Source organism: Oncorhynchus mykiss, chromosome 12, assembly GCF_057628025.1.
Source record: "Oncorhynchus mykiss isolate SJ-2025 chromosome 12, ASM5762802v1, whole genome shotgun sequence".
Lineage (NCBI taxonomy): Eukaryota > Metazoa > Chordata > Actinopteri > Salmoniformes > Salmonidae > Oncorhynchus > Oncorhynchus mykiss.
In genome coordinates, this window is record NC_143033.1 from 61,047,659 (window position 1) to 61,118,189 (window position 70,531).

Sequence of the window (70,531 nt, forward strand, 5' to 3'; positions counted from 1 at the left end):
AAAAAATCTAGAAAAAAATCTAGAAAAAAATTATAGAAAAAAATCTAGAAAAAAATCTAGAAAAAAAATCAAGAAAAAAAATCTAGAAAAAAAATCAAGAAAAAAAATCTAGGAAAAAAATCTAGAAAAAAAATCTAGAAAAAAAATCTAGAAAAAAATCTAGAAAAAAATGTAGAAAAAAATTCTAGAAAAAAAATCTAGAAAAAAAATCTAGAAAAAAAATCTAGAAAAAAAATCTAGAAAAAAATCTAGAAAAAAATCTAGAAAAAAAATCTAGAAAAAAAATCTAGAAAAATATCTAGAAAAAAAATCTAGACAAAAAATCTAGAAAAAAAATCTAGAAAAAAATCTAGAAAAAAATTATAGAAAAAAAATCTAGAAAAATAATCTAGAAAAAAAATCTAGAAAAAAATCTAGAAAAAAATCTAGAAAAAAATTCTAGAAAAAAATTCTAGAAAAAAATCTAGAAAAATAATCTAGAAAAAAAATCTAGAAAAAAATCTAGAAAAAAAATCTAGAAAAAAAATCTAGAAAAAAAATCTAGAAAAAAATCTAGAAAAAAAATCTAGAAAAAAAATCTAGAAAAAAAATCTAGAAAAAAATCTAGAAAAAAAATCTAGAAAAAAAATCTAGAAAAATATCTAGAAAAAAAATCTGGACAAAAAATCTAGAAAAAAAATCTAGAAAAAAATCTAGAAAAAAAATCTAGAAAAAAATCTAGAAAAAAAATCTAGAAAAAAAATCTAGAAAAAAAATCTAGAAAAAAATCTAGAAAAAAAATCTAGAAAAAAAATCTAGAAAAAAAATCTAGAAAAAAATCTAGAAAAAAAATCTAGAAAAAAAATCTAGAAAAAAAATCTAGAAAAAAAATCTAGAAAAAAATCTAGAAAAAAAATCTAGAAAAAAAATCTAGAAAAAAAATCTAGAAAAAAATCTAGAAAAAAAATCTAGAAAAAAAATCTAGAAAAAAATCTAGAAAACAATGTAGAAAAAAATTCTAGAAAAAAAATCTAGAAAAAAAATCTAGAAAAAAAATCTTGAAAAAAATCTAGAAGACAAATCTAGAAAAAAATCTAGAAAAATAATCTAGAAAAAAAATCTAGAAAAAAATCTAGAAAAAAAATCTAGAAAAAAAATCTAGAAAAAAAATCTAGAAAAAAATCTAGAAAAAAAATCTAGAAAAAAAATCTAGAAAAAAAATCTAGAAAAAAATCTAGAAAAAAAATCTAGAAAAAAAATCTAGAAAAAAAATCTAGAAAAAAATCTAGAAAAAAAATCTAGAAAAAAAATCTAGAAAAAAATCTAGAAAAAAAATCTAGAAAAAAAATCTAGAAAAAAATCTAGAAGACAAATCTAGAAAAAAAATCTAGAAAAAAAATCTAGAAAAAAATCTAGAAAAAAATTATAGAAAAAAATCTAGAAAAAAATCTAGAAAAAAAATCAAGAAAAAAAATCTAGAAAAAAAATCAAGAAAAAAAATCTAGGAAAAAAATCTAGAAAAAAAATCTAGAAAAAAAATCTAGAAAAAAAATCTAGAAAAAAATGTAGAAAAAAATTCTAGAAAAAAAATCTAGAAAAAAAATCTAGAAAAAAATCTAGAAAAAAATCTAGAAGACAAATCTAGAAAAAAAATCTAGAAAAAAAATCTAGAAAAAAATCTAGAAAAAAATTATAGAAAAAAATCTAGAAAAAAATCTAGAAAAAAAATCAAGAAAAAAAATCTAGAAAAAAATCTAGAAAAAAAATCTAGAAAAAAATCTAGAAAAAAAATCAAGAAAAAAAATCTAGAAAAAAATCTAGAAAAAAAATCTAGAAAAAAATCTAGAAAAAAAATCTAGAAAAAAAATCTAGAAAAAAATCTAGAAAAAAATCTAGAAAAAAATCTAGAAAAAAAATCTAGAAAAAGAATCTAGAAAAAAAATCTAGAAAAAAAATCTAGAAAAAAATCTAGAAAAAAAATCTAGAAAAAAAATCTAGAAAAAAATCTAGAAAAAAAATCTAGAAAAAAAATCTAGAAAAAAATCTAGAAGACAAATCTAGAAAAAAAATCTAGAAAAAAAATCTAGAAAAAAATCTAGAAAAAAATTATAGAAAAAAATCTAGAAAAAAATCTAGAAAAAAAATCAAGAAAAAAAATCTAGAAAAAAAATCAAGAAAAAAAATCTAGGAAAAAAATCTAGAAAAAAAATCTAGAAAAAAAATCTAGAAAAAAATCTAGAAAAAAATGTAGAAAAAAATTCTAGAAAAAAAATCTAGAAAAAAAATCTAGAAAAAAAATCTAGAAAAAAAATCTAGAAAAAAATCTAGAAAAAAATCTAGAAAAAAAATCTAGAAAAAAAATCTAGAAAAATATCTAGAAAAAAAATCTAGACAAAAAATCTAGAAAAAAAATCTAGAAAAAAATCTAGAAAAAAATTATAGAAAAAAAATCTAGAAAAATAATCTAGAAAAAAAATCTAGAAAAAAATCTAGAAAAAAATCTAGAAAAAAATTCTAGAAAAAAATTCTAGAAAAAAATCTAGAAAAATAATCTAGAAAAAAAATCTAGAAAAAAATCTAGAAAAAAAATCTAGAAAAAAAATCTAGAAAAAAAATCTAGAAAAAAATCTAGAAAAAAAATCTAGAAAAAAAATCTAGAAAAAAAATCTAGAAAAAAATCTAGAAAAAAAATCTAGAAAAAAAATCTAGAAAAATATCTAGAAAAAAAATCTGGACAAAAAATCTAGAAAAAAAATCTAGAAAAAAATCTAGAAAAAAAATCTAGAAAAAAATCTAGAAAAAAAATCTAGAAAAAAAATCTAGAAAAAAAATCTAGAAAAAAATCTAGAAAAAAAATCTAGAAAAAAAATCTAGAAAAAAAATCTAGAAAAAAATCTAGAAAAAAAATCTAGAAAAAAAATCTAGAAAAAAAATCTAGAAAAAAAATCTAGAAAAAAATCTAGAAAAAAAATCTAGAAAAAAAATCTAGAAAAAAAATCTAGAAAAAAATCTAGAAAAAAAATCTAGAAAAAAAATCTAGAAAAAAATCTAGAAAACAATGTAGAAAAAAATTCTAGAAAAAAAATCTAGAAAAAAAATCTAGAAAAAAAATCTTGAAAAAAATCTAGAAGACAAATCTAGAAAAAAAATCTAGAAAAAAAATCTAGAAAAAAATCTAGAAAAAAATTATAGAAAAAAATCCAGAAAAAAATCTAGAAAAAAAATCAAGAAAAAAAATCTAGAAAAAAATCTAGAAAAAAATCTAGAAAAAAAATCTAGAAAAAAATCTAGAAAAAAATCTAGAAAAAGAATCTAGAAAAAAAATCTAGAAAAAAAATCTAGAAAAAAATCTAGAAAAAAAATCTAGAAAAAAAATCTAGAAAAAAATCTAGAAAAAAAATCTAGAAAAAAAATCTAGAAAAAAATCTAGAAGACAAATCTAGAAAAAAAATCTAGAAAAAAAATCTAGAAAAAAATCTAGAAAAAAATTATAGAAAAAAATCTAGAAAAAAATCTAGAAAAAAAATCAAGAAAAAAAATCTAGAAAAAAAATCAAGAAAAAAAATCTAGGAAAAAAATCTAGAAAAAAATCTAGAAGACAAATCTAGAAAAAAAATCTAGAAAAAAAATCTAGAAAAAAATCTAGAAAAAAATTATAGAAAAAAATCTAGAAAAAAATCTAGAAAAAAAATCTAGAAAAAAAATCTAGAAAAAAAATCTAGAAAAAAATGTAGAAAAAAATTCTAGAAAAAAAATCTAGAAAAAAAATCTAGAAAAAAAATCTAGAAAAAAATCTAGAAGACAAATCTAGAAAAAAAATCTAGAAAAAAAATCTAGAAAAAAATCAAGAAAAAAATTATAGAAAAAAATCTAGAAAAAAATCTAGAAAAAAAATCAAGAAAAAAAATCTAGAAAAAGAATCTAGAAAAAAAATCTAGAAAAAAAATCTAGAAAAAAATCTAGAAGACAAATCTAGAAAAAAAATCTAGAAAAAAAATCTAGAAAAAAATCTAGAAAAAAATTATAGAAAAAAATCTAGAAAAAAATCTAGAAAAAAAATCAAGAAAAAAAATCTAGAAAAAAAATCAAGAAAAAAAATCTAGGAAAAAAATCTAGAAAAAAAATCTAGAAAAAAAATCTAGAAAAAAAATCTAGAAAAAAATGTAGAAAAAAATTCTAGAAAAAAAATCTAGAAAAAAAATCTAGAAAAAAAATCTAGAAAAAAATCTAGAAGACAAATCTAGAAAAAAAATCTAGAAAAAAAATCTAGAAAAAAATCTAGAAAAAAATTATAGAAAAAAATCTAGAAAAAAATCTAGAAAAAAAATCAAGAAAAAAAATCTAGAAAAAAAATCAAGAAAAAAAATCTAGGAAAAAAATCTAGAAAAAAAATCTAGAAAAAAATCTAGAAGACAAATCTAGAAAAAAAATCTAGAAAAAAAATCTAGAAAAAAAATCAAGAAAAAAAATATAGAAAAAAATCTAGAAAAAAAATCTAGAAAAAAATCTAGAAAAAAAATCTAGAAAAAAAATCTAGAAAAAAATCTAGAAAAAAAAGCTAGAAAAGAAATCTAGAAAAAAAATCTAGAAAAAAATCTAGAAAAAAAATCTAGAAAAAAAATCTAGAAAAAAATCTAGAAAAAAAATCTAGAAAAAAAATCTAGAAAAAAAATCTAGAAAAAAATCTAGAAAAAAAATCTAGAAAAAAAATCTAGAAAAAAATCTAGAAGACAAATCTAGAAAAAAAATCTAGAAAAAAAATCTAGAAAAAAATCTAGAAAAAAATTATAGAAAAAAATCTAGAAAAAAATCTAGAAAAAAAATCAAGAAAAAAAATCTAGAAAAAAAATCAAGAAAAAAAATCTAGGAAAAAAATCTAGAAAAAAAATCTAGAAAAAAAATCTAGAAAAAAAATCTAGAAAAAAAATCAAGAAAAAAAATCTAGAAAAAGAATCTAGAAAAAAAATCTAGAAAAAAAATCTAGAAAAAAATCTAGAAAAAAATTATAGAAAAAAATCTAGAAAAAAATCTAGAAAAAAAATCAAGAAAAAAAATCTAGAAAAAAAATCAAGAAAAAAAATCTAGGAAAAAAATCTAGAAAAAAAATCTAGAAAAAAAATCTAGAAAAAAAATCTAGAAAAAAATGTAGAAAAAAATTCTAGAAAAAAAATCTAGAAAAAAAATCTAGAAAAAAAATCTAGAAAAAAATCTAGAAGACAAATCTAGAAAAAAAATCTAGAAAAAAAATCTAGAAAAAAATCTAGAAAAAAATTATAGAAAAAAATCTAGAAAAAAATCTAGAAAAAAAATCAAGAAAAAAAATCTAGAAAAAAAATCAAGAAAAAAAATCTAGGAAAAAAATCTAGAAAAAAAATCTAGAAAAAAATCTAGAAGACAAATCTAGAAAAAAAATCTAGAAAAAAAATCTAGAAAAAAAATCAAGAAAAAAAATATAGAAAAAAATCTAGAAAAAAAATCTAGAAAAAAATCTAGAAAAAAAATCTAGAAAAAAAATCTAGAAAAAAATCTAGAAAAAAAAGCTAGAAAAGAAATCTAGAAAAAAAATCTAGAAAAAAATCTAGAAAAAAAATCTAGAAAAAAAATCTAGAAAAAAATCTAGAAAAAAAATCTAGAAAAAAAATCTAGAAAAAAAATCTAGAAAAAAATCTAGAAAAAAAATCTAGAAAAAAAATCTAGAAAAAAATCTAGAAGACAAATCTAGAAAAAAAATCTAGAAAAAAAATCTAGAAAAAAATCTAGAAAAAAATTATAGAAAAAAATCTAGAAAAAAATCTAGAAAAAAAATCAAGAAAAAAAATCTAGAAAAAAAATCAAGAAAAAAAATCTAGGAAAAAAATCTAGAAAAAAAATCTAGAAAAAAAATCTAGAAAAAAAATCTAGAAAAAAAATCAAGAAAAAAAATCTAGAAAAAGAATCTAGAAAAAAAATCTAGAAAAAAAATCTAGAAAAAAATCTAGAAGACAAATCTAGAAAAAAAATCTAGAAAAAAAATCTAGAAAAAAATCTAGAAAAAAATTATAGAAAAAAATCTAGAAAAAAATCTAGAAAAAAAATCAAGAAAAAAAATCTAGAAAAAAAATCAAGAAAAAAAATCTAGGAAAAAAATCTAGAAAAAAAATCTAGAAAAAAAATCTAGAAAAAAAATCTAGAAAAAAATGTAGAAAAAAATTCTAGAAAAAAAATCTAGAAAAAAAATCTAGAAAAAAAATCTAGAAAAAAATCTAGAAGACAAATCTAGAAAAAAAATCTAGAAAAAAAATCTAGAAAAAAATCTAGAAAAAAATTATAGAAAAAAATCTAGAAAAAAATCTAGAAAAAAAATCAAGAAAAAAAATCTAGAAAAAAAATCAAGAAAAAAAATCTAGGAAAAAAATCTAGAAAAAAAATCTAGAAAAAAATCTAGAAGACAAATCTAGAAAAAAAATCTAGAAAAAAAATCTAGAAAAAAAATCAAGAAAAAAAATATAGAAAAAAATCTAGAAAAAAAATCTAGAAAAAAATCTAGAAAAAAAATCTAGAAAAAAAATCTAGAAAAAAATCTAGAAAAAAAAGCTAGAAAAGAAATCTAGAAAAAAAATCTAGAAAAAAATCTAGAAAAAAAATCTAGAAAAAAAATCTAGAAAAAAATCTAGAAAAAAAATCTAGAAAAAAAATCTAGAAAAAAAATCTAGAAAAAAATCTAGAAAAAAAATCTAGAAAAAAAATCTAGAAAAAAATCTAGAAGACAAATCTAGAAAAAAAATCTAGAAAAAAAATCTAGAAAAAAATCTAGAAAAAAATTATAGAAAAAAATCTAGAAAAAAATCTAGAAAAAAAATCAAGAAAAAAAATCTAGAAAAAAAATCAAGAAAAAAAATCTAGGAAAAAAATCTAGAAAAAAAATCTAGAAAAAAAATCTAGAAAAAAAATCTAGAAAAAAATGTAGAAAAAAATTCTAGAAAAAAAATCTAGAAAAAAAATCTAGAAAAAAAATCTAGAAAAAAATCTAGAAGACAAATCTAGAAAAAAAATCTAGAAAAAAAATCTAGAAAAAAAATCAAGAAAAAAAATATAGAAAAAAATCTAGAAAAAAAATCTAGAAAAAAATCTAGAAAAAAAATCTAGAAAAAAAATCTAGAAAAAAATCTAGAAAAAAAAGCTAGAAAAGAAATCTAGAAAAAAAATCTAGAAAAAAATCTAGAAAAAAAATCTAGAAAAAAAATCTAGAAAAAAATCTAGAAAAAAAATCTAGAAAAAAAAATCTAGAAAAAAAATCTAGAAAAAAATCTAGAAAAAAAATCTAGAAAAAAAAATCTAGAAAAAAAAGCTAGAAAAGAAATCTAGAAAAAAAATCTAGAAAAAAATCTAGAAAAAAAATCTAGAAAAAAAATCTAGAAAAAAATCTAGAAAAAAAATCTAGAAAAAAAATCTAGAAAAAAAATCTAGAAAAAAATCTAGAAAAAAAATCTAGAAAAAAAAATCTAGAAAAAAAATCTAGAAAAAAATCTAGAAAAAAAATCTAGAAAAAAATCTAGAAAAAAATTATAGAAAAAAAATCTAGAAAAAAAATCTAGAAAAAAAATCTAGAAAAAAATCTAGAAAAAAATCTAGAAAAAAATTCTAGAAAAAAATTCTAGAAAAAAATCTAGAAAAATAATCTAGAAAAAAAATCTAGAAAAAAATCTAGAAAAAAAATCTAGAAAAAAAATCTAGAAAAAAAATCTAGAAAAAAATCTAGAAAAAAAATCTAGAAAAAAAATCTAGAAAAAAAATCTAGAAAAAAATCTAGAAAAAAAATCTAGAAAAAAAATCTAGAAAAAAATCTAGAAAAAAAATCTAGAAAAAAATCTAGAAAAAAATTATAGAAAAAAAATCTAGAAAAAAAATCTAGAAAAAAAATCTAGAAAAAAATCTAGAAAAAAATCTAGAAAAAAATTCTAGAAAAAAATTCTAGAAAAAAATCTAGAAAAATAATCTAGAAAAAAAATCTAGAAAAAAATCTAGAAAAAAAATCTAGAAAAAAAATCTAGAAAAAAAATCTAGAAAAAAATCTAGAAAAAAAATCTAGAAAAAAATCTAGAAGACAAATCTAGAAAAAAAATCTAGAAAAAAAATCTAGAAAAAAATCTAGAAAAAAATTATAGAAAAAAATCTAGAAAAAAATCTAGAAAAAAAATCAAGAAAAAAAATCTAGAAAAAAAATCAAGAAAAAAAATCTAGGAAAAAAATCTAGAAAAAAAATCTAGAAAAAAAATCTAGAAAAAAAATCTAGAAAAAAATGTAGAAAAAAATTCTAGAAAAAAAATCTAGAAAAAAAATCTAGAAAAAAAATCTAGAAAAAAATCTAGAAGACAAATCTAGAAAAAAAATCTAGAAAAAAAATCTAGAAAAAAAATATAGAAAAAAAATCTAGAAAAAAATCTAGAAAAAAAATCTAGAAAAAAATCTAGAAAAAAAATCTAGAAAAAAAATCTAGAAAAAAATCTAGAAAAAAAAGCTAGAAAAGAAATCTAGAAAAAAAATCTAGAAAAAAATCTAGAAAAAAAATCTAGAAAAAAAATCTAGAAAAAAATCTAGAAAAAAAATCTAGAAAAAAAATCTAGAAAAAAAATCTAGAAAAAAATCTAGAAAAAAAATCTAGAAAAAAAAATCTAGAAAAAAAATCTAGAAAAAAATCTAGAAAAAAAATCTAGAAAAAAATCTAGAAAAAAATTATAGAAAAAAAATCTAGAAAAAAAATCTAGAAAAAAAATCTAGAAAAAAATCTAGAAAAAAATCTAGAAAAAAATTCTAGAAAAAAATTCTAGAAAAAAATCTAGAAAAATAATCTAGAAAAAAAATCTAGAAAAAAATCTAGAAAAAAAATCTAGAAAAAAAATCTAGAAAAAAAATCTAGAAAAAAATCTAGAAAAAAAATCTAGAAAAAAAATCTAGAAAAAAAATCTAGAAAAAAATCTAGAAAAAAAATCTAGAAAAAAAATCTAGAAAAATATCTAGAAAAAAAATCTGGACAAAAAATCTAGAAAAAAAATCTAGAAAAAAATCTAGAAAAAAAATCTAGAAAAAAATCTAGAAAAAAAATCTAGAAAAAAAATCTAGAAAAAAAATCTAGAAAAAAAATCTAGAAAAAAATCTAGAAAAAAAATCTAGAAAAAAAATCTAGAAAAAAAATCTAGAAAAAAATCTAGAAAAAAAATCTAGAAAAAAAATCAAGAAAAAAAATCTAGAAAAAAATCTAGAAAAAAATCTAGAAAAAAAATCTAGAAAAAAATCTAGAAAAAAATCTAGAAAAAGAATCTAGAAAAAAAATCTAGAAAAAAAATCTAGAAAAAAATCTAGAAAAAAAATCTAGAAAAAAAATCTAGAAAAAAATCTAGAAAAAAAATCTAGAAAAAAAATCTAGAAAAAAATCTAGAAAAAAAATCTAGAAAAAAAATCTAGAAAAAAAATCTAGAAAAAAATGTAGAAAAAAATTCTAGAAAAAAAATCTAGAAAAAAAATCTAGAAAAAAAATCTAGAAAAAAATCTAGAAGACAAATCTAGAAAAAAAATCTAGAAAAAAAATCTAGAAAAAAAATCAAGAAAAAAAATATAGAAAAAAATCTAGAAAAAAAATCTAGAAAAAAATCTAGAAAAAAAATCTAGAAAAAAAATCTAGAAAAAAATCTAGAAAAAAAAGCTAGAAAAGAAATCTAGAAAAAAAATCTAGAAAAAAATCTAGAAAAAAAATCTAGAAAAAAAATCTAGAAAAAAATCTAGAAAAAAAATCTAGAAAAAAAATCTAGAAAAAAAATCTAGAAAAAAATCTAGAAAAAAAATCTAGAAAAAAAAATCTAGAAAAAAAAGCTAGAAAAGAAATCTAGAAAAAAAATCTAGAAAAAAATCTAGAAAAAAAATCTAGAAAAAAAATCTAGAAAAAAATCTAGAAAAAAAATCTAGAAAAAAAATCTAGAAAAAAAATCTAGAAAAAAATCTAGAAAAAAAATCTAGAAAAAAAAATCTAGAAAAAAAATCTAGAAAAAAATCTAGAAAAAAAATCTAGAAAAAAATCTAGAAAAAAATTATAGAAAAAAAATCTAGAAAAAAAATCTAGAAAAAAAATCTAGAAAAAAATCTAGAAAAAAATCTAGAAAAAAATTATAGAAAAAAATTCTAGAAAAAAATCTAGAAAAATAATCTAGAAAAAAAATCTAGAAAAAAATCTAGAAAAAAAATCTAGAAAAAAATCTAGAAAAAAATCTAGAAAAAAATTCTAGAAAAAAATTCTAGAAAAAAATCTAGAAAAATAATCTAGAAAAAAAATCTAGAAAAAAATCTAGAAAAAAAATCTAGAAAAAAAATCTAGAAAAAAAATCTAGAAAAAAATCTAGAAAAAAAATCTAGAAAAAAAATCTAGAAAAAAAATCTAGAAAAAAATCTAGAAAAAAAATCTAGAAAAAAAATCTAGAAAAAAATCTAGAAAAAAAATCTAGAAAAAAAATCTAGAAAAAAAATCTAGAAAAAAATCTAGAAAAAAAATCTAGAAAAAAAATCTAGAAAAAAATCTAGAAGACAAATCTAGAAAAAAAATCTAGAAAAAAAATCTAGAAAAAAATCTAGAAAAAAATTATAGAAAAAAATCTAGAAAAAAATCTAGAAAAAAAATCAAGAAAAAAAATCTAGAAAAAAAATCAAGAAAAAAAATCTAGGAAAAAAATCTAGAAAAAAAATCTAGAAAAAAAATCTAGAAAAAAAATCTAGAAAAAAATGTAGAAAAAAATTCTAGAAAAAAAATCTAGAAAAAAAATCTAGAAAAAAAATCTAGAAAAAAATCTAGAAGACAAATCTAGAAAAAAAATCTAGAAAAAAAATCTAGAAAAAAAATATAGAAAAAAAATCTAGAAAAAAATCTAGAAAAAAAATCTAGAAAAAAATCTAGAAAAAAAATCTAGAAAAAAAATCTAGAAAAAAATCTAGAAAAAAAAGCTAGAAAAGAAATCTAGAAAAAAAATCTAGAAAAAAATATAGAAAAAAAATCTAGAAAAAAAATATAGAAAAAAATCTAGAAAAAAAATCTAGAAAAAAAATCTAGAAAAAAAATCTAGAAAAAAATCTAGAAAAAAAATCTAGAAAAAAAAATCTAGAAAAAAAATCTAGAAAAAAATCTAGAAAAAAAATCTAGAAAAAAATCTAGAAAAAAATTATAGAAAAAAAATCTAGAAAAAAAATCTAGAAAAAAAATCTAGAAAAAAATCTAGAAAAAAATCTAGAAAAAAATTCTAGAAAAAAAATCTAGAAAAAAATCTAGAAAAATAATCTAGAAAAAAAATCTAGAAAAAAAATATAGAAAAAAATCTAGAAAAAAAATCTAGAAAAAAAATCTAGAAAAAAAATCTAGAAAAAAATCTAGAAAAAAAATCTAGAAAAAAAAATCTAGAAAAAAAATCTAGAAAAAAATCTAGAAAAAAAATCTAGAAAAAAATCTAGAAAAAAATTATAGAAAAAAAATCTAGAAAAAAAATCTAGAAAAAAAATCTAGAAAAAAATCTAGAAAAAAATCTAGAAAAAAATTCTAGAAAAAAATTCTAGAAAAAAATCTAGAAAAATAATCTAGAAAAAAAATCTAGAAAAAAATCTAGAAAAAAAATCTAGAAAAAAATCTAGAAAAAAATCTAGAAAAAAATTCTAGAAAAAAATTCTAGAAAAAAATCTAGAAAAATAATCTAGAAAAAAAATCTAGAAAAAAATCTAGAAAAAAAATCTAGAAAAAAAATCTAGAAAAAAAATCTAGAAAAAAATCTAGAAAAAAAATCTAGAAAAAAAATCTAGAAAAAAAATCTAGAAAAAAATCTAGAAAAAAAATCTAGAAAAAAAATCTAGAAAAAAATCTAGAAAAAAAATCTAGAAAAAAAATCTAGAAAAAAAATCTAGAAAAAAATCTAGAAAAAAAATCTAGAAAAAAAATCTAGAAAAAAATCTAGAAGACAAATCTAGAAAAAAAATCTAGAAAAAAAATCTAGAAAAAAATCTAGAAAAAAATTATAGAAAAAAATCTAGAAAAAAATCTAGAAAAAAAATCAAGAAAAAAAATCTAGAAAAAAAATCAAGAAAAAAAATCTAGGAAAAAAATCTAGAAAAAAAATCTAGAAAAAAAATCTAGAAAAAAAATCTAGAAAAAAATGTAGAAAAAAATTCTAGAAAAAAAATCTAGAAAAAAAATCTAGAAAAAAAATCTAGAAAAAAATCTAGAAGACAAATCTAGAAAAAAAATCTAGAAAAAAAATCTAGAAAAAAAATATAGAAAAAAAATCTAGAAAAAAATCTAGAAAAAAAATCTAGAAAAAAATCTAGAAAAAAAATCTAGAAAAAAAATCTAGAAAAAAATCTAGAAAAAAAAGCTAGAAAAGAAATCTAGAAAAAAAATCTAGAAAAAAATATAGAAAAAAAATCTAGAAAAAAAATATAGAAAAAAATCTAGAAAAAAAATCTAGAAAAAAAATCTAGAAAAAAAATCTAGAAAAAAATCTAGAAAAAAAATCTAGAAAAAAAAATCTAGAAAAAAAATCTAGAAAAAAATCTAGAAAAAAAATCTAGAAAAAAATCTAGAAAAAAATTATAGAAAAAAAATCTAGAAAAAAAATCTAGAAAAAAAATCTAGAAAAAAATCTAGAAAAAAATCTAGAAAAAAATTCTAGAAAAAAATTCTAGAAAAAAATCTAGAAAAATAATCTAGAAAAAAAATCTAGAAAAAAATCTAGAAAAAAAATCTAGAAAAAAAATCTAGAAAAAAAATCTAGAAAAAAATCTAGAAAAAAAATCTAGAAAAAAAATCTAGAAAAAAAATCTAGAAAAAAATCTAGAAAAAAAATCTAGAAAAAAAATCTAGAAAAATATCTAGAAAAAAAATCTGGACAAAAAATCTAGAAAAAAAATCTAGAAAAAAATCTAGAAAAAAAATCTAGAAAAAAATCTAGAAAAAAAATCTAGAAAAAAAATCTAGAAAAAAAATCTAGAAAAAAAATCTAGAAAAAAATCTAGAAAAAAAATCTAGAAAAAAAATCTAGAAAAAAAATCTAGAAAAAAATCTAGAAAAAAAATCTAGAAAAAAAATCAAGAAAAAAAATCTAGAAAAAAATCTAGAAAAAAATCTAGAAAAAAAATCTAGAAAAAAATCTAGAAAAAAATCTAGAAAAAGAATCTAGAAAAAAAATCTAGAAAAAAAATCTAGAAAAAAATCTAGAAAAAAAATCTAGAAAAAAAATCTAGAAAAAAATCTAGAAAAAAAATCTAGAAAAAAAATCTAGAAAAAAATCTAGAAAAAAATTCTAGAAAAAAAATCTAGAAAAAAAATCTAGAAAAAAAATCTAGAAAAAAATCTAGAAGACAAATCTAGAAAAAAAATCTAGAAAAAAAATCTAGAAAAAAATCTAGAAAAAAATTATAGAAAAATATCTAGAAAAAAAATCAAGAAAAAAAATCTAGGAAAAAAATCAAGAAAAAAAATCTAGAAAAAAAATCTAGAAAAAAATGTAGAAAAAAATTCTAGAAAAAAAATCTAGAAAAAAAATCTAGAAAAAAAATCTAGAAAAAAATCTAGAAAAAAATTCTAGAAAAAAAATCTAGAAAAAAAATCTAGAAAAAAAATCTAGAAAAAAATCTAGAAGACAAATCTAGAAAAAAAATCTAGAAAAAAAATCTAGAAAAAAATCTAGAAAAAAATTATAGAAAAATATCTAGAAAAAAAATCAAGAAAAAAAATCTAGGAAAAAAATCAAGAAAAAAAATCTAGAAAAAAAATCTAGAAAAAAATGTAGAAAAAAATTCTAGAAAAAAAATCTAGAAAAAAAATCTAGAAAAAAAATCTAGAAAAAAATCTAGAAGACAAATCTAGAAAAAAAATCTAGAAAAAAAATCTAGAAAAAAATCTAGAAAAAAATTATAGAAAAAAAATCTAGAAAAAAATCTAGAAAAATAATCTAGAAAAAAAATCTAGAAAAAAATCTAGAAAAAAAATCTAGAAAAAAAATCTAGAAAAAAAATCTAGAAAAAAATCTAGAAAAAAAATCTAGAAAAAAAAATCTAGAAAAAAAATCTAGAAAAAAATCTAGAAAAAAAATCTAGAAAAAAATCTAGAAAAAAATTATAGAAAAAAAATCTAGAAAAAAAATCTAGAAAAAAAATCTAGAAAAAAATCTAGAAAAAAATCTAGAAAAAAATTCTAGAAAAAAATTCTAGAAAAAAATCTAGAAAAATAATCTAGAAAAAAAATCTAGAAAAAAATCTAGAAAAAAAATCTAGAAAAAAAATCTAGAAAAAAAATCTAGAAAAAAATCTAGAAAAAAAATCTAGAAAAAAAATCTAGAAAAAAAATCTAGAAAAAAATCTAGAAAAAAAATCTAGAAAAAAAATCTAGAAAAATATCTAGAAAAAAAATCTAGAAAAAAAATCTAGAAAAAAATCTAGAAAAAAAATCTAGAAAAAAAATCTAGAAAAAAAATCTAGAAAAAAATCTAGAAAAAAAATCTAGAAAAAAAATCTAGAAAAAAAATCTAGAAAAAAAATCTAGAAAAAAATCTAGAAAAAAATTATAGAAAAAAAATCTAGAAAAAAAATCTAGAAAAAAAATCTAGAAAAAAATCTAGAAAAAAATCTAGAAAAAAATTCTAGAAAAAAATTCTAGAAAAAAATCTAGAAAAATAATCTAGAAAAAAAATCTAGAAAAAAATCTAGAAAAAAAATCTAGAAAAAAAATCTAGAAAAAAAATCTAGAAAAAAATCTAGAAAAAAAAATCTAGAAAAAAAATCTAGAAAAAAAATCTAGAAAAAAAATCTAGAAAAAAAATCTAGAAAAAAATCTAGAAAAAAAATCTAGAAAAAAAATCTAGAAAAAAATCTAGAAGACAAATCTAGAAAAAAAATCTAGAAAAAAAATCTAGAAAAAAATCTAGAAAAAAATTATAGAAAAAAATCTAGAAAAAAATCTAGAAAAAAAATCAAGAAAAAAAATCTAGAAAAAAAATCAAGAAAAAAAATCTAGGAAAAAAATCTAGAAAAAAAATCTAGAAAAAAAATCTAGAAAAAAAATCTAGAAAAAAATGTAGAAAAAAATTCTAGAAAAAAAATCTAGAAAAAAATCTAGAAGACAAATCTAGAAAAAAAATCTAGAAAAAAAATCAAGAAAAAAAATCAAGAAAAAAAATCTAGAAAAAAATCTAGAAAAAAAATCTAGAAAAAAATCTAGAAAAAAAATCTAGAAAAAAAATCTAGAAAAAAATCTAGAAAAAAAAGCTAGAAAAGAAATCTAGAAAAAAAATCTAGAAAAAAATCTAGAAAAAAAATCTAGAAAAAAAATCTAGAAAAAAATCTAGAAAAAAAATCTAGAAAAAAAATCTAGAAAAAAAATCTAGAAAAAAATCTAGAAAAAAAATCTAGAAAAAAAAATCTAGAAAAAAAATCTAGAAAAAAATCTAGAAAAAAAATCTAGAAAAAAATCTAGAAAAAAATTATAGAAAAAAAATCTAGAAAAAAAATCTAGAAAAAAAATCTAGAAAAAAATCTAGAAAAAAATCTAGAAAAAAATTCTAGAAAAAAATTCTAGAAAAAAATCTAGAAAAATAATCTAGAAAAAAAATCTAGAAAAAAATCTAGAAAAAAAATCTAGAAAAAAAATCTAGAAAAAAAATCTAGAAAAAAATCTAGAAAAAAAATCTAGAAAAAAAATCTAGAAAAAAAATCTAGAAAAAAATCTAGAAAAAAAATCTAGAAAAAAAATCTAGAAAAATATCTAGAAAAAAAATCTGGACAAAAAATCTAGAAAAAAAATCTAGAAAAAAATCTAGAAAAAAAATCTAGAAAAAAATCTAGAAAAAAAATCTAGAAAAAAAATCTAGAAAAAAAATCTAGAAAAAAATCTAGAAAAAAAATCTAGAAAAAAAATCTAGAAAAAAAATCTAGAAAAAAATCTAGAAAAAAAATCTAGAAAAAAAATCTAGAAAAAAAATCTAGAAAAAAAATCTAGAAAAAAATCTAGAAAAAAAATCTAGAAAAAAAATCTAGAAAAAAAATCTAGAAAAAAATCTAGAAAAAAAATCTAGAAAAAAAATCTAGAAAAAAAATCTAGAAAAAAAATCTAGAAAAAATTCTAGAAAAAAAATCTAGAAAAAAAATCTAGAAAAAAAATCTAGAAAAAAATCTAGAAAAAAAATCTAGAAAAAAAATCTAGAAAAAAAATCTAGAAAAAAATCTAGAAAAAAAATCTAGAAAAAAAATCTAGAAAAAAATCTAGAAAAAAATGTAGAAAAAAATTCTAGAAAAAAAATCTAGAAAAAAAATCTAGAAAAAAATCTTGAAAAAAATCTAGAAAAAAATCTAGAAAAAAATTATAGAAAAAAATCCAGAAAAAAATCTAGAAAAAAAATCAAGAAAAAAAATCTAGAAAAAAATCTAGAAAAAAATCTAGAAAAAAAATCTAGAAAAAAATCTAGAAAAAAATCTAGAAAAAGAATCTAGAAAAAAAATCTAGAAAAAAAATCTAGAAAAAAATCTAGAAAAAAAATCTAGAAAAAAAATCTAGAAAAAAATCTAGAAAAAAAATCTAGAAAAAAAATCTAGAAAAAAATCTAGAAAAAAATTCTAGAAAAAAAATCTAGAAAAAAAATCTAGAAAAAAAATCTAGAAAAAAATCTAGAAAACAAATCTAGAAAAAAAATCTAGAAAAAAAATCTAGAAAAAAATCTAGAAAAAAATTATAGAAAAATATCTAGAAAAAAAATCAAGAAAAAAAATCTAGGAAAAAAATCAAGAAAAAAAATCTAGAAAAAAAATCTAGAAAAAAATGTAGAAAAAAATTCTAGAAAAAAAATCTAGAAAAAAAATCTAGAAAAAAAATCTAGAAAAAAATCTAGAAAAAAAATCTAGAAAAAAAATCTAGAAAAAAAATCTAGAAAAAAATCTAGAAAAAAAATCTAGAAAAAAAATCTAGAAAAAAATCTAGAAAAAAATGTAGAAAAAAATTCTAGAAAAAAAATCTAGAAAAAAAATCTAGAAAAAAATCTTGAAAAAAATCTAGAAAAAAATCTAGAAAAAAATTATAGAAAAAAATCCAGAAAAAAATCTAGAAAAAAAATCAAGAAAAAAAATCTAGAAAAAAATCTAGAAAAAAATCTAGAAAAAAAATCTAGAAAAAAATCTAGAAAAAAATCTAGAAAAAGAATCTAGAAAAAAAATCTAGAAAAAAAATCTAGAAAAAAATCTAGAAAAAAAATCTAGAAAAAAAATCTAGAAAAAAATCTAGAAAAAAAATCTAGAAAAAAAATCTAGAAAAAAATCTAGAAAAAAATTCTAGAAAAAAAATCTAGAAAAAAAATCTAGAAAAAAAATCTAGAAAAAAATCTAGAAAACAAATCTAGAAAAAAAATCTAGAAAAAAAATCTAGAAAAAAATCTAGAAAAAAATTATAGAAAAATATCTAGAAAAAAAATCAAGAAAAAAAATCTAGGAAAAAAATCAAGAAAAAAAATCTAGAAAAAAAATCTAGAAAAAAATGTAGAAAAAAATTCTAGAAAAAAAATCTAGAAAAAAAATCTAGAAAAAAAATCTAGAAAAAAATCTAGAAGACAAATCTAGAAAAAAAATCTAGAAAAAAAATCTAGAAAAAAATCTAGAAAAAAAATCTAGAAAAAAAATCTAGAAAAAAATCTAGAAAAAAAAGCTAGAAAAGAAATCTAGAAAAAAAATCTAGAAAAAAATCTAGAAAAAAAATCTAGAAAAAAAATCTAGAAAAAAATCTAGAAAAAAAATCTAGAAAAAAAATCTAGAAAAAAATCTAGAAAAAAAATCTAGAAAAAAAATCTAGAAAAAAAATCTAGAAAAAAATCTAGAAAAAAAATCTAGAAAAAAAAATCTAGAAAAAAAATCTAGAAAAAAATCTAGAAAAAAAATCTAGAAAAAAATCTAGAAAAAAATTATAGAAAAAAAATCTAGAAAAAAAATCTAGAAAAAAAATCTAGAAAAAAATCTAGAAAAAAATCTAGAAAAAAATTCTAGAAAAAAATTCTAGAAAAAAATCTAGAAAAATAATCTAGAAAAAAAATCTAGAAAAAAATCTAGAAAAAAAATCTAGAAAAAAAATCTAGAAAAAAAATCTAGAAAAAAATCTAGAAAAAAAATCTAGAAAAAAAAATCTAGAAAAAAAATCTAGAAAAAAATCTAGAAAAAAAATCTAGAAAAAATTTTAGAAAAAAATTCTAGAAAAAAATCTAGAAAAATAATCTAGAAAAAAAATCTAGAAAAAAATCTAGAAAAAAAATCTAGAAAAAAAATCTAGAAAAAAAATCTAGAAAAAAATCTAGAAAAAAAATCTAGAAAAAAAATCTAGAAAAAAAATCTAGAAAAAAATCTAGAAAAAAAATCTAGAAAAAAAATCTAGAAAAATATCTAGAAAAAAAATCTAGAAAAAAAATCTAGAAAAAAATCTAGAAAAAAAATCTAGAAAAAAAATCTAGAAAAAAAATCTAGAAAAAAATCTAGAAAAAAAATCTAGAAAAAAAATCTAGAAAAAAAATCTAGAAAAAAAATCTAGAAAAAAATCTAGAAAAAAATTATAGAAAAAAAATCTAGAAAAAAAATCTAGAAAAAAAATCTAGAAAAAAATCTAGAAAAAAATCTAGAAAAAAATTCTAGAAAAAAATTCTAGAAAAAAATCTAGAAAAATAATCTAGAAAAAAAATCTAGAAAAAAATCTAGAAAAAAAATCTAGAAAAAAAATCTAGAAAAAAAATCTAGAAAAAAATCTAGAAAAAAAATCTAGAAAAAAAATCTAGAAAAAAAATCTAGAAAAAAATCTAGAAAAAAAATCTAGAAAAAAAATCTAGAAAAAAATCTAGAAAAAAATGTAGAAAAAAATTCTAGAAAAAAAATCTAGAAAAAAAATCTAGAAAAAAATCTTGAAAAAAATCTAGAAAAAAATCTAGAAAAAAATTATAGAAAAAAATCCAGAAAAAAATCTAGAAAAAAAATCAAGAAAAAAAATCTAGAAAAAAATCTAGAAAAAAATCTAGAAAAAAAATCTAGAAAAAAATCTAGAAAAAAATCTAGAAAAAGAATCTAGAAAAAAAATCTAGAAAAAAAATCTAGAAAAAAATCTAGAAAAAAAATCTAGAAAAAAAATCTAGAAAAAAATCTAGAAAAAAAATCTAGAAAAAAAATCTAGAAAAAAATCTAGAAAAAAATTCTAGAAAAAAAATCTAGAAAAAAAATCTAGAAAAAAAATATAGAAAAAAATCTAGAAGACAAATCTAGAAAAAAAATCTAGAAAAAAAATCTAGAAAAAAATCTAGAAAAAAATTATAGAAAAAAAATCTAGAAAAAAAATCAAGAAAAAAAATCTAGGAAAAAAATCAAGAAAAAAAATCTAGAAAAAAAATCTAGAAAAAAATGTAGAAAAAAATTCTAGAAAAAAAATCTAGAAAAAAAATCTAGAAAAAAAATCTAGAAAAAAATCTAGAAGACAAATCTAGAAAAAAAATCTAGAAAAAAAATCTAGAAAAAAATCTAGAAAAAAAATCTAGAAAAAAAATCTAGAAAAAAAATCTAGAAAAAAATCTAGAAAAAAAATCTAGAAAAAAAATCTAGAAAAAAAATCTAGAAAAAAATCTAGAAAAAAAATCTAGAAAAAAAATCTAGAAAAAAATCTAGAAAAAAATGTAGAAAAAAATTCTAGAAAAAAAATCTAGAAAAAAAATCTAGAAAAAAATCTTGAAAAAAATCTAGAAAAAAATCTAGAAAAAAATTATAGAAAAAAATCCAGAAAAAAATCTAGAAAAAAAATCAAGAAAAAAAATCTAGAAAAAAATCTAGAAAAAAATCTAGAAAAAAAATCTAGAAAAAAATCTAGAAAAAAATCTAGAAAAAGAATCTAGAAAAAAAATCTAGAAAAAAAATCTAGAAAAAAATCTAGAAAAAAAATCTAGAAAAAAAATCTAGAAAAAAATCTAGAAAAAAAATCTAGAAAAAAAATCTAGAAAAAAATCTAGAAAAAAATTCTAGAAAAAAAATCTAGAAAAAAAATCTAGAAAAAAAATCTAGAAAAAAATCTAGAAAACAAATCTAGAAAAAAAATCTAGAAAAAAAATCTAGAAAAAAATCTAGAAAAAAATTATAGAAAAATATCTAGAAAAAAAATCAAGAAAAAAAATCTAGGAAAAAAATCAAGAAAAAAAATCTAGAAAAAAAATCTAGAAAAAAATGTAGAAAAAAATTCTAGAAAAAAAATCTAGAAAAAAAATCTAGAAAAAAAATCTAGAAAAAAATCTAGAAGACAAATCTAGAAAAAAAATCTAGAAAAAAAATCTAGAAAAAAATCTAGAAAAAAAATCTAGAAAAAAAATCTAGAAAAAAATCTAGAAAAAAAAGCTAGAAAAGAAATCTAGAAAAAAAATCTAGAAAAAAATCTAGAAAAAAAATCTAGAAAAAAAATCTAGAAAAAAATCTAGAAAAAAAATCTAGAAAAAAAATCTAGAAAAAAATCTAGAAAAAAAATCTAGAAAAAAAATCTAGAAAAAAAATCTAGAAAAAAATCTAGAAAAAAAATCTAGAAAAAAAAATCTAGAAAAAAAATCTAGAAAAAAATCTAGAAAAAAAATCTAGAAAAAAATCTAGAAAAAAATTATAGAAAAAAAATCTAGAAAAAAAATCTAGAAAAAAAATCTAGAAAAAAATCTAGAAAAAAATCTAGAAAAAAATTCTAGAAAAAAATTCTAGAAAAAAATCTAGAAAAATAATCTAGAAAAAAAATCTAGAAAAAAATCTAGAAAAAAAATCTAGAAAAAAAATCTAGAAAAAAAATCTAGAAAAAAATCTAGAAAAAAAATCTAGAAAAAAAAATCTAGAAAAAAAATCTAGAAAAAAATCTAGAAAAAAAATCTAGAAAAAAATCTAGAAAAAAATTATAGAAAAAAAATCTAGAAAAAAAATCTAGAAAAAAAATCTAGAAAAAAATCTAGAAAAAAATCTAGAAAAAAATTCTAGAAAAAAATTCTAGAAAAAAATCTAGAAAAATAATCTAGAAAAAAAATCTAGAAAAAAATCTAGAAAAAAAATCTAGAAAAAAAATCTAGAAAAAAAATCTAGAAAAAAATCTAGAAAAAAAATCTAGAAAAAAAATCTAGAAAAAAAATCTAGAAAAAAATCTAGAAAAAAAATCTAGAAAAAAAATCTAGAAAAATATCTAGAAAAAAAATCTAGAAAAAAAATCTAGAAAAAAATCTAGAAAAAAAATCTAGAAAAAAAATCTAGAAAAAAAATCTAGAAAAAAATCTAGAAAAAAAATCTAGAAAAAAAATCTAGAAAAAAAATCTAGAAAAAAAATCTAGAAAAAAATCTAGAAAAAAATTATAGAAAAAAAATCTAGAAAAAAAATCTAGAAAAAATATCTAGAAAAAAATCTAGAAAAAAATCTAGAAAAAAATTCTAGAAAAAAATTCTAGAAAAAAATCTAGAAAAATAATCTAGAAAAAAAATCTAGAAAAAAATCTAGAAAAAAAATCTAGAAAAAAAATCTAGAAAAAAAATCTAGAAAAAAATCTAGAAAAAAAATCTAGAAAAAAAATCTAGAAAAAAAATCTAGAAAAAAATCTAGAAAAAAAATCTAGAAAAAAAATCTAGAAAAAAATCTAGAAAAAAATGTAGAAAAAAATTCTAGAAAAAAAATCTAGAAAAAAAATCTAGAAAAAAATCTTGAAAAAAATCTAGAAAAAAATCTAGAAAAAAATTATAGAAAAAAATCCAGAAAAAAATCTAGAAAAAAAATCAAGAAAAAAAATCTAGAAAAAAATCTAGAAAAAAATCTAGAAAAAAAATCTAGAAAAAAATCTAGAAAAAAATCTAGAAAAAGAATCTAGAAAAAAAATCTAGAAAAAAAATCTAGAAAAAAATCTAGAAAAAAAATCTAGAAAAAAAATCTAGAAAAAAATCTAGAAAAAAAATCTAGAAAAAAAATCTAGAAAAAAATCTAGAAAAAAATTCTAGAAAAAAAATCTAGAAAAAAAATCTAGAAAAAAAATCTAGAAAAAAATCTAGAAGACAAATCTAGAAAAAAAATCTAGAAAAAAAATCTAGAAAAAAATCTAGAAAAAAATTATAGAAAAAAAATCTAGAAAAAAAATCAAGAAAAAAAATCTAGGAAAAAAATCAAGAAAAAAAATCTAGAAAAAAAATCTAGAAAAAAATGTAGAAAAAAATTCTAGAAAAAAAATCTAGAAAAAAAATCTAGAAAAAAAATCTAGAAAAAAATCTAGAAGACAAATCTAGAAAAAAAATCTAGAAAAAAAATCTAGAAAAAAATCTAGAAAAAAAATCTAGAAAAAAAATCTAGAAAAAAATCTAGAAAAAAAAGCTAGAAAAGAAATCTAGAAAAAAAATCTAGAAAAAAATCTAGAAAAAAAATCTAGAAAAAAATCTTGAAAAAAATGTAGAAAAAAATTCTAGAAAAAAAATCTAGAAAAAAAATCTAGAAAAAAATCTTGAAAAAAATCTAGAAAAAAATCTAGAAAAAAATTATAGAAAAAAATCCAGAAAAAAATCTAGAAAAAAAATCAAGAAAAAAAATCTAGAAAAAAATCTAGAAAAAAATCTAGAAAAAAAATCTAGAAAAAAATCTAGAAAAAAATCTAGAAAAAGAATCTAGAAAAAAAATCTAGAAAAAAAATCTAGAAAAAAATCTAGAAAAAAAATCTAGAAAAAAAATCTAGAAAAAAATCTAGAAAAAAAATCTAGAAAAAAAATCTAGAAAAAAATCTAGAAAAAAATTATAGAAAAAAAATCTAGAAAAAAAATCTAGAAAAAAAATCTAGAAAAAAATCTAGAAAACAAATCTAGAAAAAAAATCTAGAAAAAAAATCTAGAAAAAAATCTAGAAAAAAATTATAGAAAAATATCTAGAAAAAAAATCAAGAAAAAAAATCTAGGAAAAAAATCAAGAAAAAAAATCTAGAAAAAAAATCTAGAAAAAAATGTAGAAAAAAATTCTAGAAAAAAAATCTAGAAAAAAAATCTAGAAAAAAAATCTAGAAAAAAATCTAGAAGACAAATCTAGAAAAAAAATCTAGAAAAAAAATCTAGAAAAAAATCTAGAAAAAAAATCTAGAAAAAAAATCTAGAAAAAAATCTAGAAAAAAAAGCTAGAAAAGAAATCTAGAAAAAAAATCTAGAAAAAAATCTAGAAAAAAAATCTAGAAAAAAAATCTAGAAAAAAATCTAGAAAAAAAATCTAGAAAAAAAATCTAGAAAAAAATCTAGAAAAAAAATCTAGAAAAAAAATCTAGAAAAAAAATCTAGAAAAAAATCTAGAAAAAAAATCTAGAAAAAAAAATCTAGAAAAAAAATCTAGAAAAAAATCTAGAAAAAAAATCTAGAAAAAAATCTAGAAAAAAATTATAGAAAAAAAATCTAGAAAAAAAATCTAGAAAAAAAATCTAGAAAAAAATCTAGAAAAAAATCTAGAAAAAAATTCTAGAAAAAAATTCTAGAAAAAAATCTAGAAAAATAATCTAGAAAAAAAATCTAGAAAAAAATCTAGAAAAAAAATCTAGAAAAAAAATCTAGAAAAAAAATCTAGAAAAAAATCTAGAAAAAAAATCTAGAAAAAAAAATCTAGAAAAAAAATCTAGAAAAAAATCTAGAAAAAAAATCTAGAAAAAAATCTAGAAAAAAATTATAGAAAAAAAATCTAGAAAAAAAATCTAGAAAAAAAATCTAGAAAAAAATCTAGAAAAAAATCTAGAAAAAAATTCTAGAAAAAAATTCTAGAAAAAAATCTAGAAAAATAATCTAGAAAAAAAATCTAGAAAAAAATCTAGAAAAAAAATCTAGAAAAAAAATCTAGAAAAAAAATCTAGAAAAAAATCTAGAAAAAAAATCTAGAAAAAAAATCTAGAAAAAAAATCTAGAAAAAAATCTAGAAAAAAAATCTAGAAAAAAAATCTAGAAAAATATCTAGAAAAAAAATCTAGAAAAAAAATCTAGAAAAAAATCTAGAAAAAAAATCTAGAAAAAAAATCTAGAAAAAAAATCTAGAAAAAAATCTAGAAAAAAAATCTAGAAAAAAAATCTAGAAAAAAAATCTAGAAAAAAAATCTAGAAAAAAATCTAGAAAAAAATTATAGAAAAAAAATCTAGAAAAAAAATCTAGAAAAAAAATCTAGAAAAAAATCTAGAAAAAAATCTAGAAAAAAATTCTAGAAAAAAATTCTAGAAAAAAATCTAGAAAAATAATCTAGAAAAAAAATCTAGAAAAAAATCTAGAAAAAAAATCTAGAAAAAAAATCTAGAAAAAAAATCTAGAAAAAAATCTAGAAAAAAAATCTAGAAAAAAAATCTAGAAAAAAAATCTAGAAAAAAATCTAGAAAAAAAATCTAGAAAAAAAATCTAGAAAAAAATCTAGAAAAAAATGTAGAAAAAAATTCTAGAAAAAAAATCTAGAAAAAAAATCTAGAAATAAATCTTGAAAAAAATCTAGAAAAAAATCTAGAAAAAAATTATAGAAAAAAATCCAGAAAAAAATCTAGAAAAAAAATCAAGAAAAAAAATCTAGAAAAAAATCTAGAAAAAAATCTAGAAAAAAAATCTAGAAAAAAATCTAGAAAAAAATCTAGAAAAAGAATCTAGAAAAAAAATCTAGAAAAAAAATCTAGAAAAAAATCTAGAAAAAAAATCTAGAAAAAAAATCTAGAAAAAAATCTAGAAAAAAAATCTAGAAAAAAAATCTAGAAAAAAATCTAGAAAAAAATTCTAGAAAAAAAATCTAGAAAAAAAATCTAGAAAAAAAATCTAGAAAAAAATCTAGAAGACAAATCTAGAAAAAAAATCTAGAAAAAAAATCTAGAAAAAAATCTAGAAAAAAATTATAGAAAAAAAATCTAGAAAAAAAATCAAGAAAAAAAATCTAGGAAAAAAATCAAGAAAAAAAATCTAGAAAAAAAATCTAGAAAAAAATGTAGAAAAAAATTCTAGAAAAAAAATCTAGAAAAAAAATCTAGAAAAAAAATCTAGAAAAAAATCTAGAAGACAAATCTAGAAAAAAAATCTAGAAAAAAAATCTAGAAAAAAATCTAGAAAAAAAATCTAGAAAAAAAATCTAGAAAAAAATCTAGAAAAAAAAGCTAGAAAAGAAATCTAGAAAAAAAATCTAGAAAAAAATCTAGAAAAAAAATCTAGAAAAAAAATCTAGAAAAAAATCTAGAAAAAAAATCTAGAAAAAAAATCTAGAAAAAAATCTAGAAAAAAAATCTAGAAAAAAAATCTAGAAAAAAAATCTAGAAAAAAAATTCTAGAAAAAAATTCTAGAAAAAAATCTAGAAAAAAAATCTAGAAAAAAAATCTAGAAAAAAATCTAGAAAAAAAATCTAGAAAAAAAATCTAGAAAAAAAATCTAGAAAAAAATCTAGAAAAAAAATCTAGAAAAAAAATCTAGAAAAATATCTAGAAAAAAAATCTGGACAAAAAATCTAGAAAAAAAATCTAGAAAAAAATCTAGAAAAAAAATCTAGAAAAAAATCTAGAAAAAAAATCTAGAAAAAAAATCTAGAAAAAAATCTAGAAAAAAAATCTAGAAAAAAAATCTAGAAAAAAATCTAGAAAAAAAATCTAGAAAAAAAATCTAGAAAAATATCTAGAAAAAAAATCTGGACAAAAAATCTAGAAAAAAAATCTAGAAAAAAATCTAGAAAAAAAATCTAGAAAAAAATCTAGAAAAAAAATCTAGAAAAAAAATCTAGAAAAAAAATCTAGAAAAAAATCTAGAAAAAAAATCTAGAAAAAAATCTAGAAAAAAATTATAGAAAAAAAATCTAGAAAAAAAATCTAGAAAAAAAATCTAGAAAAAAATCTAGAAAAAAATCTAGAAAAAAATTCTAGAAAAAAATTCTAGAAAAAAATCTAGAAAAAAAATCTAGAAAAAAAATCTAGAAAAAAATCTAGAAAAAAAATCTAGAAAAAAAATCTAGAAAAAAAATCTAGAAAAAAATCTAGAAAAAAAATCTAGAAAAAAAATCTAGAAAAATATCTAGAAAAAAAATCTGGACAAAAAATCTAGAAAAAAAATCTAGAAAAAAATCTAGAAAAAAAATCTAGAAAAAAAATCTAGAAAAAAAATCTAGAAAAAAAATCTAGAAAAAAATCTAGAAAAAAAATCTAGAAAAAAAAATCTAGAAAAAAAATCTAGAAAAAAATCTAGAAAAAAAATCTAGAAAAAAATCTAGAAAAAAATTATAGAAAAAAAATCTAGAAAAAAAATCTAGAAAAAAAATCTAGAAAAAAATCTAGAAAAAAATCTAGAAAAAAATTCTAGAAAAAAATTCTAGAAAAAAATCTAGAAAAATAATCTAGAAAAAAAATCTAGAAAAAAATCTAGAAAAAAAATCTAGAAAAAAAATCTAGAAAAAAAATCTAGAAAAAAATCTAGAAAAAAAATCTAGAAAAAAAATCTAGAAAAAAAATCTAGAAAAAAATCTAGAAAAAAAATCTAGAAAAAAAATCTAGAAAAATATCTAGAAAAAAAATCTAGAAAAAAAATCTAGAAAAAAATCTAGAAAAAAAATCTAGAAAAAAAATCTAGAAAAAAAATCTAGAAAAAAATCTAGAAAAAAAATCTAGAAAAAAAATCTAGAAAAAAAATCTAGAAAAAAAATCTAGAAAAAAATCTAGAAAAAAATTATAGAAAAAAAATCTAGAAAAAAAATCTAGAAAAAAAATCTAGAAAAAAATCTAGAAAAAAATCTAGAAAAAAATTCTAGAAAAAAATTCTAGAAAAAAATCTAGAAAAATAATCTAGAAAAAAAATCTAGAAAAAAATCTAGAAAAAAAATCTAGAAAAAAAATCTAGAAAAAAAATCTAGAAAAAAATCTAGAAAAAAAATCTAGAAAAAAAATCTAGAAAAAAAATCTAGAAAAAAATCTAGAAAAAAAATCTAGAAAAAAAATCTAGAAAAAAATCTAGAAAAAAATGTAGAAAAAAATTCTAGAAAAAAAATCTAGAAAAAAAATCTAGAAATAAATCTTGAAAAAAATCTAGAAAAAAATCTAGAAAAAAATTATAGAAAAAAATCCAGAAAAAAATCTAGAAAAAAAATCAAGAAAAAAAATCTAGAAAAAAATCTAGAAAAAAATCTAGAAAAAAAATCTAGAAAAAAATCTAGAAAAAAATCTAGAAAAAGAATCTAGAAAAAAAATCTAGAAAAAAAATCTAGAAAAAAATCTAGAAAAAAAATCTAGAAAAAAAATCTAGAAAAAAATCTAGAAAAAAAATCTAGAAAAAAAATCTAGAAAAAAATCTAGAAAAAAATTCTAGAAAAAAAATCTAGAAAAAAAATCTAGAAAAAAAATCTAGAAAAAAATCTAGAAGACAAATCTAGAAAAAAAATCTAGAAAAAAAATCTAGAAAAAAATCTAGAAAAAAATTATAGAAAAAAAATCTAGAAAAAAAATCAAGAAAAAAAATCTAGGAAAAAAATCAAGAAAAAAAATCTAGAAAAAAAATCTAGAAAAAAATGTAGAAAAAAATTCTAGAAAAAAAATCTAGAAAAAAAATCTAGAAAAAAAATCTAGAAAAAAATCTAGAAGACAAATCTAGAAAAAAAATCTAGAAAAAAAATCTAGAAAAAAATCTAGAAAAAAAATCTAGAAAAAAAATCTAGAAAAAAATCTAGAAAAAAAAGCTAGAAAAGAAATCTAGAAAAAAAATCTAGAAAAAAATCTAGAAAAAAAATCTAGAAAAAAAATCTAGAAAAAAATCTAGAAAAAAAATCTAGAAAAAAAATCTAGAAAAAAATCTAGAAAAAAAATCTAGAAAAAAAATCTAGAAAAAAAATCTAGAAAAAAAATTCTAGAAAAAAATTCTAGAAAAAAATCTAGAAAAAAAATCTAGAAAAAAAATCTAGAAAAAAATCTAGAAAAAAAATCTAGAAAAAAAATCTAGAAAAAAAATCTAGAAAAAAATCTAGAAAAAAAATCTAGAAAAAAAATCTAGAAAAATATCTAGAAAAAAAATCTGGACAAAAAATCTAGAAAAAAAATCTAGAAAAAAATCTAGAAAAAAAATCTAGAAAAAAATCTAGAAAAAAAATCTAGAAAAAAAATCTAGAAAAAAAATCAAGAAAAAAAATCTAGAAAAAAATCTAGAAAAAAATCTAGAAAAAAAATCTAGAAAAAAATCTAGAAAAAAATCTAGAAAAAGAATCTAGAAAAAAAATCTAGAAAAAAAATCTAGAAAAAAATCTAGAAAAAAAATCTAGAAAAAAAATCTAGAAAAAAATCTAGAAAAAAAATCTAGAAAAAAAATCTAGAAAAAAATCTAGAAAAAAAATCTAGAAAAAAAATCTAGAAAAATATCTAGAAAAAAAATCTGGACAAAAAATCTAGAAAAAAAATCTAGAAAAAAATCTAGAAAAAAAATCTAGAAAAAAATCTAGAAAAAAAATCTAGAAAAAAAATCTAGAAAAAAAATCTAGAAAAAAATCTAGAAAAAAAATCTAGAAAAAAATCTAGAAAAAAATTATAGAAAAAAAATCTAGAAAAAAAATCTAGAAAAAAAATCTAGAAAAAAATCTAGAAAAAAATCTAGAAAAAAATTCTAGAAAAAAATTCTAGAAAAAAATCTAGAAAAAAAATCTAGAAAAAAAATCTAGAAAAAAATCTAGAAAAAAAATCTAGAAAAAAAATCTAGAAAAAAAATCTAGAAAAAAATCTAGAAAAAAAATCTAGAAAAAAAATCTAGAAAAATATCTAGAAAAAAAATCTGGACAAAAAATCTAGAAAAAAAATCTAGAAAAAAATCTAGAAAAAAAATCTAGAAAAAAATCTAGAAAAAAAATCTAGAAAAAAATCTAGAAAAAAAATCTAGAAAAAAATCTAGAAAAAAAATCTAGAAAAATATCTAGAAAAAAAATCTGGACAAATAATCTAGAAAAAAAATCTAGAAAAAAATCTAGAAAAAAAATCTAGAAAAAAAATCTAGAAAAAAAATCTAGAAAAAAATCTAGAAAAAAAATCTAGAAAAAAAATCTAGAAAAAAAATCTAGAAAAAAATCTAGAAAAAAAATCTAGAAAAAAAATCTAGAAAAATATCTAGAAAAAAAATCTAGAAAAAAAATCTAGAAAAAAATCTAGAAAAAAAATCTAGAAAAAAAATCTAGAAAAAAAATCTAGAAAAAAATCTAGAAAAAAAATCTAGAAAAAAAATCTAGAAAAAAAATCTAGAAAAAAAATCTAGAAAAAAATCTAGAAAAAAATTATAGAAAAAAAATCTAGAAAAAAAATCTAGAAAAAAAATCTAGAAAAAAATCTAGAAAAAAATCTAGAAAAAAATTCTAGAAAAAAATTCTAGAAAAAAATCTAGAAAAATAATCTAGAAAAAAAATCTAGAAAAAAATCTAGAAAAAAAATCTAGAAAAAAAATCTAGAAAAAAAATCTAGAAAAAAATCTAGAAAAAAAATCTAGAAAAAAAATCTAGAAAAAAAATCTAGAAAAAAATCTAGAAAAAAAATCTAGAAAAAAAATCTAGAAAAAAATCTAGAAAAAAATGTAGAAAAAAATTCTAGAAAAAAAATCTAGAAAAAAAATCTAGAAAAAAATCTTGAAAAAAATCTAGAAAAAAATCTAGAAAAAAATTATAGAAAAAAATCCAGAAAAAAATCTAGAAAAAAAATCAAGAAAAAAAATCTAGAAAAAAATCTAGAAAAAAATCTAGAAAAAAAATCTAGAAAAAAATCTAGAAAAAAATCTAGAAAAAGAATCTAGAAAAAAAATCTAGAAAAAAAATCTAGAAAAAAATCTAGAAAAAAAATCTAGAAAAAAAATCTAGAAAAAAATCTAGAAAAAAAATCTAGAAAAAAAATCTAGAAAAAAATCTAGAAAAAAATTCTAGAAAAAAAATCTAGAAAAAAAATCTAGAAAAAAAATCTAGAAAAAAATCTAGAAGACAAATCTAGAAAAAAAATCTAGAAAAAAAATCTAGAAAAAAATCTAGAAAAAAATTATAGAAAAAAAATCTAGAAAAAAAATCAAGAAAAAAAATCTAGGAAAAAAATCAAGAAAAAAAATCTAGAAAAAAAATCTAGAAAAAAATGTAGAAAAAAATTCTAGAAAAAAAATCTAGAAAAAAAATCTAGAAAAAAAATCTAGAAAAAAATCTAGAAGACAAATCTAGAAAAAAAATCTAGAAAAAAAATCTAGAAAAAAATCTAGAAAAAAAATCTAGAAAAAAAATCTAGAAAAAAATCTAGAAAAAAAAGCTAGAAAAGAAATCTAGAAAAAAAATCTAGAAAAAAATCTAGAAAAAAAATCTAGAAAAAAAATCTAGAAAAAAATCTAGAAAAAAAATCTAGAAAAAAAATCTAGAAAAAAATCTAGAAAAAAAATCTAGAAAAAAAATCTAGAAAAAAAATCTAGAAAAAAATCTAGAAAAAAAATCTAGAAAAAAAAATCTAGAAAAAAAATCTAGAAAAAAATCTAGAAAAAAAATCTAGAAAAAAATCTAGAAAAAAATTATAGAAAAAAAATCTAGAAAAAAAATCTAGAAAAAAAATCTAGAAAAAAATCTAGAAAAAAATCTAGAAAAAAATTCTAGAAAAAAATTCTAGAAAAAAATCTAGAAAAAAAATCTAGAAAAAAAATCTAGAAAAAAATCTAGAAAAAAAATCTAGAAAAAAAATCTAGAAAAAAAATCTAGAAAAAAATCTAGAAAAAAAATCTAGAAAAAAAATCTAGAAAAATATCTAGAAAAAAAATCTGGACAAAAAATCTAGAAAAAAAATCTAGAAAAAAATCTAGAAAAAAAATCTAGAAAAAAATCTAGAAAAAAAATCTAGAAAAAAAATCTAGAAAAAAAATCAAGAAAAAAAATCTAGAAAAAAATCTAGAAAAAAATCTAGAAAAAAAATCTAGAAAAAAATCTAGAAAAAAATCTAGAAAAAGAATCTAGAAAAAAAATCTAGAAAAAAAATCTAGAAAAAAATCTAGAAAAAAAATCTAGAAAAAAATCTAGAAAAAAATTCTAGAAAAAAAATCTAGAAAAAAAATCTAGAAAAAAAATCTAGAAAAAAATCTAGAAGACAAATCTAGAAAAAAAATCTAGAAAAAAAATCTAGAAAAAAATCTAGAAAAAAATTATAGAAAAAAAATCTAGAAAAAAAATCAAGAAAAAAAATCTAGGAAAAAAATCAAGAAAAAAAATCTAGAAAAAAAATCTAGAAAAAAATGTAGAAAAAAATTCTAGAAAAAAAATCTAGAAAAAAAATCTAGAAAAAAAATCTAGAAAAAAATCTAGAAGACAAATCTAGAAAAAAAATCTAGAAAAAAAATCTAGAAAAAAATCTAGAAAAAAAATCTAGAAAAAAAATCTAGAAAAAAATCTAGAAAAAAAAGCTAGAAAAGAAATCTAGAAAAAAATCTAGAAAAAAAATCTAGAAAAAAAATCTAGAAAAAAATCTAGAAAAAAAATCTAGAAAAAAAATCTAGAAAAAAATCTAGAAAAAAAATCTAGAAAAAAAATCTAGAAAAAAAATCTAGAAAAAAATCTAGAAAAAAAATCTAGAAAAAAAAATCTAGAAAAAAAATCTAGAAAAAAATCTAGAAAAAAAATCTAGAAAAAAATCTAGAAAAAAATTATAGAAAAAAAATCTAGAAAAAAAATCTAGAAAAAAAATCTAGAAAAAAAATCAAGAAAAAAAATCTAGGAAAAAAATGTAGAAAAAAATTCTAGAAAAAAAATCTAGAAAAAAATGTAGAAAAAAATTCTAGAAAAAAAATCTAGAAAAAAAATCTAGAAAAAAAATCTAGAAAAAAAATCTAGAAAAAAATCTAGAAAAAAAAGCTAGAAAAGAAATCTAGAAAAAAATCTAGAAAAAAAATCTAGAAAAAAAATCTAGAAAAAAATCTAGAAAAAAAATCTAGAAAAAAAATCTAGAAAAAAATCTAGAAAAAAAATCTAGAAAAAAAATCTAGAAAAAAAATCTAGAAAAAAATCTAGAAAAAAAATCTAGAAAAAAAAATCTAGAAAAAAAATCTAGAAAAAAATCTAGAAAAAAAATCTAGAAAAAAATCTAGAAAAAAATTATAGAAAAAAAATCTATAAAAAAATCTAGAAAAAAAATCTAGAAAAAAATCTAGAAAAAAATCTAGAAAAAAATTCTAGAAAAAAATTCTAGAAAAAAATCTAGAAAAAAAATCTAGAAAAAAAATCTAGAAAAAAATCTAGAAAAAAAATCTAGAAAAAAAATCTAGAAAAAAAATCTAGAAAAAAATCTAGAAAAAAAATCTAGAAAAAAAATCTAGAAAAATATCTAGAAAAAAAATCTGGACAAAAAATCTAGAAAAAAAATCTAGAAAAAAATCTAGAAAAAAAATCTAGAAAAAAATCTAGAAAAAAAATCTAGAAAAAAAATCTAGAAAAAAAATCTAGAAAAAAATCTAGAAAAAAAATCTAGAAAAAAAATCTAGAAAAAAAATCTAGAAAAAAATCTAGAAAAAAAATCTAGAAAAAAAATCTAGAAAAATATCTAGAAAAAAAATCTGGACAAAAAATCTAGAAAAAAAATCTAGAAAAAAATCTAGAAAAAAAATCTAGAAAAAAATCTAGAAAAAAAATCTAGAAAAAAAATCTAGAAAAAAAATCTAGAAAAAAATCTAGAAAAAAAATCTAGAAAAAAAATCTAGAAAAAAAATCTAGAAAAAAATCTAGAAAAAAAATCTAGAAAAAAAATCTAGAAAAAAATCTAGAAAAAAAATCTAGAAAAAAAATCTAGAAAAAAAATCTAGAAAAAAATCTAGAAAAAAAATCTAGAAAAAAAATCTAGAAAAAAAATCTAGAAAAAAATCTAGAAAAAAAATCTAGAAAAAAAATCTAGAAAAATATCTAGAAAAAAAATCTGGACAAAAAATCTAGAAAAAAAATCTAGAAAAAAATCTAGAAAAAAAATCTAGAAAAAAATCTAGAAAAAAAATCTAGAAAAAAAATCTAGAAAAAAAATCTAGAAAAAAATCTAGAAAAAAAATCTAGAAAAAAAATCTAGAAAAAAAATCTAGAAAAAAATCTAGAAAAAAAATCTAGAAAAAAAATCTAGAAAAAAAATCTAGAAAAAAAATCTAGAAAAAATTCTAGAAAAAAAATCTAGAAAAAAAATCTAGAAAAAAAATCTAGAAAAAAATCTAGAAAAAAAATCTAGAAAAAAAATCTAGAAAAAAATCTAGAAAAAAAATCTAGAAAAAAAATCTAGAAAAAAATCTAGAAAAAAATGTAGAAAAAAATTCTAGAAAAAAAATCTAGAAAAAAAATCTAGAAAAAAATCTTGAAAAAAATCTAGAAAAAAATCTAGAAAAAAATTATAGAAAAAAATCCAGAAAAAAATCTAGAAAAAAAATCAAGAAAAAAAATCTAGAAAAAAATCTAGAAAAAAATCTAGAAAAAAAATCTAGAAAAAAATCTAGAAAAAAATCTAGAAAAAAAATCTAGAAAAAAAATCTAGAAAAAAATCTAGAAAAAAAATCTAGAAAAAAAATCTAGAAAAAAAATCTAGAAAAAAATCTAGAAAAAAAATCTAGAAAAAAAAATCTAGAAAAAAAATCTAGAAAAAAATCTAGAAAAAAAATCTAGAAAAAAATCTAGAAAAAAATTATAGAAAAAAAATCTAGAAAAAAAATCTAGAAAAAAAATCTAGAAAAAAATCTAGAAAAAAATCTAGAAAAAAATTCTAGAAAAAAATTCTAGAAAAAAATCTAGAAAAATAATCTAGAAAAAAAATCTAGAAAAAAATCTAGAAAAAAAATCTAGAAAAAAAATCTAGAAAAAAAATCTAGAAAAAAATCTAGAAAAAAAATCTAGAAAAAAAATCTAGAAAAAAAATCTAGAAAAAAATCTAGAAAAAAAATCTAGAAAAAAAATCTAGAAAAATATCTAGAAAAAAAATCTGGACAAAAAATCTAGAAAAAAAATCTAGAAAAAAATCTAGAAAAAAAATCTAGAAAAAAATCTAGAAAAAAAATCTAGAAAAAAAATCTAGAAAAAAAATCTAGAAAAAAATCTAGAAAAAAAATCTAGAAAAAAAATCTAGAAAAAAAATCTAGAAAAAAATCTAGAAAAAAAATCTAGAAAAAAAATCTAGAAAAAAAATCTAGAAAAAAAATCTAGAAAAAAATCTAGAAAAAAAATCTAGAAAAAAAATCTAGAAAAAAAATCTAGAAAAAAATCTAGAAAAAAAATCTAGAAAAAAAATCTAGAAAAAAAATCTAGAAAAAGAATCTAGAAAAAATTCTAGAAAAAAAATCTAGAAAAAAAATCTAGAAAAAAAATCTAGAAAAAAATCTAGAAAAAAAATCTAGAAAAAAAATCTAGAAAAAAAATCTAGAAATAAAATCTAGAAAAAAAATCTAGAAAAAAAATCTAGAAAAAAATCTAGAAAAAAAATCTAGAAAAAAAATCTAGAAAAAAAATCTAGAAAAAAATCTAGAAAAAAAATCTAGAAAAAAAATCTAGAAAAAAATGTAGAAAAAAATGTAGAAAAAAATTCTAGAAAAAAAATCTAGAAAAAAAATCTAGAAAAAAATCTTGAAAAAAATCTAGAAAAAAATCTAGAAAAAAATTATAGAAAAAAATCCAGAAAAAAATCTAGAAAAAAATTATAGAAAAAAATCTAGAAAAAAAATCAAGAAAAAAAATCTAGGAAAAAAATCAAGAAAAAAAATCTAGAAAAAAAATCTAGAAAAAAATGTAGAAAAAAATTCTAGAAAAAAAATCTAGAAAAAAAATCTAGAAAAAAATCTAGAAAAATAATCTAGAAAAAAAATCTAGAAAAAAATCTAGAAAAAAAATCTAGAAAAAAAATCTAGAAAAAAAATCTAGAAAAAAATCTAGAAAAAAAATCTAGAAAAAAAATCTAGAAAAAAAATCTAGAAAAAAAATCTAGAAAAAAAATCTAGAAAAAAATCTAGAAAAAAAATCTAGAAAAAAAATCTAGAAAAAAAATCTAGAAAAAAATCTAGAAAAAAAATCTAGAAAAAAAATCTAGAAAAAAAATCTAGAAAAAAAATATAGAAAAAAATCTAGAAAAAAAATCTAGAAAAAAAATCTAGAAAAAAAATCTAGAAAAAAAATCTAGAAAAAAATCTAGAAAAAAAATCTAGAAAAAAAATCTAGAAAAAAAATCTAGAAAAAAAATCTAGAAAAAATTCTAGAAAAAAAATCTAGAAAAAAAATCTAGAAAAAAAATCTAGAAAAAAATCTAGAAAAAAAATCTAGAAAAAAAATCTAGAAAAAAAATCTAAGACAAAAAATCTAGAAAAAAAATCTAGAAAAAAAATCTAGAAAAAAATCTAGAAAAAAATGTAGAAAAAAATTCTAGAAAAAAAATCTAGAAAAAAAATCTAGAAAAAAAATCTAGAAAAAAATCTAGAAAAAAATTATAGAAAAAAATCCAGAAAAAAATCTAGAAAAAAAATCAAGAAAAAAAATCTAGAAAAAAATCTAGAAAAAAATCTAGAAAAAAAATCTAGAAAAAAAATCTAGAAAAAAATCTAGAAGACAAATCTAGAAAAAAAATCTAGAAAAAAAATCTAGAAAAAAATCTAGAAAAAAATTATAGAAAAAAATCTAGAAAAAAATCTAGAAAAAAAATCAAGAAAAAAAATCTAGAAAAAAAATCAAGAAAAAAAATCTAGGAAAAAAATCTAGAAAAAAAATCTAGAAAAAAAATCTAGAAAAAAAATCTAGAAAAAAATGTAGAAAAAAATTCTAGAAAAAAAATCTAGAAAAAAAATCTAGAAAAAAAATCTAGAAAAAAATCTAGAAGACAAATCTAGAAAAAAAATCTAGAAAAAAAATCTAGAAAAAAATCTAGAAAAAAATTATAGAAAAAAATCTAGAAAAAAATCTAGAAAAAAAATCAAGAAAAAAAATCTAGAAAAAAATCTAGAAAAAAAATCTAGAAAAAAATCTAGAAAAAAAATCTAGAAAAAAAATCTAGAAAAAAAATCTAGAAAAAGAATCTAGAAAAAAAATCTAGAAAAAAAATCTAGAAAAAAATCTAGAAAAAAAATCTAGAAAAAAAATCTAGAAAAAAATCTAGAAAAAAAATCTAGAAAAAAAATCTAGAAAAAAATCTAGAAGACAAATCTAGAAAAAAAATCTAGAAAAAAAATCTAGAAAAAAATCTAGAAAAAAATTATAGAAAAAAATCTAGAAAAAAAATCAAGAAAAAAAATCTAGGAAAAAAATCAAGAAAAAAAATCAAGAAAAAAAATCTAGAAAAAAATGTAGAAAAAAATTCTAGAAAAAAAATCTAGAAAAAAAATCTAGAAAAAAAATCTAGAAAAAAATCTAGAAGACAAATCTAGAAAAAAAATCTAGAAAAAAAATCTAGAAAAAAATCTAGAAAAAAATTATAGAAAAAAATCTAGAAAAAAATCTAGAAAAAAAATCAAGAAAAAAAATATAGAAAAAAATCTAGAAAAAAAATCTAGAAAAAAATCTAGAAAAAAAATCTAGAAAAAAATCTAGAAAAAAATTATAGAAAAAAATCCAGAAAAAAATCTAGAAAAAAAATCAAGAAAAAAAATCTAGAAAAAAATCTAGAAAAAAATCTAGAAAAAAAATCTAGAAAAAAATCTAGAAAAAAATCTAGAAAAAAAATCTAGAAAAAAAATCTAGAAAAAAATCTAGAAAAAAAATCTAGAAAAAAAATCTAGAAAAAAAATCTAGAAAAAAATCTAGAAAAAAAATCTAGAAAAAAAAATCTAGAAAAAAAATCTAGAAAAAAATCTAGAAAAAAAATCTAGAAAAAAATCTAGAAAAAAATTATAGAAAAAAAATCTAGAAAAAAAATCTAGAAAAAAAATCTAGAAAAAAATCTAGAAAAAAATCTAGAAAAAAATTCTAGAAAAAAATTCTAGAAAAAAATCTAGAAAAATAATCTAGAAAAAAAATCTAGAAAAAAATCTAGAAAAAAAATCTAGAAAAAAAATCTAGAAAAAAAATCTAGAAAAAAATCTAGAAAAAAAATCTAGAAAAAAAATCTAGAAAAAAAATCTAGAAAAAAATCTAGAAAAAAAATCTAGAAAAAAAATCTAGAAAAATATCTAGAAAAAAAATCTGGACAAAAAATCTAGAAAAAAAATCTAGAAAAAAATCTAGAAAAAAAATCTAGAAAAAAATCTAGAAAAAAAATCTAGAAAAAAAATCTAGAAAAAAAATCTAGAAAAAAATCTAGAAAAAAAATCTAGAAAAAAAATCTAGAAAAAAAATCTAGAAAAAAAATCTAGAAAAAAATCTAGAAAAAAAATCTAGAAAAAAAATCTAGAAAAAAAATCTAGAAAAAAATCTAGAAAAAAAATCTAGAAAAAAAATCTAGAAAAAAAATCTAGAAAAAGAATCTAGAAAAAATTCTAGAAAAAAAATCTAGAAAAAAAATCTAGAAAAAAAATCTAGAAAAAAATCTAGAAAAAAAATCTAGAAAAAAAATCTAGAAAAAAATCTAGAAAAAAAATCTAGAAAAAAAATCTAGAAAAAAATCTAGAAAAAAAATCTAGAAAAAAAATCTAGAAAAAAATCTAGAAAAAAATTCTAGAAAAAAAATCTAGAAAAAAAATCTAGAAAAAAATGTAGAAAAAAATTCTAGAAAAAAAATCTAGAAAAAAAATCTAGAAAAAAAATCTAGAAAAAAATCTAGAAGACAAATCTAGAAAAAAAATCTAGAAAAAAAATCTAGAAAAAAATCTAGAAAAAAATTATAGAAAAAAATCTAGAAAAAAATCTAGAAAAAAAATCAAGAAAAAAAATCTAGAAAAAAATCTAGAAAAAAAATCTAGAAAAAAATCTAGAAAAAAAATCTAGAAAAAAAATCTAGAAAAAAAATCTAGAAAAAGAATCTAGAAAAAAAATCTAGAAAAAAAATCTAGAAAAAAATCTAGAAAAAAAATCTAGAAAAAAAATCTAGAAAAAAATCTAGAAAAAAAATCTAGAAAAAAAATCTAGAAAAAAATCTAGAAGACAAATCTAGAAAAAAAATCTAGAAAAAAAATCTAGAAAAAAATCTAGAAAAAAATTATAGAAAAAAATCTAGAAAAAAAATCAAGAAAAAAAATCTAGGAAAAAAATCAAGAAAAAAAATCTAGAAAAAAAATCTAGAAAAAAATGTAGAAAAAAATTCTAGAAAAAAAATCTAGAAAAAAAATCTAGAAAAAAAATCTAGAAAAAAATCTAGAAGACAAATCTAGAAAAAAAATCTAGAAAAAAAATCTAGAAAAAAATCTAGAAAAAAATTATAGAAAAAAATCTAGAAAAAAATCTAGAAAAAAAATAAAGAAAAAAAATATAGAAAAAAATCTAGAAAAAAAATCTAGAAAAAAATCTAGAAAAAAAATCTAGAAAAAAATCTAGAAAAAAATTATAGAAAAAAATCCAGAAAAAAATCTAGAAAAAAAATCAAGAAAAAAAATCTAGAAAAAAATCTAGAAAAAAATCTAGAAAAAAAATCTAGAAAAAAAATCTAGAAAAAGAATCTAGAAAAAATTCTAGAAAAAAAATCTAGAAAAAAAATCTAGAAAAAAAATCTAGAAAAAAATCTAGAAAAAAAATCTAGAAAAAAAATCTAGAAAAAAATCTAGAAAAAAAATCTAGAAAAAAAATCTAGAAAAAAATCTAGAAAAAAAATCTAGAAAAAAAATCTAGAAAAAAATCTAGAAAAAAATTCTAGAAAAAAAATCTAGAAAAAAAATCTAGAAAAAAATGTAGAAAAAAATTCTAGAAAAAAAATCTAGAAAAAAAATCTAGAAAAAAAATCTAGAAAAAAATCTAGAAAAAGAATCTAGAAAAAAAATCTAGAAAAAAAATCTAGAAAAAAAATCTAGAAAAAAATCTAGAAAAAAAATCTAGAAAAAAAATCTAGAAAAAAATCTAGAAAAAAAATCTAGAAAAAAAATCTAGAAAAAAATCTAGAAAAAAATTCTAGAAAAAAAATCTAGAAAAAAAATCTAGAAAAAAATGTAGAAAAAAATTCTAGAAAAAAAATCTAGAAAAAAAATCTAGAAAAAAAATCTAGAAAAAAATCTAGAAGACAAATCTAGAAAAAAAATCTAGAAAAAAAATCTAGAAAAAAATCTAGAAAAAAATTATAGAAAAAAATCTAGAAAAAAATCTAGAAAAAAAATCAAGAAAAAAAATCTAGAAAAAAATCTAGAAAAAAAATCTAGAAAAAAATCTAGAAAAAAAATCTAGAAAAAAAATCTAGAAAAAAAATCTAGAAAAAGAATCTAGAAAAAAAATCTAGAAAAAAAATCTAGAAAAAAATCTAGAAAAAAAATCTAGAAAAAAAATCTAGAAAAAAATCTAGAAAAAAAATCTAGAAAAAAAATCTAGAAAAAAATCTAGAAGACAAATCTAGAAAAAAAATCTAGAAAAAAAATCTAGAAAAAAATCTAGAAAAAAATTATAGAAAGAAATCTAGAAAAAAAATCAAGAAAAAAAATCTAGGAAAAAAATCAAGAAAAAAAATCTAGAAAAAAAATCTAGAAAAAAATGTAGAAAAAAATTCTAGAAAAAAAATCTAGAAAAAAAATCTAGAAAAAAAATCTAGAAAAAAATCTAGAAGACAAATCTAGAAAAAAAATCTAGAAAAAAAATCTAGAAAAAAATCTAGAAAAAAATTATAGAAAAAAATCTAGAAAAAAATCTAGAAAAAAAATAAAGAAAAAAAATATAGAAAAAAATCTAGAAAAAAAATCTAGAAAAAAATCTAGAAAAAAAATCTAGAAAAAAATCTAGAAAAAAATTATAGAAAAAAATCCAGAAAAAAATCTAGAAAAAAAATCAAGAAAAAAAATCTAGAAAAAAATCTAGAAAAAAATCTAGAAAAAAAATCTAGAAAAAAATCTAGAAAAAAATCTAGAAAAAAAATCTAGAAAAAAAATCTAGAAAAAAATCTAGAAAAAAAATCTAGAAAAAAAATCTAGAAAAAAAATCTAGAAAAAAATCTAGAAAAAAAATCTAGAAAAAAAAATCTAGAAAAAAAATCTAGAAAAAAATCTAGAAAAAAAATCTAGAAAAAAATCTAGAAAAAAATTATAGAAAAAAAATCTAGAAAAAAAATCTAGAAAAAAAATCTAGAAAAAAATCTAGAAAAAAATCTAGAAAAAAATTCTAGAAAAAAATTCTAGAAAAAAATCTAGAAAAATAATCTAGAAAAAAAATCTAGAAAAAAATCTAGAAAAAAAATCTAGAAAAAAAATCTAGAAAAAAAATCTAGAAAAAAATCTAGAAAAAAAATCTAGAAAAAAAATCTAGAAAAAAAATCTAGAAAAAAATCTAGAAAAAAAATCTAGAAAAAAAATCTAGAAAAATATCTAGAAAAAAAATCTGGACAAAAAATCTAGAAAAAAAATCTAGAAAAAAATCTAGAAAAAAAATCTAGAAAAAAATCTAGAAAAAAAATCTAGAAAAAAAATCTAGAAAAAAAATCTAGAAAAAAATCTAGAAAAAAAATCTAGAAAAAAAATCTAGAAAAAAAATCTAGAAAAAAATCTAGAAAAAAAATCTAGAAAAAAAATCTAGAAAAAAAATCTAGAAAAAAAATCTAGAAAAAAATCTAGAAAAAAAATCTAGAAAAAAAATCTAGAAAAAAAATCTAGAAAAAAATCTAGAAAAAAAATCTAGAAAAAAAATCTAGAAAAAAAATCTAGAAAAAGAATCTAGAAAAAATTCTAGAAAAAAAATCTAGAAAAAAAATCTAGAAAAAAAATCTAGAAAAAAATCTAGAAAAAAAATCTAGAAAAAAAATCTAGAAAAAAAATCTAGAAAAAAATCTAGAAAAAAAATCTAGAAAAAAATGTAGAAAAAAATTCTAGAAAAAAAATCTAGAAAAAAAATCTAGAAAAAAATCTTGAAAAAAATCTAGAAAAAAATCTAGAAAAAAATTATAGAAAAAAATCCAGAAAAAAATCTAGAAAAAAAATCAAGAAAAAAAATCTAGAAAAAAATCTAGAAAAAAATCTAGAAAAAAAATCTAGAAAAAAATCTAGAAAAAAATCTAGAAAAAGAATCTAAGAAAAAAAATCTAGAAAAAAAATCTAGAAAAAAATCTAGAAAAAAAATCTAGAAAAAAAATCTAGAAAAAAATCTAGAAAAAAAATCTAGAAAAAAAATCTAGAAAAAAATCTAGAAAAAAATTCTAGAAAAAAAATCTAGAAAAAAAATCTAGAAAAAAAATCTAGAAAAAAATCTAGAAGACAAATCTAGAAAAAAAATCTAGAAAAAAAATCTAGAAAAAAATCTAGAAAAAAATTATAGAAAAAAATCTAGAAAAAAAATCAAGAAAAAAAATCTAGAAAAAAATCAAGAAAAAAAATCTAGAAAAAAAATCTAGAAAAAAATGTAGAAAAAAATTATAGAAAAAAAATCTAGAAAAAAAATCTAGAAAAAAAATCTAGAAAAAAATCTAGAAGACAAATCTAGAAAAAAAATCTAGAAAAAAAATCTAGAAAAAAAATCAAGAAAAAAAATATAGAAAAAAATCTAGAAAAAAAATCTAGAAAAAAATCTAGAAAAAAAATCTAGAAAAAAAATCTAGAAAAAAATCTAGAAAAAAAATCTAGAAAAAAAACCTAGAAAAAAAATCTAGAAAAAAATCTAGAAAAATAATCTAGAAAAAAAATCTAGAAAAAAATCTAGAAAAAAAATCTAGAAAAAAAATCTAGAAAAAAAATCTAGAAAAAAATCTAGAAAAAAAATCTAGAAAAAAAATCTAGAAAAAAAATCTAGAAAAAAAATCTAGAAAAAAAATCTAGAAAAAAATCTAGAAAAAAAATCTAGAAAAAAAATCTAGAAAAAAAATCTAGAAGAAAATCTAGAAAAAAAATCTAGAAAAAAAATCTAGAAAAAAAATCTAGAAAAAAAATCTAGAAAAAAATCTAGAAAAAAAATCTAGAAAAAAAATCTAGAAAAAAAATCTAGAAAAAAAATCTAGAAAAAAATCTAGAAAAAAAATCTAGAAAAAAAATCTAGAAAAAAAATCTAGAAAAAAAATCTAGAAAAAATTCTAGAAAAAAAATCTAGAAAAAAAATCTAGAAAAAAAATCTAGAAAAAAATCTAGAAAAAAAATCTAGAAAAAAAATCTAGAAAAAAAATCTAAGACAAAAAATCTAGAAAAAAAATCTAGAAAAAAAATCTAGAAAAAAATCTAGAAAAAAATGTAGAAAAAAATTCTAGAAAAAAAATCTAGAAAAAAAATCTAGAAAAAAAATCTTGAAAAAAATCTAGAAGACAAATCTAGAAAAAAAATCTAGAAAAAAAATCTAGAAAAAAATCTAGAAAAAAATTATAGAAAAAAATCCAGAAAAAAATCTAGAAAAAAAATCAAGAAAAAAAATCTAGAAAAAAATCTAGAAAAAAATCTAGAAAAAAAATCTAGAAAAAAAATCTAGAAAAAAATCTAGAAGACAAATCTAGAAAAAAAATCTAGAAAAAAAATCTAGAAAAAAATCTAGAAAAAAATTATAGAAAAAAATCTAGAAAAAAATCTAGAAAAAAAATCAAGAAAAAAAATCTAGAAAAAAAATCAAGAAAAAAAATCTAGGAAAAAAATCTAGAAAAAAAATCTAGAAAAAAAATCTAGAAAAAAAATCTAGAAAAAAATGTAGAAAAAAATTCTAGAAAAAAAATCTAGAAAAAAAATCTAGAAAAAAAATCTAGAAAAAAATCTAGAAGACAAATCTAGAAAAAAAATCTAGAAAAAAAATCTAGAAAAAAATCTAGAAAAAAATTATAGAAAAAAATCTAGAAAAAAAATCAAGAAAAAAAATCTAGGAAAAAAATCAAGAAAAAAAATCTAGAAAAAAAATCTAGAAAAAAATGTAGAAAAAAATTCTAGAAAAAAAATCTAGAAAAAAAATCTAGAAAAAAAATCTAGAAAAAAATCTAGAAGACAAATCTAGAAAAAAAATCTAGAAAAAAAATCTAGAAAAAAATCTAGAAAAAAATTATAGAAAAAAATCTAGAAAAAAATCTAGAAAAAAAATCAAGAAAAAAAATCTAGAAAAAAATCTAGAAAAAAAATCTAGAAAAAAATCTAGAAAAAAAATCTAGAAAAAAAATCTAGAAAAAAATCTAGAAAAAAAATCTAGAAAAAAAACCTAGAAAAAAAATCTAGAAAAAAATCTAGAAAAATAATCTAGAAAAAAAATCTAGAAAAAAATCTAGAAAAAAAATCTAGAAAAAAAATCTAGAAAAAAAATCTAGAAACAAATCTAGAAAAAAAATCTAGAAAAAAAATCTAGAAAAAAAATCTAGAAAAAAATCTAGAAAAAAAATCTAGAAAAAAAATCTAGAAAAAAATCTAGAAAAAAAATCTAGAAAAAAAATCTAGAAAAAAAATCTAGAAAAAAATCTAGAAAAAAAATCTAGAAAAAAAATCTAGAAAAAAAATCTAGAAAAAAAATCTAGAAAAAAAATCTAGAAAAAAATCTAGAAAAAAAATCTAGAAAAAAAATCTAGAAAAAAAATCTAGAAAAAAATCTAGAAAAAAAATCTAGAAAAAAAATCTAGAAAAAAAATCTAGAAAAAAATCTAGAAAAAAAATCTAGAAAAAAAATCTAGAAAAAAAATCTAGAAAAAAAATCTAGAAAAAAATCTAGAAAAAAAATCTAGAAAAAAAATCTAGAAAAAAAATCTAGAAAAAAAATCTAGAAAAAAATCTAGAAAAAAAATCTAGAAAAAAAATCTAGAAAAAAAATCTAAGACAAAAAATCTAGAAAAAAAATCTAGAAAAAAAATCTAGAAAAAAATCTAGAAAAAAATGTAGAAAAAAATTCTAGAAAAAAAATCTAGAAAAAAAATCTTGAAAAAAATCTAGAAGACAAATCTAGAAAAAAAATCTAGAAAAAAAATCTAGAAAAAAATCTAGAAAAAAATTATAGAAAAAAATCCAGAAAAAAATCTAGAAAAAAAATCAAGAAAAAAAATCTAGAAAAAAAATCAAGAAAAAAAATCTAGGAAAAAAATCTAGAAAAAAAATCTAGAAAAAAAATCTAGAAAAAAAATCTAGAAAAAAATGTAGAAAAAAATTCTAGAAAAAAAATCTAGAAAAAAAATCTAGAAAAAAAATCTAGAAAAAAATCTAGAAGACAAATCTAGAAAAAAAATCTAGAAAAAAAATCTAGAAAAAAATCTAGAAAAAAATTATAGAAAAAAATCTAGAAAAAAATCTAGAAAAAAAATCAAGAAAAAAAATCTAGAAAAAAATCTAGAAAAAAAATCTAGAAAAAAATCTAGAAAAAAAATCTAGAAAAAAAATCTAGAAAAAAAATCTAGAAAAAGAATCTAGAAAAAAAATCTAGAAAAAAAATCTAGAAAAAAATCTAGAAAAAAAATCTAGAAAAAAAATCTAGAAAAAAATCTAGAAAAAAAATCTAGAAAAAAATTATAGAAAAAAATCTAGAAAAAAATCTAGAAAAAAAATCAAGAAAAAAAATCTAGAAAAAAATCTAGAAAAAAAATCTAGAAAAAAATCTAGAAAAAAAATCTAGAAAAAAAATCTAGAAAAAAAATCTAGAAAAAGAATCTAGAAAAAAAATCTAGAAAAAAAATCTAGAAAAAAATCTAGAAAAAAAATCTAGAAAAAAAATCTAGAAAAAAATCTAGAAAAAAAATCTAGAAAAAAAATCTAGAAAAAAATCTAGAAGACAAATCTAGAAAAAAAATCTAGAAAAAAAATCTAGAAAAAAATCTAGAAAAAAATTATAGAAAAAAATCTAGAAAAAAAATCAAGAAAAAAAATCTAGGAAAAAAATCAAGAAAAAAAATCTAGAAAAAAAATCTAGAAAAAAATGTAGAAAAAAATTCTAGAAAAAAAATCTAGAAAAAAAATCTAGAAAAAAAATCTAGAAAAAAATCTAGAAGACAAATCTAGAAAAAAAATCTAGAAAAAAAATCTAGAAAAAAATCTAGAAAAAAATTATAGAAAAAAATCTAGAAAAAAATCTAGAAAAAAAATAAAGAAAAAAAATATAGAAAAAAATCTAGAAAAAAAATCTAGAAAAAAATCTAGAAAAAAAATCTAGAAAAAAATCTAGAAAAAAATTATAGAAAAAAATCCAGAAAAAAATCTAGAAAAAAAATCAAGAAAAAAAATCTAGAAAAAAATCTAGAAAAAAATCTAGAAAAAAAATCTAGAAAAAAATCTAGAAAAAAATCTAGAAAAAAAATCTAGAAAAAAAATCTAGAAAAAAATCTAGAAAAAAAATCTAGAAAAAAAATCTAGAAAAAAAATCTAGAAAAAAATCTAGAAAAAAAATCTAGAAAAAAAAATCTAGAAAAAAAATCTAGAAAAAAATCTAGAAAAAAAATCTAGAAAAAAATCTAGAAAAAAATTATAGAAAAAAAATCTAGAAAAAAAATCTAGAAAAAAAATCTAGAAAAAAATCTAGAAAAAAATCTAGAAAAAAATTCTAGAAAAAAATTCTAGAAAAAAATCTAGAAAAATAATCTAGAAAAAAAATCTAGAAAAAAATCTAGAAAAAAAATCTAGAAAAAAAATCTAGAAAAAAAATCTAGAAAAAAATCTAGAAAAAAAATCTAGAAAAAAAATCTAGAAAAAAAATCTAGAAAAAAATCTAGAAAAAAAATCTAGAAAAAAAATCTAGAAAAATATCTAGAAAAAAAATCTGGACAAAAAATCTAGAAAAAAAATCTAGAAAAAAATCTAGAAAAAAAATCTAGAAAAAAATCTAGAAAAAAAATCTAGAAAAAAAATCTAGAAAAAAAATCTAGAAAAAAATCTAGAAAAAAAATCTAGAAAAAAAATCTAGAAAAAAAATCTAGAAAAAAATCTAGAAAAAAAATCTAGAAAAAAAATCTAGAAAAAAAATCTAGAAAAAAAATCTAGAAAAAAATCTAGAAAAAAAATCTAGAAAAAAAATCTAGAAAAAAAATCTAGAAAAAAATCTAGAAAAAAAATCTAGAAAAAAAATCTAGAAAAAAAATCTAGAAAAAGAATCTAGAAAAAATTCTAGAAAAAAAATCTAGAAAAAAAATCTAGAAAAAAAATCTAGAAAAAAATCTAGAAAAAAAATCTAGAAAAAAAATCTAGAAAAAAAATCTAGAAAAAAATCTAGAAAAAAAATCTAGAAAAAAATGTAGAAAAAAATTCTAGAAAAAAAATCTAGAAAAAAAATCTAGAAAAAAATCTTGAAAAAAATCTAGAAAAAAATCTAGAAAAAAATTATAGAAAAAAATCCAGAAAAAAATCTAGAAAAAAAATCAAGAAAAAAAATCTAGAAAAAAATCTAGAAAAAAATCTAGAAAAAAAATCTAGAAAAAAATCTAGAAAAAAATCTAGAAAAAGAATCTAAGAAAAAAAATCTAGAAAAAAAATCTAGAAAAAAATCTAGAAAAAAAATCTAGAAAAAAAATCTAGAAAAAAATCTAGAAAAAAAATCTAGAAAAAAAATCTAGAAAAAAATCTAGAAAAAAATTCTAGAAAAAAATCTAGAAAAAAAATCTAGAAAAAAAATCTAGAAAAAAATCTAGAAGACAAATCTAGAAAAAAAATCTAGAAAAAAAATCTAGAAAAAAATCTAGAAAAAAATTATAGAAAAAAATCTAGAAAAAAAATCAAGAAAAAAAATCTAGAAAAAAATCAAGAAAAAAAATCTAGAAAAAAAATCTAGAAAAAAATGTAGAAAAAAATTATAGAAAAAAAATCTAGAAAAAAAATCTAGAAAAAAAATCTAGAAAAAAATCTAGAAGACAAATCTAGAAAAAAAATCTAGAAAAAAAATCTAGAAAAAAAATCAAGAAAAAAAATATAGAAAAAAATCTAGAAAAAAAATCTAGAAAAAAATCTAGAAAAAAAATCTAGAAAAAAAATCTAGAAAAAAATCTAGAAAAAAAATCTAGAAAAAAAACCTAGAAAAAAAATCTAGAAAAAAATCTAGAAAAATAATCTAGAAAAAAAATCTAGAAAAAAATCTAGAAAAAAAATCTAGAAAAAAAATCTAGAAAAAAAATCTAGAAAAAAATCTAGAAAAAAAATCTAGAAAAAAAATCTAGAAAAAAAATCTAGAAAAAAAATCTAGAAAAAAAATCTAGAAAAAAATCTAGAAAAAAAATCTAGAAAAAAAATCTAGAAAAAAAATCTAGAAGAAAATCTAGAAAAAAAATCTAGAAAAAAAATCTAGAAAAAAAATCTAGAAAAAAAATCTAGAAAAAAATCTAGAAAAAAAATCTAGAAAAAAAATCTAGAAAAAAAATCTAGAAAAAAAATCTAGAAAAAAATCTAGAAAAAAAATCTAGAAAAAAAATCTAGAAAAAAAATCTAGAAAAAAAATCTAGAAAAAATTCTAGAAAAAAAATCTAGAAAAAAAATCTAGAAAAAAAATCTAGAAAAAAATCTAGAAAAAAAATCTAGAAAAAAAATCTAGAAAAAAAATCTAAGACAAAAAATCTAGAAAAAAAATCTAGAAAAAAAATCTAGAAAAAAAATCTAAGACAAAAAATCTAGAAAAAAAATCTAGAAAAAAAATCTAGAAAAAAATCTAGAAAAAAATGTAGAAAAAAATTCTAGAAAAAAAATCTAGAAAAAAAATCTAGAAAAAAAATCTTGAAAAAAATCTAGAAGACAAATCTAGAAAAAAAATCTAGAAAAAAAATCTAGAAAAAAATCTAGAAAAAAATTATAGAAAAAAATCCAGGAAAAAATCTAGAAAAAAAATCAAGAAAAAAAATCTAGAAAAAAATCTAGAAAAAAATCTAGAAAAAAAATCTAGAAAAAAAATCTAGAAAAAAATCTAGAAGACAAATCTAGAAAAAAAATCTAGAAAAAAAATCTAGAAAAAAATCTAGAAAAAAATTATAGAAAAAAATCTAGAAAAAAATCTAGAAAAAAAATCAAGAAAAAAAATCTAGAAAAAAAATCAAGAAAAAAAATCTAGGAAAAAAATCTAGAAAAAAAATCTAGAAAAAAAATCTAGAAAAAAAATCTAGAAAAAAATGTAGAAAAAAATTCTAGAAAAAAAATCTAGAAAAAAAATCTAGAAAAAAAATCTAGAAAAAAATCTAGAAGACAAATCTAGAAAAAAAATCTAGAAAAAAAATCTAGAAAAAAATCTAGAAAAAAATTATAGAAAAAAATCTAGAAAAAAAATCAAGAAAAAAAATCTAGGAAAAAAATCAAGAAAAAAAATCTAGAAAAAAAATCTAGAAAAAAATGTAGAAAAAAATTCTAGAAAAAAAATCTAGAAAAAAAATCTAGAAAAAAAATCTAGAAAAAAATCTAGAAGACAAATCTAGAAAAAAAATCTAGAAAAAAAATCTAGAAAAAAATCTAGAAAAAAATTATAGAAAAAAATCTAGAAAAAAATCTAGAAAAAAAATCAAGAAAAAAAATATAGAAAAAAATCTAGAAAAAAAATCTAGAAAAAAATCTAGAAAAAAAATCTAGAAAAAAAATCTAGAAAAAAATCTAGAAAAAAAATCTAGAAAAAAAACCTAGAAAAAAAATCTAGAAAAAAATCTAGAAAAATAATCTAGAAAAAAAATCTAGAAAAAAATCTAGAAAAAAAATCTAGAAAAAAAATCTAGAAAAAAAATCTAGAAACAAATCTAGAAAAAAAATCTAGAAAAAAAATCTAGAAAAAAAATCTAGAAAAAAATCTAGAAAAAAAATCTAGAAAAAAAATCTAGAAAAAAATCTAGAAAAAAAATCTAGAAAAAAAATCTAGAAAAAAAATCTAGAAAAAAAATCTAGAAAAAAAATCTAGAAAAAAATCTAGAAAAAAATTCTAGAAAAAAATCTAGAAAAAAAATCTAGAAAAAAAATCTAGAAAAAAATCTAGAAGACAAATCTAGAAAAAAAATCTAGAAAAAAAATCTAGAAAAAAATCTAGAAAAAAATTATAGAAAAAAATCTAGAAAAAAAATCAAGAAAAAAAATCTAGAAAAAAATCAAGAAAAAAAATCTAGAAAAAAAATCTAGAAAAAAATGTAGAAAAAAATTATAGAAAAAAAATCTAGAAAAAAAATCTAGAAAAAAAATCTAGAAAAAAATCTAGAAGACAAATCTAGAAAAAAAATCTAGAAAAAAAATCTAGAAAAAAAATCAAGAAAAAAAATATAGAAAAAAATCTAGAAAAAAAATCTAGAAAAAAATCTAGAAAAAAAATCTAGAAAAAAAATCTAGAAAAAAATCTAGAAAAAAAATCTAGAAAAAAAACCTAGAAAAAAAATCTAGAAAAAAATCTAGAAAAATAATCTAGAAAAAAAATCTAGAAAAAAATCTAGAAAAAAAATCTAGAAAAAAAATCTAGAAAAAAAATCTAGAAAAAAATCTAGAAAAAAAATCTAGAAAAAAAATCTAGAAAAAAAATCTAGAAAAAAAATCTAGAAAAAAAATCTAGAAAAAAATCTAGAAAAAAAATCTAGAAAAAAAATCTAGAAAAAAAATCTAGAAGAAAATCTAGAAAAAAAATCTAGAAAAAAAATCTAGAAAAAAAATCTAGAAAAAAAATCTAGAAAAAAATCTAGAAAAAAAATCTAGAAAAAAAATCTAGAAAAAAAATCTAGAAAAAAAATCTAGAAAAAAATCTAGAAAAAAAATCTAGAAAAAAAATCTAGAAAAAAAATCTAGAAAAAAAATCTAGAAAAAATTCTAGAAAAAAAATCTAGAAAAAAAATCTAGAAAAAAAATCTAGAAAAAAATCTAGAAAAAAAATCTAGAAAAAAAATCTAGAAAAAAAATCTAAGACAAAAAATCTAGAAAAAAAATCTAGAAAAAAAATCTAGAAAAAAAATCTAAGACAAAAAATCTAGAAAAAAAATCTAGAAAAAAAATCTAGAAAAAAATCTAGAAAAAAATGTAGAAAAAAATTCTAGAAAAAAAATCTAGAAAAAAAATCTAGAAAAAAAATCTTGAAAAAAATCTAGAAGACAAATCTAGAAAAAAAATCTAGAAAAAAAATCTAGAAAAAAATCTAGAAAAAAATTATAGAAAAAAATCCAGGAAAAAATCTAGAAAAAAAATCAAGAAAAAAAATCTAGAAAAAAATCTAGAAAAAAATCTAGAAAAAAAATCTAGAAAAAAAATCTAGAAAAAAATCTAGAAGACAAATCTAGAAAAAAAATCTAGAAAAAAAATCTAGAAAAAAATCTAGAAAAAAATTATAGAAAAAAATCTAGAAAAAAATCTAGAAAAAAAATCAAGAAAAAAAATCTAGAAAAAAAATCAAGAAAAAAAATCTAGGAAAAAAATCTATAAAAAAAATCTAGAAAAAAAATCTAGAAAAAAAATCTAGAAAAAAATGTAGAAAAAAATTCTAGAAAAAAAATCTAGAAAAAAAATCTAGAAAAAAAATCTAGAAAAAAATCTAGAAGACAAATCTAGAAAAAAAATCTAGAAAAAAAATCTAGAAAAAAATCTAGAAAAAAATTATAGAAAAAAATCTAGAAAAAAAATCAAGAAAAAAAATCTAGGAAAAAAATCAAGAAAAAAAATCTAGAAAAAAAATCTAGAAAAAAATGTAGAAAAAAATTCTAGAAAAAAAATCTAGAAAAAAAATCTAGAAAAAAAATCTAGAAAAAAATCTAGAAGACAAATCTAGAAAAAAAATCTAGAAAAAAAATCTAGAAAAAAATCTAGAAAAAAATTATAGAAAAAAATCTAGAAAAAAATCTAGAAAAAAAATCAAGAAAAAAAATATAGAAAAAAATCTAGAAAAAAAATCTAGAAAAAAATCTAGAAAAAAAATCTAGAAAAAAAATCTAGAAAAAAATCTAGAAAAAAAATCTAGAAAAAAAACCTAGAAAAAAAATCTAGAAAAAAATCTAGAAAAATAATCTAGAAAAAAAATCTAGAAAAAAATCTAGAAAAAAAATCTAGAAAAAAAATCTAGAAAAAAAATCTAGAAACAAATCTAGAAAAAAAATCTAGAAAAAAAATCTAGAAAAAAAATCTAGAAAAAAATCTAGAAAAAAAATCTAGAAAAAAAATCTAGAAAAAAATCTAGAAAAAAAATCTAGAAAAAAAATCTAGAAAAAAAATCTAGAAAAAAATCTAGAAAAAAAATCTAGAAAAAAAATCTAGAAAAAAAATCTAGAAAAAAAATCTAGAAAAAAAATCTAGAAAAAAATCTAGAAAAAAAATCTAGAAAAAAAATCTAGAAAAAAAATCTAGAAAAAAATCTAGAAAAAAAATCTAGAAAAAAAATCTAGAAAAAAAATCTAGAAAAAAAATCTAGAAAAAAATCTAGAAAAAAAATCTAGAAAAAAAATCTAGAAAAAAAATCTAGAAAAAAAATCTAGAAAAAAATCTAGAAAAAAAATCTAGAAAAAAAATCTAGAAAAAAAATCTAGAAAAAAAATCTAGAAAAAAATCTAGAAAAAAAATCTAGAAAAAAAATCTAGAAAAAAAATCTAAGACAAAAAATCTAGAAAAAAAATCTAGAAAAAAAATCTAGAAAAAAATCTAGAAAAAAATGTAGAAAAAAATTCTAGAAAAAAAATCTAGAAAAAAAATCTTGAAAAAAATCTAGAAGACAAATCTAGAAAAAAAATCTAGAAAAAAAATCTAGAAAAAAATCTAGAAAAAAATTATAGAAAAAAATCCAGAAAAAAATCTAGAAAAAAAATCAAGAAAAAAAATCTAGAAAAAAAATCAAGAAAAAAAATCTAGGAAAAAAATCTAGAAAAAAAATCTAGAAAAAAAATCTAGAAAAAAAATCTAGAAAAAAATGTAGAAAAAAATTCTAGAAAAAAAATCTAGAAAAAAAATCTAGAAAAAAATCTAGAAGACAAATCTAGAAAAAAAATCTAGAAAAAAAATCTAGAAAAAAATCTAGAAAAAAATTATAGAAAAAAATCTAGAAAAAAATCTAGAAAAAAAATCAAGAAAAAAAATCTAGAAAAAAATCTAGAAAAAAAATCTAGAAAAAAATCTAGAAAAAAAATCTAGAAAAAAAATCTAGAAAAAAAATCTAGAAAAAGAATCTAGAAAAAAAATCTAGAAAAAAAATCTAGAAAAAAATCTAGAAAAAAAATCTAGAAAAAAAATCTAGAAAAAAATCTAGAAAAAAAATCTAGAAAAAAAATCTAGAAAAAAATCTAGAAGACAAATCTAGAAAAAAAATCTAGAAAAAAAATCTAGAAAAAAATCTAGAAAAAAATTATAGAAAAAAATCTAGAAAAAAATCTAGAAAAAAAATCAAGAAAAAAAATCTAGAAAAAAAATCAAGAAAAAAAATCTAGGAAAAAAATCTAGAAAAAAAATCTAGAAAAAAAATCTAGAAAAAAAATCTAGAAAAAAATGTAGAAAAAAATTCTAGAAAAAAAATCTAGAAAAAAAATCTAGAAAAAAAATCTAGAAAAAAATCTAGAAGACAAATCTAGAAAAAAAATCTAGAAAAAAAATCTAGAAAAAAATCTAGAAAAAAATTATAGAAAAAAATCTAGAAAAAAAATCAAGAAAAAAAATCTAGGAAAAAAATCAAGAAAAAAAATCTAGAAAAAAAATCTAGAAAAAAATGTAGAAAAAAATTCTAGAAAAAAAATCTAGAAAAAAAATCTAGAAAAAAAATCTAGAAAAAAATCTAGAAGACAAATCTAGAAAAAAAATCTAGAAAAAAAATCTAGAAAAAAATCTAGAAAAAAATTATAGAAAAAAATCTAGAAAAAAATCTAGAAAAAAAATCAAGAAAAAAAATATAGAAAAAAATCTAGAAAAAAAATCTAGAAAAAAATCTAGAAAAAAAATCTAGAAAAAAAATCTAGAAAAAAATCTAGAAAAAAAATCTAGAAAAAAAACCTAGAAAAAAAATCTAGAAAAAAATCTAGAAAAATAATCTAGAAAAAAAATCTAGAAAAAAATCTAGAAAAAAAATCTAGAAAAAAAATCTAGAAAAAAAATCTAGAAACAAATCTAGAAAAAAAATCTAGAAAAAAAATCTAGAAAAAAAATCTAGAAAAAAATCTAGAAAAAAAATCTAGAAAAAAAATCTAGAAAAAAATCTAGAAAAAAAATCTAGAAAAAAAATCTAGAAAAAAAATCTAGAAAAAAATCTAGAAAAAAAATCTAGAAAAAAAATCTAGAAAAAAAATCTAGAAAAAAAATCTAGAAAAAAAATCTAGAAAAAAATCTAGAAAAAAAATCTAGAAAAAAAATCTAGAAAAAAAATCTAGAAAAAAATCTAGAAAAAAAATCTAGAAAAAAAATCTAGAAAAAAAATCTAGAAAAAAAATCTAGAAAAAAATCTAGAAAAAAAATCTAGAAAAAAAATCTAGAAAAAAAATCTAGAAAAAAAATCTAGAAAAAAATCTAGAAAAAAAATCTAGAAAAAAAATCTAGAAAAAAAATCTAGAAAAAAAATCTAGAAAAAAATCTAGAAAAAAAATCTAGAAAAAAAATCTAGAAAAAAAATCTAAGACAAAAAATCTAGAAAAAAAATCTAGAAAAAAAATCTAGAAAAAAATCTAGAAAAAAATGTAGAAAAAAATTCTAGAAAAAAAATCTAGAAAAAAAATCTTGAAAAAAATCTAGAAGACAAATCTAGAAAAAAAATCTAGAAAAAAAATCTAGAAAAAAATCTAGAAAAAAATTATAGAAAAAAATCCAGAAAAAAATCTAGAAAAAAAATCAAGAAAAAAAATCTAGAAAAAAAATCAAGAAAAAAAATCTAGGAAAAAAATCTAGAAAAAAAATCTAGAAAAAAAATCTAGAAAAAAAATCTAGAAAAAAATGTAGAAAAAAATTCTAGAAAAAAAATCTAGAAAAAAAATCTAGAAAAAAATCTAGAAGACAAATCTAGAAAAAAAATCTAGAAAAAAAATCTAGAAAAAAATCTAGAAAAAAATTATAGAAAAAAATCTAGAAAAAAATCTAGAAAAAAAATCAAGAAAAAAAATCTAGAAAAAAATCTAGAAAAAAAATCTAGAAAAAAATCTAGAAAAAAAATCTAGAAAAAAAATCTAGAAAAAAAATCTAGAAAAAGAATCTAGAAAAAAAATCTAGAAAAAAAATCTAGAAAAAAATCTAGAAAAAAAATCTAGAAAAAAAATCTAGAAAAAAATCTAGAAAAAAAATCTAGAAAAAAAATCTAGAAAAAAATCTAGAAGACAAATCTAGAAAAAAAATCTAGAAAAAAAATCTAGAAAAAAATCTAGAAAAAAATTCTAGAAAAAAATCTAGAAAAAAAATCAAGAAAAAAAATCTAGGAAAAAAATCAAGAAAAAAAATCTAGAAAAAAAATCTAGAAAAAAATGTAGAAAAAAATTCTAGAAAAAAAATCTAGAAAAAAAATCTAGAAAAAAAATCTAGAAAAAAATCTAGAAGACAAATCTAGAAAAAAAATCTAGAAAAAAAATCTAGAAAAAAATCTAGAAAAAAATTATAGAAAAAAATCTAGAAAAAAATCTAGAAAAAAAATCAAGAAAAAAAATATAGAAAAAAATCTAGAAAAAAAATCTAGAAAAAAATCTAGAAAAAAAATCTAGAAAAAAAATCTAGAAAAAAATCTAGAAAACAAATCTAGAAAAAAAACCTAGAAAAAAAATCTAGAAAAAAATCTAGAAAAATAATCTAGAAAAAAAATCTAGAAAAAAATCTAGAAAAAAAATCTAGAAAAAAAATCTAGAAAAAAATCTAGAAGACAAATCTAGAAAAAAAATCTAGAAAAAAAATCTAGAAAAAAAATCTAGAAAAAAAATCTTGAAAAAAATCTAGAAGACAAATCTAGAAAAAAAATCTAGAAAAAAAATCTAGAAAAAAATCTAGAAAAAAATTATAGAAAAAAATCCAGAAAAAAATCTAGAAAAAAAATCAAGAAAAAAAATCTAGAAAAAAAATCAAGAAAAAAAATCTAGGAAAAAAATCTAGAAAAAAAATCTAGAAAAAAAATCTAGAAAAAAAATCTAGAAAAAAATGTAGAAAAAAATTCTAGAAAAAAAATCTAGAAAAAAAATCTAGAAAAAAAATCTAGAAAAAAATCTAGAAGACAAATCTAGAAAAAAAATCTAGAAAAAAAATCTAGAAAAAAATCTAGAAAAAAATTATAGAAAAAAATCTAGAAAAAAAATCTAGAAAAAAAATCTAGAAAAAAAATCTAGAAACAAATCTAGAAAAAAAATCTAGAAAAAAAATCTAGAAAAAAAATCTAGAAAAAAAATCTAGAAAAAAAATCTAGAAACAAATCTAGAAAAAAAATCTAGAAAAAAAATCTAGAAAAAAAATCTAGAAAAAAAATCTAGAAAAAAATCTAGAAAAAAAATCTAGAAAAAAAATCTAGAAAAAAAATCTAGAAAAAAAATCTAGAAAAAAAATCTAGAAAAAAATCTAGAAAAAAAATCTAGAAAAAAAATCTAGAAAAAAAATCTAGAAAAAAATCTAGAAAAAAAATCTAGAAAAAAAATCTAGAAAAAAAATCTAGAAAAAAAATCTAGAAAAAAATCTAGAAAAAAAATCTAGAAAAAAAATCTAGAAAAAAAATCTAGAAAAAAAATCTAGAAAAAAATCTAGAAAAAAAATCTAGAAAAAAAATCTAGAAAAAAAATCTAGAAAAAAAATCTAGAAAAAAATCTAGAAAAAAAATCTAGAAAAAAAATCTAGAAAAAAAATCTAAGACAAAAAATCTAGAAAAAAAATCTAGAAAAAAAATCTAGAAAAAAATCTAGAAAAAAATGTAGAAAAAAATTCTAGAAAAAAAATCTAGAAAAAAAATCTAGAAAAAAAATCTTGAAAAAAATCTAGAAGACAAATCTAGAAAAAAAATCTAGAAAAAAAATCTAGAAAAAAATCTAGAAAAAAATTATAGAAAAAAATCCAGAAAAAAATCTAGAAAAAAAATCAAGAAAAAAAATCTAGAAAAAAAATCAAGAAAAAAAATCTAGGAAAAAAATCTAGAAAAAAAATCTAGAAAAAAAATCTAGAAAAAAAATCTAGAAAAAAATGTAGAAAAAAATTCTAGAAAAAAAATCTAGAAAAAAAATCTAGAAAAAAAATCTAGAAAAAAATCTAGAAGACAAATCTAGAAAAAAAATCTAGAAAAAAAATCTAGAAAAAAATCTAGAAAAAAATTATAGAAAAAAATCTAGAAAAAAATCTAGAAAAAAAATCAAGAAAAAAAATCTAGAAAAAAATCTAGAAAAAAAATCTAGAAAAAAATCTAGAAAAAAAATCTAGAAAAAAAATCTAGAAAAAAAATCTAGAAAAAGAATCTAGAAAAAAAATCTAGAAAAAAAATCTAGAAAAAAATCTAGAAAAAAAATCTAGAAAAAAAATCTAGAAAAAAATCTAGAAAAAAAATCTAGAAAAAAAATCTAGAAAAAAATCTAGAAGACAAATCTAGAAAAAAAATCTAGAAAAAAAATCTAGAAAAAAATCTAGAAAAAAATTCTAGAAAAAAATCTAGAAAAAAAATCAAGAAAAAAAATCTAGGAAAAAAATCAAGAAAAAAAATCTAGAAAAAAAATCTAGAAAAAAATGTAGAAAAAAATTCTAGAAAAAAAATCTAGAAAAAAAATCTAGAAAAAAAATCTAGAAAAAAATCTAGAAGACAAATCTAGAAAAAAAATCTAGAAAAAAAATCTAGAAAAAAATCTAGAAAAAAATTATAGAAAAAAATCTAGAAAAAAATCTAGAAAAAAAATCAAGAAAAAAAATATAGAAAAAAATCTAGAAAAAAAATCTAGAAAAAAATCTAGAAAAAAAATCTAGAAAAAAAATCTAGAAAAAAATCTAGAAAACAAATCTAGAAAAAAAACCTAGAAAAAAAATCTAGAAAAAAATCTAGAAAAATAATCTAGAAAAAAAATCTAGAAAAAAATCTAGAAAAAAAATCTAGAAAAAAAATCTAGAAAAAAATCTAGAAGACAAATCTAGAAAAAAAATCTAGAAAAAAAATCTAGAAAAAAAATCTAGAAAAAAAATCTTGAAAAAAATCTAGAAGACAAATCTAGAAAAAAAATCTAGAAAAAAAATCTAGAAAAAAATCTAGAAAAAAATTATAGAAAAAAATCCAGAAAAAAATCTAGAAAAAAAATCAAGAAAAAAAATCTAGAAAAAAAATCAAGAAAAAAAATCTAGGAAAAAAATCTAGAAAAAAAATCTAGAAAAAAAATCTAGAAAAAAAATCTAGAAAAAAATGTAGAAAAAAATTCTAGAAAAAAAATCTAGAAAAAAAATCTAGAAAAAAAATCTAGAAAAAAATCTAGAAGACAAATCTAGAAAAAAAATCTAGAAAAAAAATCTAGAAAAAAATCTAGAAAAAAATTATAGAAAAAAATCTAGAAAAAAATCTAGAAAAAAAATCAAGAAAAAAAATCTAGAAAAAAATCTAGAAAAAAAATCTAGAAAAAAATCTAGAAAAAAAATCTAGAAAAAAAATCTAGAAAAAAAATCTAGAAAAAGAATCTAGAAAAAAAATCTAGAAAAAAAATCTAGAAAAAAATCTAGAAAAAAAATCTAGAAAAAAAATCTAGAAAAAAATCTAGAAAAAAAATCTAGAAAAAAAATCTAGAAAAAAATCTAGAAGACAAATCTAGAAAAAAAATCTAGAAAAAAAATCTAGAAAAAAATCTAGAAAAAAATTCTAGAAAAAAATCTAGAAAAAAAATCAAGAAAAAAAATCTAGGAAAAAAATCAAGAAAAAAAATCTAGAAAAAAAATCTAGAAAAAAATGTAGAAAAAAATTCTAGAAAAAAAATCTAGAAAAAAAATCTAGAAAAAAAATCTAGAAAAAAATCTAGAAGACAAATCTAGAAAAAAAATCTAGAAAAAAAATCTAGAAAAAAATCTAGAAAAAAATTATAGAAAAAAATCTAGAAAAAAATCTAGAAAAAAAATCAAGAAAAAAAATCTAGAAAAAAATCTAGAAAAAAAATCTAGAAAAAAATCTAGAAAAAAAATCTAGAAAAAAAATCTAGAAAAAAATCTAGAAAACAAATCTAGAAAAAAAACCTAGAAAAAAAATCTAGAAAAAAATCTAGAAAAATAATCTAGAAAAAAAATCTAGAAAAAAATCTAGAAAAAAAATCTAGAAAAAAAATCTAGAAAAAAATCTAGAAAAAAAATCAAGAAAAAAAATCTAGAAAAAAAATCAAGAAAAAAAATCTAGGAAAAAAATCTAGAAAAAAAATCTAGAAAAAAAATCTAGAAAAAAAATCTAGAAAAAAATGTAGAAAAAAATTCTAGAAAAAAAATCTAGAAAAAAAATCTAGAAAAAAAATCTAGAAAAAAATCTAGAAGACAAATCTAGAAAAAAAATCTAGAAAAAAAATCTAGAAAAAAATCTAGAAAAAAATTATAGAAAAAAATCTAGAAAAAAATCTAGAAAAAAAATCAAGAAAAAAAATCTAGAAAAAAATCTAGAAAAAAAATCTAGAAAAAAATCTAGAAAAAAAATCTAGAAAAAAAATCTAGAAAAAAAATCTAGAAAAAGAATCTAGAAAAAAAATCTAGAAAAAAAATCTAGAAAAAAATCTAGAAAAAAAATCTAGAAAAAAAATCTAGAAAAAAATCTAGAAAAAAAATCTAGAAAAAAAATCTAGAAAAAAATCTAGAAGACAAATCTAGAAAAAAAATCTAGAAAAAAAATCTAGAAAAAAATCTAGAAAAAAATTATAGAAAAAAATCTAGAAAAAAATCTAGAAAAAAAATCAAGAAAAAAAATCTAGAAAAAAAATCAAGAAAAAAAATCTAGGAAAAAAATCTAGAAAAAAAATCTAGAAAAAAAATCTAGAAAAAAAATCTAGAAAAAAATGTAGAAAAAAATTCTAGAAAAAAAATCTAGAAAAAAAATCTAGAAAAAAAATCTAGACAAAAAATCTAGAAAAAAAATCTAGAAAAAAAATCTAGAAAAAAATCTAGAAAAAAATGTAGAAAAAAATTCTAGAAAAAAAATCTAGAAAAAAAATCTAGAAAAAAAATCTTGAAAAAAATCTAGAAGACAAATCTAGAAAAAAAATCTAGAAAAAAAATCTAGAAAAAAATCTAGAAAAAAATTATAGAAAAAAATCCAGAAAAAAATCTAGAAAAAAAATCAAGAAAAAAAATCTAGAAAAAAATCTAGAAAAAAATCTAGAAAAAAAATCTAGAAAAAAAATCTAGAAAAAAATCTAGAAGACAAATCTAGAAAAAAAATCTAGAAAAAAAATCTAGAAAAAAATCTAGAAAAAAATTATAGAAAAAAATCTAGAAAAAAATCTAGAAAAAAATTATAGAAAAAAATCTAGAAAAAAATCTAGAAAAAAAATCAAGAAAAAAAATCTAGAAAAAAATCTAGAAAAAAAATCTAGAAAAAAATCTAGAAAAAAAATCTAGAAAAAAAATCTAGAAAAAAAATCTAGAAAAAGAATCTAGAAAAAAAATCTAGAAAAAAAATCTAGAAAAAAATCTAGAAAAAAAATATAGAAAAAAAATCTAGAAAAAAATCTAGAAAAAAAATCTAGAAAAAAAATCTAGAAAAAAATCTAGAAGACAAATCTAGAAAAAAAATCTAGAAAAAAAATCTAGAAAAAAATCTAGAAAAAAATTATAGAAAAAAATCTAGAAAAAAATCTAGAAAAAAAATCAAGAAAAAAAATCTAGAAAAAAAATCAAGAAAAAAAATCTAGGAAAAAAATCTAGAAAAAAAATCTAGAAAAAAAATCTAGAAAAAAAATCTAGAAAAAAATGTAGAAAAAAATTCTAGAAAAAAAATCTAGAAAAAAAATCTAGAAAAAAAATCTAGAAAAAAATCTAGAAGACAAATCTAGAAAAAAAATCTAGAAAAAAATCTAGAAAAAAATTATAGAAAAAAATCTAGAAAAAAATCTAGAAAAAAAATCAAGAAAAAAAATATAGAAAAAAATCTAGAAAAAAAATCTAGAAAAAAATCTAGAAAAAAAATCTAGAAAAAAATCTAGAAGACAAATCTAGAAAAAAAATCTAGAAAAAAAATCTAGAAAAAAATCTAGAAAAAAATTATAGAAAAAAATCTAGAAAAAAATCTAGAAAAAAAATCAAGAAAAAAAATATAGAAAAAAATCTAGAAAAAAAATCTAGAAAAAAATCTAGAAAAAAAATCTAGAAAAAAAATCTAGAAAAAAATCTAGAAAAAAAATCTAGAAAAAAAACCTAGAAAAAAAATCTAGAAAAAAATCTAGAAAAATAATCTAGAAAAAAAATCTAGAAAAAAATCTAGAAAAAAAATCTAGAAAAAAAATCTAGAAACAAATCTAGAAAAAAAATCTAGAAAAAAAATCTAGAAAAAAAATCTAGAAAAAAATCTAGAAAAAAAATCTAGAAAAAAAATCTAGAAAAAAATCTAGAAAAAAAATCTAGAAAAAAAATCTAGAAAAAAAATCTAGAAAAAAATCTAGAAAAAAAATCTAGAAAAAAAATCTAGAAAAAAAATCTAGAAAAAAAATCTAGAAAAAAAATCTAGAAAAACATCTAAAAAAAAAATCTAGAAAAAAAATCTAGAAAAAAAATCTAGAAAAAAATCTAGAAAAAAAATCTAGAAAAAAAATCTAGAAAAAAAATCTAGAAAAAAAATCTAGAAAAAAATCTAGAAAAAAAATCTAGAAAAAAAATCTAGAAAAAAAATCTAGAAAAAAAATCTAGAAAAATCTAGAAAAAAAATCTAGAAAAAAAATCTAGAAAAAAAATCTAGAAAAAAAATCTAGAAAAAATTCTAGAAAAAAAATCTAGAAAAAAAATCTAGAAAAAAAATCTAGAAAAAAATCTAGAAAAAAAATCTTGAAAAAAATCTAGAAGACAAATCTAGAAAAAAAATCTAGAAAAAAAATCTAGAAAAAAATCTAGAAGACAAATCTAGAAAAAAAATCTAGAAAAAAAATCTAGAAAAAAATCTAGAAAAAAATTATAGAAAAAAATCTAGAAAAAAATCTAGAAAAAAAATCAAGAAAAAAAATCTAGAAAAAAAATCAAGAAAAAAAATCTAGGAAAAAAATCTAGAAAAAAAATCTAGAAAAAAAATCTAGAAAAAAAATCTAGAAAAAAATGTAGAAAAAAATTCTAGAAAAAAAATCTAGAAAAAAAATCTAGAAAAAAAATCTAGAAAAAAATCTAGAAGACAAATCTAGAAAAAAAATCTAGAAAAAAAATCTAGAAAAAAATCTAGAAAAAAATTATAGAAAAAAATCTAGAAAAAAATCTAGAAAAAAAATCAAGAAAAAAAATCTAGAAAAAAATCTAGAAAAAAAATCTAGAAAAAAATCTAGAAAAAAAATCTAGAAAAAAAATCTAGAAAAAAAATCTAGAAAAAGAATCTAGAAAAAAAATCTAGAAAAAAAATCTAGAAAAAAATCTAGAAAAAAAATCTAGAAAAAAAATCTAGAAAAAAATCTAGAAAAAAAATCTAGAAAAAAAATCTAGAAAAAAATCTAGAAGACAAATCTAGAAAAAAAATCTAGAAAAAAAATCTAGAAAAAAATCTAGAAAAAAATTATAGAAAAAAATCTAGAAAAAAATCTAGAAAAAAAATCAAGAAAAAAAATCTAGAAAAAAAATCAAGAAAAAAAATCTAGGAAAAAAATCTAGAAAAAAAATCTAGAAAAAAAATCTAGAAAAAAAATCTAGAAAAAAATGTAGAAAAAAATTCTAGAAAAAAAATCTAGAAAAAAAATCTAGAAAAAAAATCTAGACAAAAAATCTAGAAAAAAAATCTAGAAAAAAAATCTAGAAAAAAATCTAGAAAAAAATGTAGAAAAAAATTCTAGAAAAAAAATCTAGAAAAAAAATCTAGAAAAAAAATCTTGAAAAAAATCTAGAAGACAAATCTAGAAAAAAAATCTAGAAAAAAAATCTAGAAAAAAATCTAGAAAAAAATTATAGAAAAAAATCCAGAAAAAAATCTAGAAAAAAAATCAAGAAAAAAAATCTAGAAAAAAATCTAGAAAAAAATCTAGAAAAAAAATCTAGAAAAAAAATCTAGAAAAAAATCTAGAAGACAAATCTAGAAAAAAAATCTAGAAAAAAAATCTAGAAAAAAATCTAGAAAAAAATTATAGAAAAAAATCTAGAAAAAAATCTAGAAAAAAAATCAAGAAAAAAAATCTAGAAAAAAAATCAAGAAAAAAAATCTAGGAAAAAAATCTAGAAAAAAAATCTAGAAAAAAAATCTAGAAAAAAAATCTAGAAAAAAATCTAGAAGACAAATCTAGAAAAAAAATCTAGAAAAAAAATCTAGAAAAAAATCTAGAAAAAAATTATAGAAAAAAATCTAGAAAAAAATCTAGAAAAAAAATCAAGAAAAAAAATCTAGAAAAAAAATCAAGAAAAAAAATCTAGGAAAAAAATCTAGAAAAAAAATCTAGAAAAAAAATCTAGAAAAAAAATCTAGAAAAAAATGTAGAAAAAAATTCTAGAAAAAAAATCTAGAAAAAAAATCTAGAAAAAAAATCTAGAAAAAAATCTAGAAGACAAATCTAGAAAAAAAATCTAGAAAAAAAATCTAGAAAAAAATCTAGAAAAAAATTATAGAAAAAAATCTAGAAAAAAATCTAGAAAAAAAATCAAGAAAAAAAATCTAGAAAAAAATCTAGAAAAAAAATCTAGAAAAAAATCTAGAAAAAAAATCTAGAAAAAAAATCTAGAAAAAAAATCTAGAAAAAGAATCTAGAAAAAAAATCTAGAAAAAAAATCTAGAAAAAAATCTAGAAAAAAAATCTAGAAAAAAAATCTAGAAAAAAATCTAGAAAAAAAATCTAGAAAAAAAATCTAGAAAAAAATCTAGAAGACAAATCTAGAAAAAAAATCTAGAAAAAAAATCTAGAAAAAAATCTAGAAAAAAATTATAGAAAAAAATCTAGAAAAAAATCTAGAAAAAAAATCAAGAAAAAAAATCTAGAAAAAAAATCAAGAAAAAAAATCTAGGAAAAAAATCTAGAAAAAAAATCTAGAAAAAAAATCTAGAAAAAAAATCTAGAAAAAAATGTAGAAAAAAATTCTAGAAAAAAAATCTAGAAAAAAAATCTAGAAAAAAAATCTAGAAAAAAATCTAGAAGACAAATCTAGAAAAAAAATCTAGAAAAAAAATCTAGAAAAAAATCTAGAAAAAAATTATAGAAAAAAATCTAGAAAAAAATCTAGAAAAAAAATCAAGAAAAAAAATATAGAAAAAAATCTAGAAAAAAAATCTAGAAAAAAATCTAGAAAAAAAATCTAGAAAAAAAATCTAGAAAAAAATCTAGAAAAAAAATCTAGAAAAAAAATCTAGAAAAAAAATCTAGAAAAAAATCTAGAAAAAAAATCTAGAAAAAAATCTAGAAAAATAATCTAGAAAAAAAATCTAGAAAAAAATCTAGAAAAAAAATCTAGAAAAAAAATCTAGAAAAAAAATCTAGAAAAAAATCTAGAAAAAAATCTAGAAAAAAAATCTAGAAAAAAAATCTAGAAAAAAATCTAGAAAAAAAATCTAGAAAAAAAATCTAGAAAAATATCTAGAAAAAAAATCTGGACAAAAAATCTAGAAAAAAAATCTAGAAAAAAATCTAGAAAAAAAATCTAGAAAAAAATCTAGAAAAAAAATCTAGAAAAAAAATCTAGAAAAAAAATCTAGAAAAAAATCTAGAAAAAAAAATCTAGAAAAAAAATCTAGAAAAAAAATCTAGAAAAAAATCTAGAAAAAAAATCTAGAAAAAAAATCTAGAAAAAAAATCTAGAAAAAAAATCTAGAAAAAAATCTAGAAAAAAAATCTAGAAAAAAAATCTAGAAAAAAAATCTAGAAAAAAATCTAGAAAAAAAATCTAGAAAAAAAATCTAGAAAAAAAATCTAGAAAAAAAATCTAGAAAAAAATCTAGAAAAAAAATCTAGAAAAAAAATCTAGAAAAAAAATCTAGAAAAAAATCTAGAAAAAAAATCTAGAAAAAAAATCTAGAAAAAAATCTAGAAAAAAATGTAGAAAAAAATTCTAGAAAAAAAATCTAGAAAAAAAATCTAGAAAAAAATCTTGAAAAAAATCTAGAAGACAAATCTAGAAAAAAAATCTAGAAAAAAAATCTAGAAAAAAATCTAGAAAAAAATTATAGAAAAAAATCCAGAAAAAAATCTAGAAAAAAAATCAAGAAAAAAAATCTAGAAAAAAATCTAGAAAAAAATCTAGAAAAAAAATCTAGAAAAAAATCTAGAAAAAAATCTAGAAAAAGAATCTAGAAAAAAAATCTAGAAAAAAAATCTAGAAAAAAAAAATCTAGAAAAAAAATCTAGAAAAAAATCTAGAAAAAAAATCTAGAAAAAAAATCTAGAAAAAAATCTAGAAAAAAATTCTAGAAAAAAAATCTAGAAAAAAAATCTAGAAAAAAAATCTAGAAAAAAATCTAGAAGACAAATCTAGAAAAAAAATCTAGAAAAAAAATCTAGAAAAAAATCTAGAAAAAAATTATAGAAAAAAATCTAGAAAAAAAATCAAGAAAAAAAATCTAGGAAAAAAATCAAGAAAAAAAATCTAGAAAAAAAATCTAGAAAAAAAATATAGAAAAAAATGTAGAAAAAAATTCTAGAAAAAAAATCTAGAAAAAAAATCTAGAAAAAAATCTAGAAGACAAATCTAGAAAAAAAATCTAGAAAAAAAATCTAGAAAAAAATCTAGAAAAAAATTATAGAAAAAAATCTAGAAAAAAATCTAGAAAAAAAATCAAGAAAAAAAATATAGAAAAAAATCTAGAAAAAAAATCTAGAAAAAAATCTAGAAAAAAAATCTAGAAAAAAAATCTAGAAAAAAATCAAGAAAAAAAATCAAGAAAAAAATCTAGAAAAAAATTCTAGAAAAAAAATCTAGAAAAAAAATCTAGAAAAAAAATCTAGAAAAAAATCTAGAAAAAAAATCTAGAAAAAAAATCTAGAAAAAAATCTAGAAAAAAAATCTAGAAAAAAATCTAGAAAAAAAATCTAGAAAAAAAATCTAGAAAAAAAATCTAGAAAAAAAAATCTAGAAAAAATTCTAGAAAAAAAGTCTAGAAAAAAAATCTAGAAAAAAAATCTAGAAAAAAATCTAGAAAAAAAATCTAGAAAAAAAATCTAGAAAAAAAATCTAGAAAAAAATCTAGAAAAAAAATCTAGAAAAAAAATCTAGAAAAAAATCTAGAAAAAAATGTAGAAAAAAATTCTAGAAGACAAATCTAGAAAAAAAATCTAGAAAAAAAATCTAGAAAAAAATCTAGAAGACAAATCTAGAAAAAAAATCTAGAAAAAAAATCTAGAAAAAAATCTAGAAGACAAATCTAGAAAAAAAATCTAGAAAAAAAATCTAGAAAAAAAATCAAGAAAAAAATTATAGAAAAAAATCTAGAAAAAAATCTAGAAAAAAAATCTAGAAAAAAATCTAGAAAAAAATCTAGAAAAAGAATCTAGAAAAAAAATCTAGAAAAAAATCTAGAAAAAAATCTAGAAAAAGAATCTAGAAAAAAAATCTAGAAAAAAAATCTAGAAAAAAATCTAGAAAAAAAATCTAGAAAAAAATCTAGAAAAAAAATCTAGAAAAAAATCTAGAAAAAAATCTAGAAAAAGAATCTAGAAAAAAAATCTAGAAAAAAATCTAGAAAAAAATCTAGAAAAAGAATCTAGAAAAAAAATCTAGAAAAAAAATCTAGAAAAAAATCTAGAAAAAAAATCTAGAAAAAAATCTAGAAAAAAAATCTAGAAAAAAAATCTAGAAAAAAATCTAGAAAAAAAATCTAGAAGACAAATCTAGAAAAAAAATCTAGAAAAAAAATCTTGAAAAAAATCTAGAAGACAAATCTAGAAAAAAAATCTAGAAAAAAAATCTAGAAAAAAATCTAGAAAAAAATTATAGAAAAAAATCCAGAAAAAAATCTAGAAAAAAAATCAAGAAAAAAAATCTAGAAAAAAATCTAGAAAAAAATCTAGAAAAAAAATCTAGAAAAAAAATCTAGAAAAAAATCTAGAAAAAAATGTAGAAAAAAAATCTAGAAAAAAAATCTAGAAAAAAATCTAGAAAAAAAATCTAGAAAAAAAACCTAGAAAAAAAATCTAGAAAAAAATCTAGAAAAATAATCTAGAAAAAAAATCTAGAAAAAAATCTAGAAAAAAAATCTAGAAAAAAAATCTAGAAAAAAAATCTAGAAACAAATCTAGAAAAAAAATCTAGAAAAAAAATCTAGAAAAAAAATCTAGAAAAAAATCTAGAAAAAAAATCTAGAAAAAAAATCTAGAAAAAAATCTAGAAAAAAAATCTAGAAAAAAAATCTAGAAAAAAAATCTAGAAAAAAATCTAGAAAAAAAATCTAGAAAAAAAATCTAGAAAAAAAATCTAGAAAAAAAATCTAGAAAAAAAATCTAGAAAAACATCTAGAAAAAAAATCTAGAAAAAAAATCTAGAAAAAAAATCTAGAAAAAAATCTAGAAAAAAAATCTAGAAAAAAAATCTAGAAAAAAAATCTAGAAAAAAAATCTAGAAAAAAATCTAGAAAAAAAATCTAGAAAAAAAATCTAGAAAAAAAATCTAGAAAAAAAATCTAGAAAAATCTAGAAAAAAAATCTAGAAAAAAAATCTAGAAAAAAAATCTAGAAAAAAAATCTAGAAAAAATTCTAGAAAAAAAATCTAGAAAAAAAATCTAGAAAAAAAATCTAGAAAAAAATCTAGAAAAAAAATCTTGAAAAAAATCTAGAAGACAAATCTAGAAAAAAAATCTAGAAAAAAAATCTAGAAAAAAATCTAGAAAAAAATTATAGAAAAAAATCCAGAAAAAAATCTAGAAAAAAAATCAAGAAAAAAAATCTAGAAAAAAATCTAGAAAAAAATCTAGAAAAAAAATCTAGAAAAAAAATCTAGAAAAAAATCTAGAAGACAAATCTAGAAAAAAAATCTAGAAAAAAAATCTAGAAAAAAATCTAGAAAAAAATTATAGAAAAAAATCTAGAAAAAAATCTAGAAAAAAAATCAAGAAAAAAAATCTAGAAAAAAAATCAAGAAAAAAAATCTAGGAAAAAAATCTAGAAAAAAAATCTAGAAAAAAAATCTAGAAAAAAAATCTAGAAAAAAATGTAGAAAAAAATTCTAGAAAAAAAATCTAGAAAAAAAATCTAGAAAAAAAATCTAGAAAAAAATCTAGAAGACAAATCTAGAAAAAAAATCTAGAAAAAAAATCTAGAAAAAAATCTAGAAAAAAATTATAGAAAAAAATCTAGAAAAAAATCTAGAAAAAAAATCAAGAAAAAAAATCTAGAAAAAAATCTAGAAAAAAAATCTAGAAAAAAATCTAGAAAAAAAATCTAGAAAAAAAATCTAGAAAAAAAATCTAGAAAAAGAATCTAGAAAAAAAATCTAGAAAAAAAATCTAGAAAAAAATCTAGAAAAAAAATCTAGAAAAAAAATCTAGAAAAAAATCTAGAAAAAAAATCTAGAAAAAAAATCTAGAAAAAAATCTAGAAGACAAATCTAGAAAAAAAATCTAGAAAAAAAATCTAGAAAAAAATCTAGAAAAAAATTATAGAAAAAAATCTAGAAAAAAATCTAGAAAAAAAATCAAGAAAAAAAATCTAGAAAAAAAATCAAGAAAAAAAATCTAGGAAAAAAATCTAGAAAAAAAATCTAGAAAAAAAATCTAGAAAAAAAATCTAGAAAAAAATGTAGAAAAAAATTCTAGAAAAAAAATCTAGAAAAAAAATCTAGAAAAAAAATCTAGACAAAAAATCTAGAAAAAAAATCTAGAAAAAAAATCTAGAAAAAAATCTAGAAAAAAATGTAGAAAAAAATTCTAGAAAAAAAATCTAGAAAAAAAATCTAGAAAAAAAATCTTGAAAAAAATCTAGAAGACAAATCTAGAAAAAAAATCTAGAAAAAAAATCTAGAAAAAAATCTAGAAAAAAATTATAGAAAAAAATCCAGAAAAAAATCTAGAAAAAAAATCAAGAAAAAAAATCTAGAAAAAAATCTAGAAAAAAATCTAGAAAAAAAATCTAGAAAAAAAATCTAGAAAAAAATCTAGAAGACAAATCTAGAAAAAAAATCTAGAAAAAAAATCTAGAAAAAAATCTAGAAAAAAATTATAGAAAAAAATCTAGAAAAAAATCTAGAAAAAAAATCAAGAAAAAAAATCTAGAAAAAAAATCAAGAAAAAAAATCTAGGAAAAAAATCTAGAAAAAAAATCTAGAAAAAAAATCTAGAAAAAAAATCTAGAAAAAAATCTAGAAGACAAATCTAGAAAAAAAATCTAGAAAAAAAATCTAGAAAAAAATCTAGAAAAAAATTATAGAAAAAAATCTAGAAAAAAATCTAGAAAAAAAATCAAGAAAAAAAATCTAGAAAAAAAATCAAGAAAAAAAATCTAGGAAAAAAATCTAGAAAAAAAATCTAGAAAAAAAATCTAGAAAAAAAATCTAGAAAAAAATGTAGAAAAAAATTCTAGAAAAAAAATCTAGAAAAAAAATCTAGAAAAAAAATCAAGAAAAAAAATCTAGAAAAAAAATCAAGAAAAAAAATCTAGGAAAAAAATCTAGAAAAAAAATCTAGAAAAAAAATCTAGAAAAAAAATCTAGAAAAAAATGTAGAAAAAAATTCTAGAAAAAAAATCTAGAAAAAAAATCTAGAAAAAAAATCTAGAAAAAAATCTAGAAAAAAAATCTAGAAAAAAAATCTAGAAAAAAAATCTAGAAAAAAATGTAGAAAAAAATTCTAGAAAAAAAATCTAGAAAAAAAATCTAGAAAAAAAATCTAGAAAAAAATCTAGAAGACAAATCTAGAAAAAAAATCTAGAAAAAAAATCTTGAAAAAAATCTAGAAGACAAATCTAGAAAAAAAATCTAGAAAAAAAATCTAGAAAAAAATCTAGAAAAAAATTATAGAAAAAAATCCAGAAAAAAATCTAGAAAAAAAATCAAGAAAAAAAATCTAGAAAAAAATCTAGAAAAAAAATCTAGAAAAAAAATCTAGAAAAAAATCTAGAAGACAAATCTAGAAAAAAAATCTAGAAAAAAAATCTAGAAAAAAATCTAGAAAAAAATTATAGAAAAAAATCTAGAAAAAAATCTAGAAAAAAAATCAAGAAAAAAAATCTAGAAAAAAAATCAAGAAAAAAAATCTAGGAAAAAAATCTAGAAAAAAAATCTAGAAAAAAAATCTAGAAAAAAAATCTAGAAAAAAATCTAGAAGACAAATCTAGAAAAAAAATCTAGAAAAAAAATCTAGAAAAAAATCTAGAAAAAAATTATAGAAAAAAATCTAGAAAAAAATCTAGAAAAAAAATCAAGAAAAAAAATCTAGAAAAAAAATCAAGAAAAAAAATCTAGGAAAAAAATCTAGAAAAAAAATCTAGAAAAAAAATCTAGAAAAAAAATCTAGAAAAAAATGTAGAAAAAAATTCTAGAAAAAAAATCTAGAAAAAAAATCTAGAAAAAAAATCTAGAAAAAAATCTAGAAGACAAATCTAGAAAAAAAATCTAGAAAAAAAATCTAGAAAAAAATCTAGAAAAAAATTATAGAAAAAAATCTAGAAAAAAATCTAGAAAAAAAATCAAGAAAAAAAATCTAGAAAAAAATCTAGAAAAAAAATCTAGAAAAAAATCTAGAAAAAAAATCTAGAAAAAAAATCTAGAAAAAAAATCTAGAAAAAGAATCTAGAAAAAAAATCTAGAAAAAAAATCTAGAAAAAAATCTAGAAAAAAAATCTAGAAAAAAAATCTAGAAAAAAATCTAGAAAAAAAATCTAGAAAAAAAATCTAGAAAAAAATCTAGAAGACAAATCTAGAAAAAAAATCTAGAAAAAAAATCTAGAAAAAAATCTAGAAAAAAATTATAGAAAAAAATCTAGAAAAAAATCTAGAAAAAAAATCAAGAAAAAAAATCTAGAAAAAAAATCAAGAAAAAAAATCTAGGAAAAAAATCTAGAAAAAAAATCTAGAAAAAAAATCTAGAAAAAAAATCTAGAAAAAAATGTAGAAAAAAATTCTAGAAAAAAAATCTAGAAAAAAAATCTAGAAAAAAAATCTAGAAAAAAATCTAGAAGACAAATCTAGAAAAAAAATCTAGAAAAAAAATCTAGAAAAAAATCTAGAAAAAAATTATAGAAAAAAATCTAGAAAAAAATCTAGAAAAAAAATCAAGAAAAAAAATATAGAAAAAAATCTAGAAAAAAAATCTAGAAAAAAATCTAGAAAAAAAATCTAGAAAAAAAATCTAGAAAAAAATCTAGAAAAAAAATCTAGAAAAAAAATCTAGAAAAAAAATCTAGAAAAAAATCTAGAAAAAAAATCTAGAAAAAAATCTAGAAAAATAATCTAGAAAAAAAATCTAGAAAAAAATCTAGAAAAAAAATCTAGAAAAAAAATCTAGAAAAAAAATCTAGAAAAAAATCTAGAAAAAAATCTAGAAAAAAAATCTAGAAAAAAAATCTAGAAAAAAATCTAGAAAAAAAATCTAGAAAAAAAATCTAGAAAAATATCTAGAAAAAAAATCTGGACAAAAAATCTAGAAAAAAAATCTAGAAAAAAATCTAGAAAAAAAATCTAGAAAAAAATCTAGAAAAAAAATCTAGAAAAAAAATCTAGAAAAAAAATCTAGAAAAAAATCTAGAAAAAAAAATCTAGAAAAAAAATC